This window comes from Aquarana catesbeiana, linkage group LG06 (assembly GCF_042186555.1).
Source record: "Aquarana catesbeiana isolate 2022-GZ linkage group LG06, ASM4218655v1, whole genome shotgun sequence".
Lineage (NCBI taxonomy): Eukaryota > Metazoa > Chordata > Amphibia > Anura > Ranidae > Aquarana > Aquarana catesbeiana.
This window is the reverse complement of record NC_133329.1, coordinates 116,930,985-117,003,073: the sequence shown is the minus strand read 5'-3', so window position 1 is coordinate 117,003,073 and position 72,089 is coordinate 116,930,985.

Sequence of the window (72,089 nt, the reverse complement as noted above, 5' to 3'; positions counted from 1 at the left end):
AAGAGAGAAGATTTCCAACATCTAACTTCTAAAATCTAACACTACAACTCACCAACATCTAGTAAAAATGGAAATGACAGTACATATGTTTAATCCCCATTAGAAAACAGTCTTACTTTTAAGAAAATTGGAAGAAATAGGTAAGAGTAAAAGAACAAAAGGGGTTAAAGGTTCCATTTTACCTTTCTTAGCCCGTCAAGCAAAAAATTAATTTAAGACAAAATTCACTAGGGAAAATCTGTCTGTGGAAATTGGGGACAGCTGGTAACTACGACTAAGTGACATTGCCAAGGGTACTAGGAGGAATGTTTGAATGATAATTCCCAGCATGCTCCTCTTTAAACTTTTCTAGCTATGGTTTGGGATTGTGGACTTGCCGCTCAGCAGTCCCTTAGAAGCCATCATCCTCACAAGCTGTGAAACATACCCAAGAGATTAACAGTTTCCCATAGTCCAGGAGGTCACCAGAAAGCATCAATAGCCGGTGTCTCCAAATAGAGCCACACTCGGCATCCTGTGCAAAAGGCAGGCCCTGCCTGAGGTTACTGCAGGGACAGTGATCTGTGCGTGACATTCTCCTTCTGCCTTATTCCTTCAAAAAACAAACTGCATGTTAAGAAAACAAGGGGGAATTAGAAGGACTTTCCAACCCTCTGGGAGAAAGAACTTCTCTTGATATAACTATTTCAGGTCCTCAGAGTCACCATGGGGCCCGCTGCTAGTTATCTTCAGGGAAATAATTATGGAGGTATCTGAGATACTGCAGTCCACATATGTGTACATATAATAAAACATAGATATATTGTGTAGGGGTTGATTTACTACAACTGCAGAGTGCAATGTAGCGGTGTGTTTCCATTAGTTACTAACATCCACGCAAATTCACCCTGCTGCCAGACATCCATACGTCACACTGGTAGACAATGAAAAGTCTTTTGCTTTGTTTTGTTTTTTTGTTTATTGGAGGAATATAACTTGGTTGGGGTAAAGGGATATGGGATGCCCATAGATCGAATTACTTTGCTATCATATTTATAAATTAGAACTTCGTTAGAGCCTTGAAGAAATGATGCACATGTATAACATCTACAGTCTCTTCCCTGCTTCACCATGCAGATTATTGCTCCTCCTCTGCGTAACTCCTGCAGACTATTGCTCCCAGGAATCCTTTCCTCCTGCACAATCTTATACTGTAGCACATTATGTTTCTTGTCACAGCCTCTTCTATATGCAAAAGAACCCACTCTGAATAGTCTCTAATGCTGACTCTAATTAGTTGCTGCTACTAGGCCAGAGGTCTGCAGTACCTCTCCCCGGATGCCTAGTAGTTTAGTAGCATGTGTTGAACGGTGGACTACTGTTCCCAGCTAGTCCGACCTGCAAATCCTGCGCCCTCGGGCCGCATCAATTTGACACTATACCCCACAGTCTCTCTTCTGTTCCAGGACTCCTCATCAATGACCGTGTAAAGATGAGGACCTCATCCATGACCGTGTAAGGATGAGGTTCCCTCCTCGACTTCCTGGCACGTCTCCACATCCAACTCTCTACTGTGGTACACTCACTGACCTTTCTCTGCCCCGAGTCCATGATGAAGAACTAAGCTGGACTGTACGTTCTGACAGCTTCTCCTGCCCCTCTGCTCTAGGAACTCCTCATCAATGACCGTGTAAAGATGAGGACTTCACCCATGACCGTGTAAGGGTGAAGCTCCCTCACAGCTCTCCTGGGCCTCCTCCTGCGATCGGCACCCCCCCCCTCCTGCTGCTGTCTAGTACGCCATTCTCCCGGCTGACAACTCCTCCCAGTGGCCTGTTGCCTCAGCTTATATGGGAGGTCTGCCCCCTGCCAATTCCAGTTGGGGATTGGTCAGGGATCCTCACATGAGCTGCCTGCCACTCCAGTTCTAGGCCCTGCCCCTCTTCCAGAACATTCTCCCCATAAGCAGGGGAGGCACCTCAGAGCTAAAGTACAGGTGGCCACACCCATTGCTACACTAACCACTCCCTGCCCCCCAGATAAAAAAAAAAGCAGGCCTAGCTTGCAGCATAGGCCTGCTTAAATGTACCTGTACTGACAGAACCTACAACACTGCACCTTTAGCACCTACCTAGAGGGTGCTACAGCAAAATCTGGTGTAGCTTTGCACAGAAACCAATCAGCTTCAAGGTTTTATTGTATTGTGCTTTGAACAAGCTGAAGTTAAATGCTGATTGTCTACCATGCAGAGCTGCACCAGATATTGTACTCTCCAGTTTTAGTAAATCAACCACATAGTGAGGATTCTGAGCTCCATAGATTCTGGACTTTTCTATGATACAATCCAGAAGCTTTATGGCCAAAGTAAAAATTAACATATGAAAAAACAAAACAAAAGCTAATCAGTTTACTAAATGCAGCCAATTACCAGATTTACACCCTTCCTTCTAAGAAGATGATAGCTTGCTAATGTTCAAATTTTAGGTGACTATGTCCACCCTACAAAACATTTCATGCAAGTAGAGGTGCCATCATGTAGAGGGGAGGGAGACCTAGCTAGAATGAACACAGAAACAACATTCATTATGCGATTTCCAAGTTCTGCACGCCAATTTACGTTGGCAGAATGGCACGAGCAGGCAAAAGGGCATACCCGTACGTTCCTTTGAAATTCCTGCCTAGCGGGCGCGGGAGCGTGCCTGCTGGTCCTGCGAACTCAATGTTCACCGGCGGCCTAAAATTGCGGCGAGGAGGGGCAGAACCGGGAGATGCCTTTGTATACAAGGCATTTCCCTGTTCTGCCTAGCAAAATGACAGGGATCTACTGCTCCCTCTCACCAAGGGATGGCTACATTCCTACATACAGTGGATCCATGGAGAACGAACGTTGCCACCATCCAACAGGAAGTCGGATCACAGCAGCAAAAAAAAAAAAAAAGGTATTTGGAAATTTGGGGGAAGTTGAGAGCAAGAGAAGGTACTTTTCTGAGTTAGTAATACATACTTGAATAGAATTTTCATTTTTTTAAACAAGAGCCTGTGACTTTACACTGAAAAGACAAGTCTCTTTCTGATGCTCTGCTCTCTTCTGCTATCAGCAAGCTCCTGCATGCTGCTGAGCTCTGTTGTACATGGACTGAAAAAGGCTGATACCAAGCCAAGTTCAGATCCCTATGTAGCTTGCATTATAAAATACAGGTAAAAATGTATAATGAATACAGAGCTGTATTCATTTAGGAATTTTATATCTATCCAAAGTTCAGCATTCAACCAAAATAAATAGATAAAACAGATCCAAAACCATTATAGGTTCCCCTTACAGCCGAGCGTCCAAAAGCTGAGATACACACTTGTGGTGACAAGGCAGCAACAATATGTCACTACTGTATAGTAAAAGAGAACAACATAGTAGGTTGTATAAACAGATACCTTAAATTTCAACCTACAAACACATGTCTAGCACCATGAAAAATCTCTGGGTGTCCTCATTATCTAATCTGAGCCTCCCTTGTGTCTGCTGAGACTCTTGTGTGGTGCTGATCTTCTAAATCTTGGCAGGAGCAGAATGTGTAAACAGACACACAATGGCAGCCCAGTCTTGGAACAGACACACACTCAGCATTTGAATTATCCCCAATCCCCAGACATTGAACGCTCATTAGAATACTCATTAGAATACTCAGCCTCTGGGGACACCGGGCTTTGTCCTTTGTCTTAGTATCCATTTCAATGCGGGATTCACATTTCTTATATATTACCTATTTACAGCCTTGCAAATCGCAATCAGATTAGGATCATCTCCTTGGTTAACTAGCTTGGTCACCCATTAACAACTCATTAGGAAGCAAGAGTACAGTATACAGAAGTATACTATCTCGCTACTAATAGTCTCTCTATGTACAAAGAACACATTGCACCACTTCTGTTTAAAGAGACCCGGTCATCAACCTTAAAAATTTCAGGTATAAGCACAGAAATTTTTTCATTGATTACATTTATTTTTTTCCTTTCCTTAAAGTGTAACCAATGGCATTTTTTTTTCATTTTTGGATAGAGTAAGGGAGAGTTATAACCCCTGTCAGATATTTTTGCCATCTGTGTCTCATAGGGGAGATTTCCCTTTACTTCCTGTCCCATAGCCAAAACAGGAAGTGAGAGGAAATCCCTCCAATCCAGGGAATCCTGGGGTGTCACCAGGGTCACTAGTGTCCCCTTTAGAATTTTTCTCCTTTATTCCTGTCATGATTTCAACCCAAAATTTGGGATTTTCTTTTACTTTCAGTTTGAATTAAATGGTAAACAGGACAAACAGAGAGGATGAATCTCCCTAACAAGGGAACAGACAGCAATAAAAACTGACCGGTTATTATGAAAATTTTTTTATATATATATATATATATATATATATATATATATATATATATATATATATATGTATATATATGTACATGCTGGGGGGGGGCACATGCTGGGGTGGCATAGGGTTTCTTTTGTTGAAATGGTTCTTTGCTAAAATGGGCACTTCGGCTCAGAATTTCAGCGATTGCATTAAGTGAAATTTCACAGCAAACTACATTACAAAACACCAAACAGACTGAAGGGGACCTTGTCTCCACATTCATCACTTTTATCTCCTTCCCAGTCCCCTTTTTAATCCTTCCACTCTGTAACATGCGCTCCGTACTTCTCCTTCTCACAGTTTTGTCCTCTCACCATGAACTCTCTTTCCTTCACCCTTCTTCTCCACCCCACAGCTTATATATATATCACCTTCAATTCTGTCTCTCCTTATTTCTACACTCATCAACTACTGCCAATACTAAACACACATACTAAAAAAAAAAAAAAAAAACAGGACACTGGTGCGCATCCCTTTATATATATCACACTCCCATATTACCTCCCCAAACCCTGGGCCTTCTTCATCTAAATGTGGCCAACACACAGGGCCGCCATCAGGGGGGTACAGCCGGTACACATGTAAGGGGCCCGCCCGTCCGAGGGGCCCAGACCACAGGTCATAACCCAGATGATCCTTAATACGAGGCAGCTACCATCAGAGCGGACCGACTGCCAGGATGCAGGGGAGGGTGGAGAGGTGGGCGGATCCCACATGTGTTCAGGTCGGGCCCGCTGTCAGACGCTGTTTGGGGTGGGGTGACATCAGGTGCCAGGCTGTCCCGCTGCCCCCCTACCTGTGACACTGCCTCCCACCTGTCCCTCTGCCCCCCACCTGTGACACTGCCTCTCACCTGCCCCACTGTCCCCCACCTGAGACACTACTTCTAATCTGTGATGCTGCCCCCTCCTCCACTTTTCCCACAGCCCCCCACCTGTCTCACTGCCCCCCTTCCATGACACTTCCCCCTCCTGTCCTGCTGCACCCTCCTTTCCCGCTGACCACCTCCCATGACACTTCCCCCTCCAGTTCTTCCTCGCTGCCCCCCTTTTATCCGGCTGCCCCCTCCTGTCACGCTGGTCTTCTCCTGTGACACTCCCCCCTCTCCCACCTCCCCATCCTAACCCACTGCCCCCCACCTGTCCCCCTGCTCCCTTTCTGTTCCACTTCCCCCCTTCTGTTGTAAGAGGAGATGGGACTGGAGGAGGAGGACATGGGAAAGAGGAGATGGGATTGCAGGAGGACGAAGAGGACATGGGATAGAGAACATGAGATGGAGAAGGAGGGCGTGGGATGCCCAGTGGCCGGATTCAATGGAACAGCAAGTGGGCGGGCCCTGGTGAATGTTGGTGGTCAGGCCCGGATGGGGGTGGGCCAGGCCTAAAGCTGTGTAAGAGGCCCCACCATTTCTGGTGGCTGCCCTGCCAACACACCCATTACCCTACGCCCTCTGGCAGCAACCGCAATCTACAAAATTTAGTTCCAATTCCTTTTCTTCCCAAAACCAGCCTCCCCTTCTCATACGCCCTTTGGAATGCTTGCTCTGTCTACAACAAGCTCACCTCTATCCATGACCTCTTTATTGCTAACTCCAACTCTGACTTTGCTTCTCTTGCTTCCCTCTCCCATGGCGACCTTCCCTGGACTCACTCTCCCAGATCCTGTGGACGGAAGGGAGGTGGAGTTGGAATCCTTCTATCCCCACAGGCAAGACACACTTGTCTTTGTACTCCTCACCTGGTTGGCGCCACACACGCTTGACATCATCTGAACCAAATAAGTTTATCTTGGTCTCATCAGACACAGGACTTGTTTCCAGTAATCCATGTCCTTAGTCTGCTTGTCTTCAGCAAACTGTTTGCAGGCTTTCTTGTGCATCGTCTTTAGAAGAGGCTTTCTTCTGGGACAACAGCCATGCAGACCAATTTGATGCAGTGTGCGGCGTTTGGTCTGAGCACTGACAGGCTGACCCCCCACCCCTTCAACCTCTGCAGCAATGCTGGCAGCACTCATACGTCTATTTCCCAAAGACAGCCTCTGGATATGACACTGAACACGTGCACTCAACTCCTTTGGTTGACCATGGCAAGGCCTGTTCTGAGTGGAACCTGTCCTGTTAAACCGCTGTATGGTCTGGGCCACCGTGCTGAAGCTCAGTTTCAGAGTCTTGGCAATCTTCTTATAGCCTAAGCCATCTTTACGTAGAGCAACAATTCTTTTTTTCAGATCCTCAGAGAGTTCTTTGCCATGAGGTGCCATGTTGAATTTCCAGTGACCAGTATGAGAGCGTGAGAGCGATAACACCAAAGTTAACACATCTGCTCAACATTCACACCTGAAATCTTGTAACACTAACGAGTCACATAACACTGGGGAGAGAAAATGGCACATTGGGCCCAATTGGGCCATTTTTACTTAGGGGTGTACTCACTTTTGTTGCCAGCGGTTTAGACATTAATAGCTGTGTGTTGAGTTAATTTGAGGGGACAGCAAACTTACACTGTTATACAAGCTGTACACTCACTACTTTCTTTAATATTGTCACATGTCAAAGATATAATAAAATATTTACAAAAATGTGAGGGGTGTACAGAGATACTGTACGTATATGCACACTACATTTGTAATAATTTTAGCAATAGAATAAAAAGTTCCTATTATTAACCACAATGTCTAGCTTAGTGACAATGTATTTTTTTATAAGTATCTTCTTTTCTTCTTTCACTTTGACAGAATATTTATCTCTGCTGCAGGGAGGTTCCCCTTCTCCTCAGCTATTTTTAGCATAACAGGTACAAGAAAGAACATTTGGAAAGCACAGCCTTTACAAAAGGCATACAACCTGCAGGCCACAATTCCGCTGCAGAATTGAGAAAACATTAATCTATGAAGCCTGACAAAACCATAAGAGTAGTACTGGGCTTTGTAATCAGAAAGCCCAGCATCATACAGGGTCATGTACCTTGTTTATTTCTTAAAGAAAAAATATTAAACACATCTTCTTTAATATACAAATTAAATTTCAGGAAAATAATCTAATTATTAAACCATTATATGTTCCTCTTAAGAAATTATAAATTCTGTTAAAGCAGTACTAAACTCTGGGGAAAAAATATGACAGGCCTACCTTACAAATTGAGCCCTCCAGTGATGCACTGTCACCACTCCTGGTGCTTTCATCTTCACCCGCTCTTCCTTCCAGGTTCGTGCTTTCCAGCCATCTGAATAGCTGGGGTGTGATGGTATCCCTCCCGCAAATGCGCACAGGAGTCAGCACATGGCCCTCTGCATTCAGGGTGCACTCGGTGTCCCCTGAATACAGAGCACACTGCGCTTGCAATGGATATATCATCTGCTAGAACCAATGTTTATATCTACTAAATAGGCCAAGTTCAGGCCGTTCACATGGCACCTGAAGGGAAATATAAGCTTACCTGTAGGACAATGTTAAAAATTTGACTTAACCAGTTCCCACCCAGCTACTGCATACAGTGTATACGGCAACTTAATGTCGGCTAGGCTTGCTTGGCCTATAGGAACTGGGACTGCTATAGATGACGCTACACTAAGCTTCATTCCCTGATCACTCGTATAGAGGCGACCATTACCGTACATTAGTTTTGATACCATTGGTCAATTTGTGTGATACACAAGATGCAATGTCCAGTATATAATCAGTTTAAAAAGTGAAAAAGTCTCACACATGTGTTATCGTCATAATCAGAAAGAGTAGCAGAATGTATTTTGGGGTGTAATTATAAGTATGCCCATGCTGTGTGAGAAATATCCTATTAAATTGACAATTGAGAACTTTGTGTAAAAAAATAAATTTTCACTTCTGAATTTTCAAAAGACTCACTATGCTTTTTAGAAAATATTTTGAAGTGTTTGCTTTCCAAAATTGGGTCATTTTGTAGGTGTTTTTACTGTCCTGTTGCTCCAGGGCCTCCAAAAATGTTTTAGGTATTCAGGAAATTAGATGCGTCATTTATGATCCTTGAAAGCCCAAAGGTGCTCCTTGGATTTTGAGTCTCTCTTTGCATCTGGGCTGTGAAAAAGTCTCACACATGTGGTATCGCCATACTCAGGAGACATAGCAGAATGTGTTTTGGGGTGTAATTATAAGTATGCCTATGTTGTATGTAAGAAATAACTTGTTAAAATGACAACTTTGTAAAAAAAATAAATTTCTTCATTTTCCAAAAAATTGTGACAAATAAAATTACAACTTTAAAAAACTCACCATGCCTCTTACTAAATTCCTTGGACTGTCTGCTTTGAAAAAAGGGGTCATTCAGGGGGATATTTGTACTGTCCTGGCATTTTAGAACCTCAAGAAATGAGATAGGCAGTCAGTACATCAGGACTGATCCATTTTAATATACAGTGGGTACGGAAAGTATTCAGACCCCCTTAAATTGTTCACTCTTTGTTATATTGCAGCCATTTGCTAAAATCATTTAAGTTCATTTTTTTTCCTCATTAATTTACACACAGCACCCCATATTGACAGAAAAACACACAATTGTTAACATTTTTGCAGATTTATTAAAAAAGAAAAACTGAAATATCACATGGTCCTAAGTATTCAGACCCTTTGCTGTGACACTCATATATTTAACTCAGGTGCTGTCCATTTCTTCTGATCATCCTTGAGATGGTTCTACACCTTCATTTGAGTCCAGCTGTGTTTGATTATACTGATTGGACTTGATTAGGAAAGCCACACACCTGTCTATATAAGACCTTACAGCTTACAATGCATGTCAGAGCAAATGAGAATCATAAGGTCAAAGGAACTGCCTGAAGAGCTCAGAGACAGAATTGTGGCAAGGCACAGATCTGGCCAAGGTTACAAAAAAATTCCTGCTGCACTTAAGGTTCCTAAGAGCACAGTGGCCTCCATAATCCTTAAATGGAAGACGTTTGGGACAACCAGAACCCTTCCTAGAGCTGGCCGTCCGACCAAACTGAGCTATCAGGGGAGAAGAGCCTTGGTGAGAGAGGTAAAGAAGAACCCAAAGATCACTGTTCCAGAGCTTGCAGCTCCAGAGATGCAGTCAGGAGATGGGAGAAAGAAAGTTGTAGAAAGTCAACCATCACTGCAGCCCTCCACCAGTTGGGCTTTATGGCAGAGTGGCCCGACGGAACCCTATCCTCAGTGCAAGACACATGAAAGCCCGCATGGAGTTTGCTAAAAAACACCTGAAGGACTCCAAGATGGTGAGAAATAAGATTCTTTGGTTTGATAAGACCAAGATAGAACTTTTTGGCCTTAATTCTAAGCAGTATGTGTGGAGAAAACCAAGCACTGCTCATCACCTGTCCAATACAGTCCCAACAGTGAAGCATGGTGGTGGCAGCATCATGCTGTGGGGGTGTTTTTCAGCTGCAGGGACAGGACGACTGGTTGCAATCGAGGGAAAGAGGAATGCGGCCACGTACAGGAATATCCTGGACGAAAACCTTCTCCAGAGTGCTCAGGACCTCAGACTGGGCCGAAGGTTTACCTTCCAACAAGACAATGACCCTAAGCACACAGCTAAAATAATGAAGGAGTGGCTTCACAACAACTCTGTGACTGTTCTTGAATGGCCCAGCCAGAGCCCTGACTTAAACCCAATTGAGCATCTCTGGAGAAACCTAAAAATGTCTGTCCACCAACGTTTACCATCCAACCTGACAGAACTGGATAGGATCTGCAAGGAGGAATGGCAGAGGATCCCCAAATCCAGGTGTGAAAAACTTGTTGCATCTTTCCCAAAAAGACTCATGGCTGTATTAGAATCAAAAGGGTGCTTCTACTAAATACTGAGCAAAGGGTCTGAATACTTAGGACCATGTGATATTTCAATTTTTCTTTTTGAATAAATCTGCAAAAATGTCAACAATTCTGTGTTTTTCTGTCAATATGGGGTGCTGTGTGTACATTGATGAGGAAAAAAATGAACTTAAATGATTTTAGCAAATGGCTGCAATATAACAAAGAGTGAAAAATTTAAGGGGGTCTGAATACTTTCCATCCCCACTGTACTGTATATGCCATAATTTGTAGACCCTATAGCTTTCTCACAGACTAAATAATATAGACGGATTTGAGTTATTTTTTTTACCAAAGAAATGTAGGAGAATATATTTTGGCCTAAATTTATGAAGAAAGTTTATTTATTTACAACATTTTAGAACAAAAACTAGGAAAAACATGTTTTTTTTTTTAATGTTCAGTAAAAAACCCAGTGGTGCTCAAATACCACCAAAAGAAAGCTCTATCTGTTTAAAATAAATGATGAAAACTTCATTTGGGTACAATGTTGCATGACTGAGTAATTGTCATTCAAAGTGTGGAAGCGCTGAAAACTGAAAATTTGCCTTGGCAGGAAGGGGGTAAAAGTGTCCGATATTGAAGTAGGTAAATATCACTTTATAATGTATAATTGCTTATAGGATGGTTATTGAATTCTGAAACTGTCACTGTATGCAGCATTTGAGGCACAGACACTAATCCATTGAAACACAAAATGTATCTTGCAGTTACCAGTGTTTACAAAATGTCCATTTTTATTGAGTGGGTGATAATGTGCTGAGTGTGTGAAACAGCTGGTTTCTGAGTCACATATATTCATAGTCAAAGTAAGGAAACTGCATATCACAGAAACTTTATAACACAGATAAGTGACATAAAGATGACCTTTTAGAGCAGCGTGGTGAGATCAGTGCACATTAAAGCGAGTTCAGAAAGGCAGAACCACAGGAAGGACTTCAGACAAAGCATCAGTACAGGCCAGGAGCTCAGACACAGCATAAGCAGAGGGCCACATGATGGGGTTTTTCCAGAGAGGCTATAGCCAGGAAAGGGTTAAGTTAATGTTTGTGCCTATTGGAAAGAATTATGAGGTCTTATCTCATTGGAGGAGGTTGGGGTGGGGCAGGGTGGGGTCCTAAGTGAGTCCCCTGGTCCAACTGATGCTGGAGGGTCACCTCCCACCAAGTAACCCCTTAGGACCCCACCCTGTCCCACCCCAACCTCCTCCAATGAGATAAGACCTCATAATTCTTTTCAATAGTCACAAACATTAACTTAACCCTTTCCTGGCTATAGCCTCTCTGGACAAACCCCATCATGTGGCCCTCCGCTTGCAGTCCATTATCCACTACTTGGACGACTTTTTGGTAACAGGCCTTTGGAAAGCAGGGTGTGTCATACTCTGTTGGCCACCCTGCAACATGTTTTTGAGGTGTTCGGCGTGCCGCTGGCAGCTGAAAAGACGGAGGGGCCAGTCATCGCGTTAGAGTTTCTGGGCATTGTGATCGACACGGAGGTGATGGAATGCCGCCTCACGCTGGATAAAGTGGAAGACCTGCGGGCAGTGGTGTCTGTTGCCCTCAGCAGTAAAAAGATTCAGTTGCGTTCACTGCAGTCACTGCTGGGCAAGCTGAATTTCGCGTGCCGCATCATGCCCATGGTTAGGATATTTTGTAGGAGGTTGGCTAAGGCTATGGTGGGTGTTGGGGCTCTGCACCATTATGTTCGGTTGACCACGGCCCACAGGTGCGATTTGCGGGTGTGGCAGGTGTTTCTGGAACAATACAATGGGCGGTCATTGTGGATGGAGGCGATGGTTTCCGACTGGGGTCTGGAGCTGTTTACGGATGTGGCAGGTGCAGTGGGTTACGGTTCATTTTTTGGGGGTCAGTGGAGTGCGGGCAGATGGCTGGATTTGTGGCATGAGGCAGATTTGCTGGGCAACCTGGTACTATTGGAACGTGGAGCTTTGGCAACAGGACTTCAGGAACAAGAGGGTTCACTTTCATTGTGACAACTTGGGGTGGTGCAGGCAATTAACAAGATTTCCGCTTCTTCTCCCCCCGGTGGTGAGTTTCCTGCAGTACCTGGTGCTTCAATGTTTATGTTTGAACTGTTATGTCTGTGCAGTGCATGTGCTGGGTGTAAACAACAATTTGGCTGATGCAATTTTCTCACCTGCAGTGGGACAGATTCCGTTTGTTGGCACCGGAAGCGGAGCAGCATGATGTGCCTTGCCCCGAAAGGTAGCTGGGCTACTTCGGAATTCGGTGTGCCCAGCCACTTTGAGCGCTTACGAAAAGGTTTGAGGGAATGGAAAATCCTGGTTAATGAGGTGGGCAGTAGGGGCGAGGACGATCGTTTGTGCTTGCTGCTATATTTTATTTGCAGGAATGTGGAGGACAGGGTCGCTATTTCCAAGTTGGACCAAAAGATGGCTGGCTTGGCATTTTGGTTTCAGCTGTCGGGGGTTGGGGATGTTACAAAGCATGTGGTGAAGAAGGTTTTGTGGGGCTGCAGAAGGGGTAAGGCTGTGACGGATGCTCGCCGTCTGCGTTTTTTAAGACAGCCCTTGTCCTGGCCTTTTTGGAGCGTTGAGTATTAGCGAACTGGTGTGCAGATCCAAGCGTGGTGGCAGGGGCTTGGACGTGGCCGATGTAGTGCAGCGGGGGGGGGGGGGGCGGTGTTTCGCTTTTTGTTGCAGGTCAAAAACAGACCAGTGTGGTAAAGGTCAGTGGGTGGATTTGGTTGGGGTCCACGGTTCCCCAGTGTGCCCGGTAAGGGCTGTACAGGAATGGTTGCCATTGATGGGGTCGGGTCCCGGCCCCTTCCTTAGACACCTGGATGGGTCGGCTTTGTCCAGGTTTCAATTTGGGTCGGTTTTTAAGAAGAGTCTTCGGGCTGCGGGTTTTCCCCAGCAGGACTACTCCTCTCATACATTTCGGATCGGCAGCTGAGGCAGCTCGCCAGGGTTTGGAGGACATGGTCGTGCGAAGGATTGGGCAGCACTTCAGGTTGTACGTATGGTCCCACCTGTTGCCGTAGTGGTTCGGGTCCTTCTTTGGTGGGGTGCCAGCCTGGGTCCGGTTCATGACTGGGTTACATGTTTGCCTGTATATGTTTTTTGTGTTGTGTTATGTAGTGTGGTGGTAGTCCATCCGTTTAAATGGCTGTGGTCAATGTTGTTTGTGTGTGTTTAACTTGGGGGTTCATGTTGGTTTTTTATGCTTCTGTTTGTTTTTCAGGTTCAGAATGTTTGGTGTGGATCCTGGGCCATTCTCATGTTTTTTGGGGGGCAAAAAGGGCTGCAGTTAGGTCGGAGGGTGACAGTTGGGTTTTCCCAGGAGACAGGTCAGGATCAGATGGATGGGGGTCCCGGGGATGTTATGGTCCAGGATCTTACCGGAGGTGCATTACTATGCTAGGCTGGACAGGCCTCCGGACGTGCTCCTATTGCATGTGGGGGGTAATGACATGGGGCTTTGCGCCTCTCGCGAATTGTGCAGGGACATCAAATTTGATTTCCTGCGCCTGCGGTCCCTGTTCCCCAACACCATTGTCGTGTGGTCTGATACAGTGTCTAGGGCTTCCTGGCATTTGGCACTATTTGTGGAGAGGGTCAACAAGCCAGGATCAAGGTAAACAAGGAGGTAGCAAAAAGTTTTGTCCTTAACGGTGGCTTGGCTATTCGCCATTGGGACTTGGAAAAGGACCCTTGGCTGTTCCTGAGAGGGGATGGTGTACATTTGAACGCGGTGGGGATTGACCTTTGGTCTTTAGGTCTGCAGGAAGTTATACAGCGTGCCCTTCGGGTGTGGCGGGCCACCCAGGCGTAAGGTTTCACGTTGAGCGTCTATGGCAGAGGTCGTGCGTTTTTTGAAGGCGGGGATGGTTACGTTAATTGGTGAACAATGGGTTGGGCCCATCTCTGGTATGGGTGTTCCTGCCCTAATGAGGGCGGAAGTAAGACGTGTTGGGGCAGTTGGCTGTATCGGCTGGAGAAGTTGCCAAACAATTGTCCCCGAGCCGGTGTAAGTTGCGGCTGGGGGCCGTAAAAGGGCAAGGTGGTGCCAGATACAGCTAGTTAGTCATCAAGGGTGCCTTCAAAAATCCTAAGACATAACACAAAACAGGCCGTTACATTTAGTCTGAGAGGTTATGGTATATATTTTTTGTTTATTAACGGTTATATTATGGAAGAAAGTGATTTTCATGGTTGTTATTTGCAATGGCGTCCCTAGGGGGGCCAAAGGGGGCCGTGACCCCCCCAACATTATGCTGTGCCCCACCATGTGCCCCCCACATTACCCCCCCCCTTAAAAAAAAATTTTTTTCTTTACAAACAGGCAATGTCTAAGAGGGAGAGTGTCCCCAGTCAGCTCCTGCGGGTGATTCCTCCCCCCTCCCTCTGCTCGCTGACACTGCATAATGCGAGCGCTCACACAACCACGGCCGCCCTAAATATGAAAGCTAGAGACGCCACTGGTTATTTGTAATAAAAGGGCTGCTAGCCACAGCCCTCCCTGAGTACAAAAGGCCAGAGTCTCCCAGAAACAACTGCGCTCTGATATGTGGCATGTGTGTTTTCCCTTCACTACAGAGGCCTGACAGAGTTCAAGTACAGAGTCATCGTACAATCTACTATATATCTCAGTACAAAGGAAAGATTAGTGCAAGTTCATGCACATTTTTTTTAATAAGAGCTTTGCTTTATGTTATCACCCCGGTACTGTGTAGAGAGTAATGCCTGGTACACACAATGAGATTATTGGACGAATGATCGTCCGTTTTTTTTGCATGCTAATCTCAGATCTAACCTGAAGAGTTTGCTAAAGTCACAAAAATTCTCGTACGACAGAATAAAAATTCAGAAGTGATGTCATGTGTTGTAAGGTATTTGTATTGCATTCTCGAACCACAACTGTACTGATTAAACAAAAATCGGGCATCGTACGAAAAAAAATTTCATGCATGTCCGATCAAATAGTATCAGATGAACTGTCCTGATCGGCTCTCGAAAGCTCTGTACTAACGATCAGATTATTGTACCATCGCTCCAAAATCTGTATTTTTCGTGCGATTTTCTGATTGTGTGTACGGGGCTTAAGGCTTCATGCACATGGCCACAAGAAGGCGTACAGTGTGCATGGAACGCAAATAGCACTGGGCCTGGTATGGATTTTGGGGGGACCCCCCGCCATTGTTTTTTAAATTTTTGCATGGGGTTCCCCTTAATATCCATACCAGACCCGAAGGGCCTGGTAATGGACGGGGGGGGGGGGCCACGCCATTTTTTTCATTGATTTTTATGTATGTTGCCAGGGTCCGACATTACATTACAGCCACAAGCAGTTTTAGATGCAATTTTTGCCTTTAGAAATGTAATTTTGCTGCGGAACTGTTATGAACATGGGAAAGATGCGCTACTTTACAGGCAGACTAAGGAGACCCCCCAGGCACGATATTTAACCACTTCAGTACCAGGCACTTACGCCCCTTCCTGTCCAGGACAATTTTCAGCTTTCAGCGCTGTCACACTTTGAATGACAATTGCGTGGTCATGCAACACTGTACTCAAAGTAAATTTTTATCATTTTCTTCCCCCAAATAGCGCTTTCTTTTGGTGGTATTTGATCACCTCTGCGGTTTTTATTTTTTGCTAAACAAACTATAAAAGACCAAATTTTTTTTTTTTTTAATTAGGTTTTAGTTTAATTAGGTTGATGGGCACTGACAGGCGGCACCACTTCAATACCAGGCACTTACGCCCCTTCCTGCCCAGGACAATTTTCAGCTTTCAGCGCTGTCACACTTTGAATGACAATTGCGCGGTCATGCAACACTGTACTCAAAGTAAATTTTTATCATTTTCTTCCCCCAAATAGCGCTTTCTTTTGGTGGTATTTGATCACCTCTGCGGTTTTTACTTTTTGCTAAACAAACTATAAAAGACCAAATTTTTTTTTTTTTTTAATTAGGTTTTTTTTTAGTTTCTGTCATAAAATTTAGTTTTCCCCCTCACTGACGGGCACTGATGAGGCGGCACTGATATGTAGAACTGATGGGCATTGATAGGCGGTACTGATATGCAGCACTGATGGGCACCAATAGGCGGCACTGATATGCAGCACTGATGGGCACTGATAGGTGGCACTGATGGGCACTGACAGGCGGCACTGATGGGCACTGACAGGCGGCTATGATGGGCACTGACAGGCGGCTGTGATGGGCAATGACAGGCAGCACTGATTGGCACTGATAGGCGGTACTGATTGGCACTGACAACTGGCACTGACAGGTAGCACTGATGGGCAGCACTGATGATGAGGTACTGATAAGTACTGACAAGTGTTACTGCTGGGCAGTGATTGGCACTGTGGTGGGCAGTGATTGGCACTGTGGTGGGCACTGGCAGAATTTATTGTTTTTACAATGCTGGGCACTGGTTGGCAGGTGAATTGTACATTTGAGGGGGCTGTGCTGATAATTAATGTGCTGATTAACAGCACAGACCCCCCCCCTCTGACAGGGAGAGCCACCGATCGGCTCTCCCTGTCAGCGCGAACCAAGGAATGCTGTTTACGGCACTTCCTGGTTCACGCGATGATCAGCTGTGATTGGTCACAGCTGATCACGTGGTAAAAAGCCTCTGACAGAGGGTTCTTATCACGATCGGAGATGCAGGGTGTCAGACTGACACGCCGCACTCGCGATCGCCGCACTCCGCGCCCCCACGGGAGCGCGCCGGCATGTTATCCTGCTGGACGTCATATGACGCCCAGTCAGAATAACAGAGCCATTTCCTAGCCATCATTCTGCATACGGTGGGCGGGAAGTGATTAAAGGAATATTTAATTTTTATTGTTTCACATTAGGCATTATTAAAATCACTGCTCCTAAAAAAACTGCAGTTTTTAAAACTTTTTTTTTGCATTGATACATGTCACCTGGGGCAGGACCCGGGTCCCCAAACACTTTTTATGGCAATAACTTGCATATAAGCTTTTAAAATGAGCACGTTTGATTTTTCATGTTCGTGTCCCATAGACTTTAACGGTGTTCACACACATTTTTTGCCTGTTTGCATGTTCTGCTGCGAACCGAACTGGGGGGTGTTCGGCTCATCCCTAATGTCAACAGAAGAGAGTGGGGAGTCAAAGCGGGTACCTTGCCTAAGGCCTCATTCTGTCCTTATCTGTCTCTGTCATGGGTGGGGGTGGATTTACTAAAACTGGTGCACACAGAATCTGGTGCAGCTGTGCATAGTAACCAATCAGCTTTTAACTTCAGCTTTTCAATTAAGCTTTGACAATAAAACCTAGAAGCTGATTGGTTACTATGCATACTATGCACAGCTGCACCAGATTTCTTTGTGTTTTAGTAAATCTGCCCCTATGTACCCTGGTGCCCATTGTTACTAGGACAAAAATTAGGGGAAATCCAAAATTTTTGATTATCACTGGAACTGGAATAAAAAGGAGCGCTTGCTCCTGATGAGTGACATCAAGTCACAAAACGCATTGAGCTAACAGATGTCGTGTTCAAATCGCATACTTCATCCTACCACGTCATTGTGGATTCTGTTCATGTATTATGTATTTGACTATATTCTAATCATGTGCTATCCAATATTGGCCTTTTCTATATCAATCATTTGCCATCCATTTTTTGGATTATTTATGTATTATGTATTGCTGTATGAAGTAAAGTTTTTCATTTAATATCTTACGCCATGCAGGTATTTAATTATATGTGTAGTATATAAATTTTCTGTCGAATCTGAATTATGAGACAGATGTCCTAATCCTTTACATATATTATAGATATGTCAATTATAATACCACACAACACTTGACCCTCCACGTGCTTCATTTAAAGTCCTATCTCCCTGTTCTCTTTTATATAAAATAATATGGATGGAGGCTGATGACAACGCCATCTCCTCATTTAAAGTCCCACAGACCCCTCTCTTTTGGAATAAAAAGGAACATTTGTTTTGGTGACAACTGTCTAAGTACGAATTTCCATTATTTTGTAGAGCGGGAAGGAAGCGAAGAAAAAAAAAATGGAGAAAAAAACAGGTTTCCTTTACTAAAAAAAAAAAAAAAAAAGTTTTGGCTTTAAATAATTCTCTTTGTGACAGTCATAAACTACATATACTAACAATCCATGACATTGTTATAAATCCTTCTAATTTATCTAAGACAGTAAAACAAATGCCTTCATTATTATAGCGTTAACACAACAAGGAATCCATGTTCATATGGTAATGCTACAAAATATGTAGTAAGTGTTCCCTTAATATAGATATTAGACTGATGACCCCACTCCACCCTCTCATTGCTATAACATTGCAGCTGTGCATTACCAGGGGCTGCACACTGCTGGGTGGGCACAAGCAACCACAATAAAGGCTCCCATTGTTTAGTCTTGAATAGGGGCCATGTGCTCTGCCAAAGCCCCACTTGCTGCTAACAGGCCCACCACACAGCGCACACTGAGCATGAGATTAGATTTGCTATCACCTCAGATTTAGCTATGGCCCATTTCCCCTGTCCCTGCTACATGCTGCTGGATGGTGGGAACAGCCTGCCGATGGAAGCTTGCACCTCCAGCCTCAGGCCACAGAGTTCCACAAGGCTCTGCGACAGGCTAATCGGATTCCCAACTACTGACTGAGCTGTCCCGCATGGACCATGTGACCACAAGCAAAGTTTAATGAGATTCTGGGAAAATGTCAAGGCTTAGTACTTGAAAATATGAGGTGCTAATGACTTTACATAAAGTCAGCAATCACATTTCATTGTCATGGAATAAAGCCAAGGCTGAGAGACGGAGACAGTCGCCAGTGTTTTTGCAAAGGTGACTGCATAGATGCCAGGTCTTCGGGACAGCTGTGATAAGAACAAGCAAAAATGTACCTGAGAAGACACTGCTATACTAAGCCATAAACCATACTCCTCCTGTATTAAAAGAGGCATAGACTCCAGAGAGCAGACCTACTCTTCTCCCTGTACAAAGCACTAGTACGACCTCATCTGGAATATGCAGTTCAGTTTTGGGCACCAGTTCTCAAAAGGATATCAGGGAACTGGAGAAAGTGCAACGAGGGGCAACCAAACTGATAAGAGGCATGGAGGAAAGATTAGAGGAACTGAATTTATTCTCTCTTGAGAAGGGGGGATTTGATCAACATCTATAACTACTTAACACTCAGCCTTCTCTGACAGTTTTTGTTTACATTTAAAAATCAATATTTTTTGCTAGAAAATTTCTTAGAATGTCCAAACATTATATATTATTTTTAGAGAACAAAATGGTGGGTTTTGAAATTTTTTATGTCATGCTGTATTTGCACAGCGAATTTTCACATGCAATTTTTTAAGAAAAAATACACTTTAAAGGAGTTATAAAGTCTCAAGGTTTTTCACCTTAATGCATTCTATGCATTAAGGTGAAAAACCTTCTGTGCTGCAGCTGCCCCCTAGAGACCCCCTTTTACTTACCTGAGCTTGTACGTTCCAGCAACAAGCACAGCAGCTGCAGACGCTGTCTTGGGTTCTCATTGGATAGATTGATAGCAGCGGGAGCATTCAAATAATTACACTTTGTGAATTTTCAAACCAAGAGTCTGTGCGTTATAAATACCTATTTAGACACAAGCACAATGAGAACATGCAAACTCCATGCAGGTAGTGTCTTGATTGGGATTCAAACCAAGCACCCTAGTACTGCAAGTTGGAAGTGCTAACCACCAAGCTACTATGCTATGCATGTTTTAGTTTATTGGCAGGATCCCTGTACTACAATACCACGTAGAGGAAAGAGCAAGCATGTACAAATGCAAAACTTGTATAATAATTACTTTAGTCTCGTCCATACATATGCAATGCGAGAACCCGTGCGATTCCAGTGCACGCCCATGCAATCCGATTCCAGTGCGGACCAAAAAAGGTTCCTGCACCATTTTGTTGCAAAAGCAATGCGATTTCAGTCATACAGTTTTCATGGCTGAAATTCACATCGCACAGACATCGCATGTGATCTGCAGAGCAATACGGTGCGAATCACATGTGATGGCTATCATCGCATATGTGTGAACCGGCACTTATGGTCAACAGAAAAATGAGAATATGTTCTCACTGAAAATATACTATACTTTCCCTCAAAGTCATCTCATTTCAAAAAATATAATATTTTTGCTTACTGTAGGTAAAAATCGGATATACTAATGGACACATTTCAAGTTCTGTAGATAGTCCCCGACCCACTGATATAAAAGGGATAATTCAGTATCTGGAAATGATCTTGCCTGACATGCAATATTGTTTACACACTTAAACTGCCATCTGGGATACTGGCACATGGTATAATCCAAACAAAATATTGTGCCATGTTTATAGTAAGTCTGAATACTGGCCAACAACTTGAGATCCTTGCCCAATCTGGCAACCTCAAATCTACAAAGGGGAAATATTTATCCCTGACTTCATAGCGTAAAAATGCAAAGCTTAGACATGTGTTTAGGGTTCATTGTCTAAAAATGATACATACCCAGCAGTCTCTAATGTGGTGAATCTCCCACAGTACTCCTAGCTCCCAAAAACCATGTGTGCGTGTTGTGTAGTATGCTGCAGTGCAGGTACATTGCCCGCTACTGTTTCATTGCATTGAGTGCCACACTGGTTATTGTAAGTGGAAGTGAAGTCTTTTTTTTAACAGAGTGTTGATAGGCAGACTTTATGTGACAGAAGAAACTGTGTATTATTATTACTATTTTTATTATTATTATGCAGAATTTATATAGCACCAACAGTTTGTGCAGTGCTTTACAACATGAGGGCAGACAATACAGTTACAATACAATTCAATGCAGGAGGAATCAGAGGGCCCTTCTAGTTGAAGCTTACAATTTAAAGGGAGGGGCAATCTTCTGTTATAGATGCTTCTACTTGCCTATAGGTTGCAACCTATAGGACCGGGCCTATTTTTCAGACTTGGTGTTAAAATAATTTTTTTTTTTTGCTAGAAATTACTTAGAACCCCCAAACATTATGTATATATATTTTCTAACACCCTAGAGAATAAAATGGCGGTTGTTGCAATACTTTCTGTCACACTGTATTTTCGCAGCGGTCTTACAAGTGTACTTTTTTTGGAAAAAAATACTCTTTTTTTTTAATTAAAAAATAAGACAACAGTAAAGTTATCCAAATTTTTTTTATACTGTGAAAGATAATATTATGCCGAGTAAATTGATAGCCAACATGTCACACTTCAAAATTGCACCCGCTCGTGGAATGGGGACACACTTTTATCTTTAAAAATCCCCATAGGCGATGTTTAAAAATTTCTACAGGTTACCAGTTTTGAGTTGCAGAGGAGGCAAAGGGTTAGAATGATTGCTCTCACTCTAACGATTGTGGCGATACCTCACATGTGTGGTTTGAACACCGTTTTCATATGCGGGCGCTACTCACGTATGCTTTCGCTTATGCGCGCGAGCTCGGCGGGACGGGGCCCTTTAAATACATTTTTTTTTTCTTATTTATTTCACTTTTTTTTTTTGGAAACTGTCCTTTTAACAAAAAATGTTTGGGTCACTTTTATTCCTATTTCAAGGAAATTTAAATATCCCTTGTAATATAAAAAAAAAGCATGACAGGTCCTCTTAAATATGAGATCTGGAGTCTAAAAGACCTCAGATCTCATATTTACACTAAAATGCAATAAAAAAAATGTAATTTGAAAAAAAAAAAACTCCTTTAAGAGCATTGGGCGAAAGTAATGTTTGACATCCGCCAGCCAATGCTATGGAGCTGAGCGGGGGCCATCTTTTCCTCACTCGGCAGCCAGGCCACCACAGGAAAGGACACGATCGTCTCCGTCTCTCCCACCACCAATAAAAAGGATCATTGTTATGGCAGCTAGCTGCTGCCATAACAATGATATCCCTCTTCAAAAATAATGACGGCGGGCGGTCCGTAAGTGGTTAAAGAGTAGCTCCTCTTGTGTTGAGAAAAAAACATTCCCCTCTGGGTGATCTATGTACATTACAAGGATTTTAACAAACTTTGTTGCAGATTCCTACCTTTTGTTATTCTGAAGAAATCACTGTGTGTTTGTGTTCATGTGGGAAAATGAATCTAATGGGATTGGTTTCATAATTATCAATCAAAATGTATGCATATAATTACGGCGCTCACAATACATCACAAATAAATCCAATTGATAAGTGAAACAAATTATAAAACAACCATATAAATTGTGCATGGGTGCTCCAATCATTAAAGTGCAATAGTGCTCGAAACTTCAAGGTGTGCCACACATCCCTCCTGTGTCCCCACTCACCAAAAGAAATAGACCCCTAGCTTTTCAGTCAAAGAAGATCTCCCCCAATCATGATGGTCATAGGCAGATGTTGGTACCAAAATGGAAAACAAAAGGAACAAATAGTGAAGTACAGTTTGGCAGACAGTTTATTGCGCAAACGTGGATAGCTACTTACAGGATAGGACAGTTAAAATCCCATGAAATATTGCAGAGATAAAATTCGGAAAAACGCCGCATCCAGCGTGCGCTCCACTGAAACCGGTAGTGACATCGTTTGGACTTGAAACCAGAAATTATGTCAATGCGTTTTGCCCTCCCACAAGGCGTCATCAAGGACCTTTCTGTGGAACGCACGCTGGATGCGGCGTTTGCCGAATTTTATCTCTGCAATATTTCATGCGATTTTAACTTTCCTGTTCTGTAAGTACCTATCAACGTTTGCGCAATGAACTATCTGCCAAACTGTACTTCACTATTTGTCCCTTTTGTTTTCCATTTTGTTACCAACATCTGCCTATGACCATCATGATTGGGGGAGATCTTCTTTGGAGCCTTTTGTGAATCGCCATTCATGACCAACGTCCTAGCCTGAATGACTCCTAGACTGAAAAGCTAGGAGTTAATTTCTTTTGGTGAGTGGGGACACGGGGGGGTGTATGGCACACCTTGAAGTTTGGAGCACTAATGCACTTTAATGATTGGAGCACCCATGCACAATTTCTATGGACATTTTGTTTTTTGTTGAAGGGGATGCATGAAATCTGACTTGTATCTTAGGCCCCATACACACTATTAGATTTTCTGCAGATTTTTGTCTTCAGATTTACCAAAACCATGTAGTGCAAGGGCCTGCCTGATTCCATACAAATTTATACTTTTAAGGTTTGACCTCATATTATATGGTTTTGGTAAATTTGGTGTGTATAGGGCTTTGGTGCAGTTGTCTGGGAAAATCAGGGAGCCAATCGCACAAGCAGGAAATGATGTGTACAGAACACATCCAGGTACCCATATTTTTAATAACATTCCATTGCAATATGACTTGAGTCATTATTGTATACACTATATTATTATTTTTTTATTTGCTATTTTTTTTCCTCACAAAAGTGGAGTTATCCTTTAAGTACATTCTTATTGTCACTATGTTGCCTTGTGGAAGGGACCCCGTGAGGCCGAACAATGTCGGTTTCTTATGACTGTAGTCACAATATATATAAGAAACACATTTATTTGGAGCTCTGGCGACTTCGTGGCTGGTTTTGCAAGGCACCATCAGTAACTATCACTTAGAACACAGGTGTCAAACACAAGGCCCGCAGGCCGAATCTGGCCCTCCAGGCCATTTCATGTGGCCCTCATACCTCTCCTGCAGCTGCAGGAGAGCTCCAGCCCTCCTCTGGTCCACCTCCAAACCCCTACTTTCTGCTTTCAAGCAATGCATCCAGCTTCTTCCCAGCAACAGCATAAGGAAAGGGGTTGCACTGTGATGTAAGGGAGAGTAGGGGACTTAACTTCTGATGGGGGGGTGGCTCTTGACATCTAATGTGAGGGGAGGGTATGCGCTGGACATCTAATCTTACAGAAACAACCGGCCCTTTTGAGGACAATCCTAATACTGATGTGGCCCACGATGAAATTGAGTTTGACATCCCTGACTTAGAACATCTGCCGAAAATGTAAAGGTTAAGTACTGTGAGGATTGCAGCTTTCTATTTGGACTTTATCATTTTTCTTTAGGTGTACATTGAGGTGCAGCTGGTGTACAGTCTAAGTATAATTTTATGCAGGGGTGAAGCAAATCCCTTGCACATGCATGGGAGTTACATCATCTGGATCTAGTCAATCAGGAGGTCAAAGACTCCAAAGCCAAGAGAAGACCAGAAGAAGATAGAAAAAGGGTAGCGAAGGAGAGCACTAACATTACAGAACCAGGGGGATTTTACTTTGCTAGGTACTGTAAATCTATCATAATGTGCAAATATGTTGTTCATACTTATACATTATGGCAAAAAAAAGCCCTGATGAACCAAAATTTATATTTAGTTTGACAGTTTACTTCCGCATTAAAGAGCAATTTTCAGAAAAAAAACATCTTGGCAGGAGAGTCTTCCAATGGCCATCTTGAATTTCTGGCTAGTCTAACAAAGGCATCTAATAATGTTTTGGTGAATTACACTGTAACAAAAAAATAAAAGAAGAAACTGTGATTTCAATTAATAACAGAGATGGTACACAAAACACCCTTTTGGCATTGGTCTGAATGATAACATGAGCATAGATGAATACAAAGCAGTGTGCTTTTTTCACTGGCACTATTCATTATGGGAAAAAATGAAGCAAGGATCAGTAGCCTTGAAAACCATTAATTGGCAGCTCTATGCAAGCCTACTGTGTTTTGGCTCCAGAGAACAGGTGTGCTTGCTAAGCCTAGGGACCGGAATTCATTCCTACAGCTGATCGAAGCATCTGGCACCGCATATACAGCCCTTTAACAAAGCCAAGGGATCTTCCTGGGTCTCCCAGGAGCAGCTGGTCCCCGGCTATGCTCTACGGATGAGAAAGCCAGTCTGAGGAGGTTCACGTCTCAGCCAAGTCGCCTGTCCGCTGCATTGAGTATCATGTGGTGTATTCATTAGGTTGCTTTCCCCTAGAAGGAGATAAAGGCTACATCTGGCACTGACAATATCTGCCTGCAGGGAAGATCTCAATTAACTGCCATGTAAAAGGTGCAAGCTCTGTAGAGATGCTTGTTATGGGAAGAGAACAAAGGTACAAGCAGCTCATAATTAAACTAAAGCTTTTTTAGGATTACGTAGCAGGCCCATTGTGAATAAACTGGTTAATTAATCAATAGCTAGTGCAGTGGGCAGCGGTTGAGCAAAATATCAATGAAAGCAATGAAAATTGATAAATGTAAAACACTAGAACGCAATACAATTTTACAGTTCTTAACTGTCTAGTTACAGATATTAGGAAATCAATAATGATCTATAATTGCAATGTGATCATTGAAGAGAGAAATAATTTCTCTTAGGAGACCAAAATACAGATGTTAATGTAAAGGGTGAGAAAATCCTCCTTACAATGTGGTGGACCAATAGTCTATATAGTGTGGTCATTTCAGTGCTAGGTTTTTGTTAATGTTTTGTTCCTGAAAAAGCATTGGTTTTATGGTATATTTTTGATGAGGTGGGGGTGGGGTGGGGTGGGGGATTATGGCTTTGATCATGAACGTTATTGTGGTACAACTTAAGGTTACAGTGTTAAGTTGAACCTGTGGGTAGGTGTGGCGTTGTGTGGGGCAGTAGACAGAGTCCAATTGCAGAAAACAGAACTGTATTGAATTTGAAGTTCAACAATGCACAACAAGCCTCGTGGGAAGGCAATCCAACCAGGCACACTCACACGATGTACAGTGATGAGTAGCAGCAGTAGGTCCCAGGTGTGCCAACAAAGTCTGTCTCGAGGGGTGTAATGGCCGGTCCATACCCAAGTGGGGAGTCTTCCAGGATGTATAGTGTGTCCCTGAACTTTCCCTACTCATCCAGAACCTTTCCATGATGCTAAGCACTGTCCCTGACAGATGGGTGACCTGTCCCCACTTTAGCCACACACGAAATGTGCGACAAACTCGGGAGCCAGGATCTTAAATAGTCTCTGCCTGATCCAAGATGGCAACCAAAGTCACATGGGGTGCCAGCATCCAATCGGATGCTATCTTCCTGTGACCAAGGAAACCATAGAGGAACTAGGTTCCGCTCAACCTTCTTCTCCACCTGCATTCCGCTGCGGAAAGCACCACCTACAGTAGAGGAAATCAACTGCACATGCTTACACTGCCCCTCTCTTTGACTAGGGATGGTCTGAATGTTCGAGTCGAACATAAAATTGACTCAAACATCCGCTGTTTGCTCGCTTAACCGCTTGCTGACCAGTGCACGATGATGTACGTCGGCACGATGGCACGGCTGCGCATATGGACATACCTGTATGTCCCCTTTAAGACGCAGCATTGTGGGCAATGGCGGCGGGGACCTGTGGTGTAAACAAGACATTTCCCTGTTCTGCCTAGCAACATGACAGAGATCTATTGCTCCCTGTCATGGGGAGCAGTAATCTCTGTCATGTTCTAGTGAGGCAATCCCCCCCCCCCCACAGTTAGAAACACTTCCGAGGACACACTTAACCCCTTGATCGCCCCCTAGTGTATAACCCCTTCCCTGCCAGTGTCATTTACACAGTAATCAGTGCATTTTTATAGCACTGATCGCTGTATAAATGACAATGGTCCAAAAATAGTGTCAAAAGTGTCCGATGTGTCCGCCATAATGTCGCAGTCACGATAAATATCATGATAAAAATCGCAGATTGACACCATTACTAATAAAAAAAAATTAATAATAAAAATGCCATAAATCTATTTTGCAGACGCTATAACTTTTGCGCAAACCAATCAATATACGATTATTGTGATTTTTTTACCAAAAATATGTAGAAGAATACATATCGGCCTAAACTGAGAAAGAAATTTGTTTTTTTTATATATATATTTTGGGGATATTTATTATAGCAAAAAGTAAAAAATATTGCTTTTTTTTCAAAATTGGCGCTCTTTTTTTGGTTTATAGCGCCAAAATTAAAACTGCAGAGGTGCTCAAATACCACCAAAAGAAAGCTCTATTTGTGGGAAAAAAAGGACATCAATTTTGCTTGGGTGCAATGTCGCATGACTGTTCAATTGTCAGTTAAAGCAACGCAGTGCTGTATCGCAAAAAATGCTCTGGTCAGGAAGGGGGTAAATTCTTCCGGGGCTGAAGTGGTTAACAGACAAACATATGGGACAATCGCGGTAAATTCGAGTGGCACGGAGCACCCCATAATGCACTGCAAGATAACAGTGCATTGACGGCTGCTGATTGGCCAAAGCATGCACCTGACCTACATGCTTTGTCCAATCACAGCGTGATCTGCTGTGAGAGCCACGTTTGGCCAAAGGCAGGGTGCCTTTGGCCAATCATGGCTCAGAAGGCTAAGACCACACCCCACACTATATAAGGCTGCTAACACAGCGGCCATATATAGTGTGATAACGTGGAGATTGAGAGAACTTGAGCTAGATTAGGCAGGTTAGTTAGTGGCTTGCAGGCAGTATATATACAGTGCAGTCAGTGTACAGTATATAATACAGTGTATTGAAGTGTTTAAGGGGAACCCTATGACAGAATTAAAAAAAAAAACAGCATGCCCCCCCCCAATCCATACAAGGCACTTTGGGGGACCTGTGTTCACGAGTGCGGTCCCTTGCATCATGGCCTGGCTGCTTTTTGCCTGAATGCAGCTGTGACTTTGTCCCCGGAGTTACCCTTAAAGAAGAAGGAGAATTGCTGGGAAATATTGTTCACACCCAAGTGAAAATTTTGATGGACTGTGATACGTTAAAGACACTGCGGTATTTAGCTTGTCAGGTAGCATTAGCTGTGGCAAAGGGGCAGATTCTTACATTCCATGTGAATAATGGACTAACCCACGCATAAGAACTGTTTCTAGTGTTGGTTGTTGGTCACCAGGTGGCATGAGCGGTGCTGACCTGAGTGAACCTCTATTCATATTATGAGTATTTGATAGAACATGCTAAGTAAAGTTCCATTAGATCAATGGAAAGCGGGTGGCATTCCCTGCTGAGAATGGGGCCCACTTCCATATGTATATGGTTCAGACCTATTATAGGGTGTACTTACACTGCTGTGCTGTCCTTGGCTAAGGACAAGTAACAATTACCTAACCACTAGACATGTGCGATTTGTTTCATACCGAATAAAATTTGGACTAACTTTCGTTATTTGGAAATTCGAATTAGAATAGTACCAAATTTAAACGAATCCGAAATAACGAAATTCAAATTCGGACAAAATTCGAATTCGAATAGTTTTCAAATAGTTTTCAAAAACTTTTCGAATTCAAATCGTTTTTAAATTAGAAAACTTTTCAAATTCAAATAGTTTTCCAATTTCCAAAGAGAAATAAATAGAACAGAAAATAAAGGAATAGAATAGAAAAAAATATATTTCTATTCCTTTATTTTCTATTCTATTTTATTCTTTTTGGAAATTGGAAAACTATTTGAATTCGAAAACTTTTCGAATTCGAAAACTTTTCGAATTCGAAAACTATTCGAAAACTCTTCGAGTTCGATAACTATTCGAAATTGATTCGAAAACCTTTCGAATCAATTTCAAAACAAATAAACAAAACAAATCCCAAAAACGAATTAAACGAATGAAACTAATTTAACTAAACAAATTTATGTAAATAACGAATCGAAACGAAACAAATGTTTTCGTTTTGCACATTTCTATTAACCACTCATGTATATATTGCAAGTATTATAGGGGTAGGATGCATTTACATTGCTGTTTATTTCTCTTTCAGGTGTTTCTGCACCGTTGCGTCTTCCTTGGATAAGGAGAGACAGTGATCCAACATGGATGATAATGCTAACCATTCATGCCCCCGTTATTACTGTACATATTAGATAGATAGTTAGGATATAAGGCTAATGTTGATATTCTCTCTTAACCAGTTGGTTGGTACACCACACGTTAAACTGTATATATAATATCTGTTAATTATCTACCCTGTGTGAATTACTCATGCATGTGTTACGCAAGTTTTATTTTCTGTGATATGCTATGTGCATTACCTGTTGTTATTATTCCTTTCCTGTTTCCCCACTCATCCCAGTTTTTGCCAGGACATTCGCTCTCAGGCTTGAGGGCTCAAATTATTTTTCTGCAAACTCTGAGACATACCAGTAGTTTTGTAGGCAGGGGAAGGATGTAGCACCCTGATGGTTAGGCAGGGTTGCTAATAAATTTACCTGCCAGGTATAGTTGCCTTAGCCAATTGATAGGAGATCAATTGATTCCACCCTAATTCTGGAATTGCTGCACTTCTCTCTTCTGTGACTAGATGGCCGGGTATCTGGTGACATTAGATAAGACAAGGGCATTGCAAGGACAGATTAGGAATAGATGGGATATCTCAGCCAATGGGCAGGGATCTTCTTGGGTCCCTTGGCCTGCTGGGAGAGCCTATTTATTTGGGTGAGGTCAGGTGATTGGGGTTCTGTGCCACCTGAACGGCTGTCTAAGTGGATGTGTGTTGTGCTACCCCAGGCTGCTAGGCCAGAGCCTGAGGCCTATCCTGGGACATCTGGCTGCTAGGCTGTCTGAGGGCCTATCCAGAAGCAAGCATGCAGCGTAAGGTTGAGATATGTAAACAAATAATGCATTCCGCTTGCAGTCCAACCATAAGTGACGGTTCTAACGGCCGGAGAACCTGTAGTAGAAGGGAAGCTGTCGCCAATAAGGGACCAACCACCTTATTACCAGGGACCACAGTGAGTAGCTGAAGCAAGTACCGGATCAGTATTCTCACCAACCGGTGGGACGGTGAAGAATCGGGAAACTTCAGCAGGTGTCAAGCCAGGGACCCAGCCAGCGGAGGTGACACTTGCAGAGCAGCCTTGTGTGCCAAGCCAGGGACCGAGCAGGCCAGTGGGGTAACGATTGAGGAGTATTTGTGAGTGCCAAGCTAGGGACCCAGCAGGGAAGCGAGGGTGAAGCTTGAGGAATATACTCGGAGAAGGTTGGAGGAGCTCAGGAGATCCAGTGGCAGTGGATCAGCAAGTCTAGTAAGAAGAGACTGGGAGCTCAGTGGAGTGAAGATCTACAAGAAGTGATTGTAGAAGAAGTACAGAAGTTCGTTACAACTTGTGTTAGAAACTGTTATAAGACTGTTGCCATAGGTGACAGCAGTCCTACATATGCAGACGTGGTATCCTGCTGGGTGCCTTTCCCTGCATGGCTATCTACCTGGGAGTCTGGGAGTCTGCTAATTACCATTGAAACTACTTAAGGGTGTCCTGGCCCTAAACCCTCTCTCACACAGTTCTGTTCAAGAGAAAATAAATCTCTGCATTCAAGGAGTGTCTGACACCCATGAATATACCTTGCATTACACCCACCATGCCTTGTAAGTAACCAAGTAACCCACTCGACACAGAAGGATGTCAGCTGTCCCTAACTCTGGGGGTTTTCATTAGACTAAAGGGGACCTGGAATCTTGCTACATAAACATTGGATTTTGTTTTTAAACAGACTGCTCTGTGTAATGGTTTTGCACAGAGCAGCCCTGATTCTCTTCTTCTGGGGTCCCCCAGCGCTTCTGGCTCCTTTTGCCTTCAAAGTACCCCTATAGCAAGCTGCAAAGTATAATATAGACACGAGTGTGAAGGGATTTTCAGAGTGCCCCTATAGCAAGGTAAAAAAAAACTTCTGCCTTTAGAATTACTTTAAGTCTCTTCTGTCACATACCTGGTGATGAAGCCTGGCGTGGAGAGCAAGGCGATCTCTTACACCTCCATCTTGGTACCCCTGGTAAAGTAACAGAAGGCACAAGAGCCTGGAGTGGCACAGTTCGGGTGATGAAGGCTGCAGATAAGAGGTCTGTGCATACTGGGATGCAGACTGGATCCTGACACAGGGCAACAGGCACAGCAGGCTGGTAGACGTTCAGCAGGCACTTTGCGGGCTGGTAGGTCACAGGCAGCAGGCTCTAGGCAGGCTGGCAGGTAGCAGACAGCAGGTACTTGGCAGGCTGGCAGGTGACATATATGGAGGGTGTACTGAGCTGTATGTGTGCTGCACTGTGTATACTAACATGTATGGAGGGTGTACTGAGCTGTATGTGTGCTGCACTGTGTATACTGACATATATGGAGGGTGTACTGAGCTGTATGTGTGCTGCACTGTGTATACTGACATATATGGAGGGTGTACTGAGCTGTATGTTTGCTGCGCTATATTTTCTGATATGTAAACAAATAATGCATTCCGTATGCAGGTCAATTAATAGGCTCACAACTAATTGATTATGAAAATAGTTGACAAACAACAGTCGATTAGTTGTTTCAGCCCTACATTAATTAAAATTACTAACTGACTTTTATATTTCATTATGATATATAGGTTTTGTCAATTTTGGGAGCAAAAATTGAGTTTTCATTTGAAACACTTAAAACAGTTCACAAATGTTTTACCCGGATCAGTGTTTTTACGGGGTCATGCTGGCAATAACAAATATTTCCTGTTGTTTGTGTACAAAAATTTAGCAAACAACTACAAGAGAGCACCTGATTGCATATTACTATGTGAAATGCTAACAGAGGGAAAACAATTCTGAGACATGCAGATAAGCCTAAGTAAGCATGTAACAATGATCTGTCTCCCAGCTGTGAGAAGTGTATGGATTTAATAAATAAAAGGAAATGCCTGACATATAAAGGAATTTAATATCAGCTTTAGTCAGAAACCATGAATCAGACTGAGACAGAAGTACAGTTAAATCACACTTGTTTAATAATAATAAAAAAGGTAAACAGAGTAAACATAGTCAAAACATAGCCAGAGTTCAGGAACCAGAACGGATAGTCAGACAAGCCAAAACATCAGGGAGCCAGAGAACAGCGTAGTAGAACAGCAAGCAGGATTTGGAGCCAGAAGGAATGTCAGCCAAGCAAGTCACCCGGACAGTCCGGGTTTTGAATTATGTGTCCAGGTTTCAGTCCATCTAAAACCCGGACACGTTATTCAGGCAGGAATGTAGCTTGGAACAGGGCTTGACAGGAGGGTGAGGGGGCACTATGTGTGCCACATTACTATTCTCTTTGGAGTGCCCAAAGGTGTCCCAGGTCTGTTACAATCCTATAGTGTATACTAAAACAAAAAAAAAAATTTACTGTGCGCCACTAAAGTGTTCGGATTTGGCTTGAAGAAAAAGTGGCAACCCTAGATGTGACCAAGGCGAAGGCAGAGATCATCTGGGCTGGGCGGCTTAAGTAGGCAGGACTGACGAGCAGGATATCATCAACAGGTGATTCACTGTGGAGAGGTAGGAGCTGGCAATTAGCCAACAGCTGAGCGGCCAGCTTTGAGAAGGAAGGGCTGAGCCCAGCCCTGACAGGTTTATGTTGCCTGTCAAAATGTCTCATAGTAAGTGTTTTATGAAGAATATTTACTAACAAGGTGCAAATGTACAGGATCCCATAGCATGCAATCAGCAAGAAGTCTCTATCATTGTAGTATTAGTCTCACAACATCATACAATTTGACTGTACAATGAGTCTTGGATCTACCAAAACTAGGTAATATAAATACCTACCTAAATTACCCAATCAACCTCTACCCAATCAGGCAGGCCCATACATGTTGGTATATCTAACAAAGATGGTACAATCAGACTATATCATGTATACCAAGCTTAAAGTGGTTGTAAACCCTCCCACACAACTTTACTGTTTTGTAATCCTCATGAAAAACACTATTAATTGCTGCTGGCAAATGTCTCCTTTCCTATTTAGTTTCGCTGTAATCCGTCCTGATAATTTTACTGATGTCACTGGGGCATGCGTTTCCCTTCCCCTCATTTACGGCACGCTTTGACACCATTGACAGGGTGCCGTGAATGGGATTTCCTCTCCCAGCGGGCACAGTGCTGACTGCCCTCTCCGCGCAAGACTACAGAGTTTCTCCTGCATCCTGGAACTTCCCATGTGACCACGTAAATGCAGTAAACATGCACTAGGTTTACATGCAGTAAACCTACTGCATCCGAGAACGCGATGAGGAGAGGACAGCTGGAGCAGGACTGATAGGCACGCATATACCCAGAACAGGTATATATAAAAAAGAACAAAAACAATGTAATATGCTGGGTATGAGTGGCAGTCCAGTAATGTCAGATCGCGCATGCGCGATATTATGGCGAGAAACAGGAAAGGGCGGAAATTATATTCTACACAGACTCAAGATGACAGTACTAAAGATGGCGCCACCTTATCCCAGAAGACAACATTTTTAAGTTTGAAAATAAAGTAAGTAATAGGCTATTCTGACTTGATTAGACCATGAAATGCTTGTTAAATGGTAATTACACTGAAATGGATTAAAAGCACCCTAGGGACTGCAGAGTTTACTTCCTCTTTAAGGGTGACCATGGCTTGATCTGCACAAGCAGTGTCCTCAATCTATGCATCACTTGCCATAATACCTTTTGGAGCCAATAATTAGCACTTGATTTGAAGAATTCTATTATTGGTTTTTAATGTGCATGCACAAGAGGCACTAAGATCTCATATTGTTGATGTCCATTCTTGTGTATGATCATCCTATCAGTTGAGTTAAATCACCTTGGTGATGAGGCAAATCCAGTAGATAGGAATATGGGTTGTAAAAGTAAAAAAAATTATAATCACCTCAGCCCCCTCTCAATCCAGCGATGTGCGCAAGAGCCCGGCTGTCCTGGGACTCCCTCTCCTCATTGGCTGGGACAGCAGTGGGAGCCATTGACTCCTACTGCTGTCAATCACAGCCAGTGTGCCAATGAGGAAAGAGTGGGAGGGTGCTAGAAGCGGCTCTATGTGTCTTATGCACGCATAGAACAGGGCTCGGGAGAGAGCATGCACCAGTGCCCCCATAGCAAGCGGCTTGATATTGATATAGGAGTGGCCAGGAGCGCCGGTGGGGGCCCCAAAAAGAAGAGGATCTGGGCTGCTCTGTGCGAACCCGCCGCACAAAGCAGGGAAGTACAACATGTTTTTTTTTTTTTTTTTTTTTAAAAGCTGAACCTTTAATACCACTTTAAGCCCCAGAAGGAGCTGAAACTGGTTAGACTAGGCTTTCTTAACCCTTTTATCATAGGGGAACCATTGAAATAACTTTGCAGGCTCAAGGAACCCCTGTTAATAATTACTATATCTACAGTTCATAGAACATAAGTGTGATGATCACTCAGAAGAATGCTCATTACCTTAGTGGTCATTGGAAAGAGCCCAACATTACAAATATCTGAAAAGGTCATAGTTGTCAGTGGTTACTCATCTGGGGTGAAGAAGTAGCTCATTGTTCAAGAGACCCAGAGCAATCTCTAGAGGAACCCTAATGTTCCATGGAACCTTGGTTGAAAATTAGAGAGAGGATCCTGTGTAGTATCTTTGGAAGTGGTGTGCGGCTCTAGAACTGTGTGGAATTGTGTGTGGAAGGAGCTGACCCTGGAGGAGCGAACACCTGCAAGATGGAATTAGGGATTGCAGAGGTCTTGGGAGCAGCTTCATCTCTTGTAGAGTCTAGAATAGCTTATTATTAGGCCTCATGCACACAGGACATTTTTACAGCTGCTTTTAGGCGCATCTGGTGTTTTTTTTATCCTGCCTATAAATGCCCCTCCATGTTAGCCTATGTGTCCATTCACACATAGACTTAGCAGCGTTTAGTGGCTGGTGAGTTTAAAGGCAGGAAAAACCCCTCTGCCAGTGCATCTAGGAGCAGCAGAGTTTGGGTAGAAAAAATGCTTCTAAACACTCCTAAAGACGTGTTAACGCTAGGCGCATGTAACACTGGAGCGTTAATTCATTTCAATGGGTAGAATAAATGATTTAATTTTCCTCTAAAATACCTGGTGATGCTGTCAAAACTTCAGCTTCCATAGAACTTTCCTTGTGACACACTGTTATTAAAATTGCCACTTACCAGCAGCATTGTCACCTGTCCAGCCATGCTGACCCATCTCCACTCCTGGGCGTCTAGAATGTTAGGAGGTGTAATTTATATTACTGACCACATTGCATAGCGAGGAATGGGTAGAAATGATCACAAGGAAAACATTTTGACAGGTTTATGCATGACTTTCCACTCCCTATATGAAAGTTTGATGCTTACAGGCTTTGTCCTGGACCACAGATGTCACTGAAAGGATCCAGTAGAGCTGCTGAGACCAGACACTGTTATCATGCTATTGAGATAAACAGATGTAATCATAGTGCTAAATTAAATCCTGTGGTTAAAACTGCTCCCACACTTCAGAATAGATTAAAGAGGTACCCACTTGTCCTATTGATATTCACCTTGCTAGTGTTCTCTGCTCCATCCACTACCTAAAGCTGACCAAGTAAAAATTTCCATAGATTTCCCCATTTTTGCAAAACAGCACGGATGGATGAACCCCCTGCTTCTAGCTACCCACGGCTGTCAAAATACCCAAACAGCAACTGCAGCTGATTGGCTGCAATCACTGTTCATCTGACATTTTTCAGCATGACACTTTTGGTAACTCAATCGAAGTTTGTCAACCTGGTACGGGGGAACATGTGCCCTCTTCCTTTTTGGTCTAGTAGCCAGGTCTCCTAGCTAGGATGCAGTTGCCAATCACATGATCAAGAGCCTCTTCCTCTAACATCTGACACCATCCAACTCTAGGGATTTTAGTAGCGGCTGAGACAGAGAAAGGACAAGAGGAGCACTGGCAAACTGAGTATCATTGGGTCAGAGTGGGGGGTCCTATGCACAGACACCGTCACTGTCCCTGAATGAACAAGATGATAGTGTCCCTTTAAGCTCAAATATATTAATTGACAATGATATTCCCATGACACTGTGGGAGGGGCACACGATGAACCAATCGGGATCTTGTATAGTGGTGTCCATCTAAAGCTGGCCATAGACAGAGTAAATTTAGTCCAGTTCCTGATAAACCAAATGGAATGTGAGCCAAAGATGGCCTTGTTGGCATCCTCCTACCCAACATCATTCCAACCTGAAAATCAGAGAAGCCGGATGGAAAATTGTCAGCTGAACAGAGGCTGCATCCAATCAAATGCAGTCACTGTTCAGATGTCAGAATACAATAGCCAGCAGTGGATAGTCCTCCATCCACTCTGTCAGCATGGATGGGGTAATCAATAGATTTTTTCTCATTCAGCATGCAACTTTTAGCCTACATAAACCTTTTCTAGATACACTATATTGTCAAAAGTAGCCTTTACATGCACATGAACTTTAAGTCTTATGCCCCGTACACACGGTCGGATTTTCCGCCGAAAAATGTGTGATAGGACCTTGTTGTCGGAAATTCTGACCATGTGTAGGCTCCATCACACATTTTCCATCGGATTTTCCGACACACAAAGTTTGAGAGCAGGATATAAAATTTTCCGACAACAAAATCCGTTGTCGGAAATTCCGATCGTGTGTACACAAATCCGACGGACAAAGTGCCACACATGCTCAGAATAAATAAAGAGATGAAAGCTATTAGCCACTGCCCCGTTTATAGTCCTTTACGTCACCGCGTTTAGAACGATCGGATTTTCCGATAACTTTGTGTGACCGTGTGTATGCAAGACAAGTTTGAGCCAACATCCGTCGGAAAAAATCCTAGGATTTTGTTGTCGGATAGTCCGAACAAAGTCCGACCGTGTGTACGGGGCATTAGTCTGTAGGGTTCAATATTGAGTTGGCCCACGGACTTAGACTGGGATGCCATTAAAGTTCATGTGCGTGTAAGGGCAGGCATACTAATACTTTTGACAATATAGTGTATGTATATCTAACTAATTAGTTAGACATTTAGGTTAAAGTGACCCCTTAAGTCTGTAATTTTCTTTATCCACAGAGAAAACCAGCACCTGTACAGAAAGAGAGACCATGTAATGACCCTATAACCAAATATGTGATGAGATCATTGCCTTCATTGACATTCCAAGAAGGAAAATATTAAAAAATAAAGAGTTAGGAACTTCTTTGTCCAAGCAGCATAAAGGATTGACATTGGCATTTGCCCAGCTGGCATAAACAGATGAAGCTTTTTTTTTTTTTCACGATGAAATGTGCGTGTTTACAAAACTCTCCTATGCATTAAAGAGCATCTTAGTGTCTGAGAGCAGTTTTCCGTTTCCGTGACAACAGGATGTTGCACAATGGCTCCAGTACTGAGTGCCTCATTAGCATGCATTTATGTATCTCTGTCCTGTCCTGGATTATTCAGCAGTTCCCAGCATTCACGTCTATTGCCCCAATACCTTTTCAAAGAAGACTGGAAAATCATTTCACTGCTGCCTTGCTCTGATGTCTACTAAAAGCCCACTTTAATTGGGTTTTGCGCCAGTGATAGCCGGTTCCATTGTCGGGGGCATTCCTGAAAGTTGTCCAGAAGTTCTATGAAGACCATTCACAAACAAAGAGCCTAGTGTAGCCCTGGAACTCACATCTCCAACTTTTCTTTTTTTCTCTTTTCTCATTAACATGCTAAAACTTTCAGGTTCCATCCAAAATTCCAGGACATGAAAATAACATGAGGGGGAAGCACTAGACAAAAGATTTGGCCTCGTTTTTATCAATGGCTATGAGTAATTCAGTGAAGATGAGCCAACGATTATATACTTCCCTTTATTGCTATAGTCCTTTTAAAGCTCTTTTTTTTGTTTGTTTCAGACTATGACCAGCTTAAGGTGACCCCTTTCACCACAAAAACACCTACCCTATAAAAGAAGAGGCCTTTCCAGTGGCCCATGGCTTGGAATGCCGTCCCTTCACTGCTTGTCAGGCATTGCAGGTATTTGACCATTTGGATGGGTCAAATATCTGCTCCCTCTACCACACACAGTGATTCTTCCTGCTGGTTTGTACATCCTTTAGAGCTCACGTTGACCATGTTGTTTTCTTGTGCCTAATATGTTTTTTTCCTTGGAGGGTGCATGTGATCAGCACAGGGCCAATCAGCGCTGTCCACAAATAGGGTCAGGGGTCCAGCAGCCTCATAGGACAGTTAGAGGAGAATGAAAACTCCTCCTACAAGCTTTAACTAGAACCAAGTCACAAAACTGCTATATACTGCTGAGCAGAAAAGGTATTTAGCAGTTTATATTTACTTATGTCCAAATTGGGCCCAATTAGCCATTTTCCCTCCCCGGTGTCATGTGACTTGTTAGTGTTACAAGGTCTCAGTTGTGAATGGGGAATAGGTGTGTTAAATTTAGTGTTATCGCTCTCACTCTTTCATACTGGTCACTGGGAGTTCAACATGGCACCTCATGGCAAAGAACTCTGAGGATCTGAAAAAAAGAAATGCTGCTCTACATAAAGATGGCCTAGACTATAAGAAGATTGCCAAGACCCTGAAACTGAGCTGCAGCACAGTGGCCAAGACCATACAGTGGTTTAACAGGACATGTTCCACTCAGAACAGGCCTTGCCATGGTCGACCAAAGAAGTTGAGTACACGTGCTCAGCATCATATCCAGAGGTTGTCTTTGGGAAATAGACATATGAGTGCTGCCAGCATTTCTGCAGAGGTTGAAGGGGTGGGGGGTCAGCCTGTCACTGCATACGCTGCACACTTAATAAAATTGGTCTGCATGGCTGTCATCCCAGAAGGAAGCCTCTTCTAAAGATGATGCACAAGAAAGCCTGCAAACAGTTTGCTGAAGAAAAGCAGACTAAGGACATGGATTTCTGGAACCATGTCCTGTGGTCTGATGAGACCAAGATAAACTTATTTGATTCAGATGGTGTCAAGCGTGTGTGGCGGCAGCCAGGTGAGGAGTACAAAGACAAGTGTGACTTGCCCTCAGTCAAGCATGGTGGTGGGAGTGTCATGGTCTGGGGCTGCATGAGTTTTGCCAACACTGGGGAGCTACAGTTCATTGAGGGAACCATGAATGCCAACATGTACTGTGACATACTGAAGCAGAGCATGGTCCCCTCCCTTCCGAGACTAGGCCGCAGGGCAGTATTCCAACATGATAACGACCCCAAACACACCTCTGAGACGACCACTGCCTTGCTAAAGAAACTGAGGATAAAGGTGATGGACTGGCCAAGCAGGTCTCCAGATCTAAACCCTATTGAGCATCTGTGTGGCATTCTCAAATGGAAGGTGGAGGAGGGCAAGGTCTTGAACATCCACCAGCTCCGTGATGTCGTCATGGAGGAGTGGAAGATGACTCCACTGGCAACCTGTGAAGCTCTGGTGAACTCCATTCCCAAGAGGGTTAAGGCAGTGCTGGAAAATAATGGTGGCCACACAAAATATTGACACTTTGGGCCCAATTTGGACATTAGACATGTGCCATTTGTTTTGTTCCGAATTCGTTTTTTAACGAATTTCAACAAATTTGTTAATTCGGAAACACCTGAATTTACAAAAACCTGTTTAACTAATTTTTCTAAATATTCGTAAATTCGAATATTCGAAAATTCGTAATTATTAATAATAAATAACAATAAATAACAATAATAATAATAAAAACTTTTTATTATTATTATTATTTATTATTAATTCATTCTGTTCCATTTGTTTAGCTGCGGCAATTCGTAACTTCGGATAAATTTGTATTCGTTACGTTTACTAACAGCCAAATTTGAAAGAAAATTCCAATTCCTATAATTTAATAGTAAGTTATTGTTAGTTAGTTAGTTATTAATTAGAATTTTCGAATTTTCGTTCTTTTTTTCGGTATTTAGAATTTTCGGGTTTTCAAAATTACGCATTTTCGAAATTACGAATTTATGAATTTTCGAGTTTACGAATTGCGATGATAAAGAATGACCAGAAAAACTAAAAAAAACAAAAACTAATGAAACAAAAACTAACAAATTTTTCGGCAGTGCACATGTCTATTGAACTATTTCACTTAGGGGTGTACTCACTTTTGTTGCCAGCGATTTAGACATTAATGGCTGTGTGCAGTGGCGTATCATCCATGGGTGCAGGGTGTTCACTGCACACGGGCCTCCGAGGGGAGGGGGACCCACTGTGACCCACCCTGCACACATGGATGATTGGTTCACAGCCAGGGATGATCGGTGTGGCAGGAGTGACAGCTGTAAGCGCCGATCTCCCTGCATGCTAGCCGCTTCTCCTCCTCTCCGTCCCGTGGCTATCAGTGCTTACAGCTGTCGATCCCACTGCACGATCCTTCCAGTTTGTTCTCCGTGTCCTCCTCCTCCTGTTCTCCTCCTCCGCTCCCCGTGTTCTCTCCTAGCCCGCTGTGTCCTCCTTCTCCGCTCCCCCGTTCTCCTCCTCCTCTGCCCTCGTTCTCCTCCTGCCCGCTGTGTCCTCCTCCTCCGCCCCCCTCTTCCCTCGGGGATGTGTCAGGATGCAGAGCAGAGGACATATTTACCGGCCCCTTCCTTTTCTGAATTGAACACAGAGAGTGATCGTTACCAAACGCTCTCTATGTCCTGTAATAACTGAGCAGAGTAACCTGTGTGTTACTCTGCTTCAGTTTATGAATGGACAGGAGCCGCTGTCTCCTGTCTATTTATCTTCAGAACTGAGAAAGGGATTGGGGAATCTGTGTCCTCAGTGCCTTTCCCTGTCTCAAAGGGGAGATGTCAGGGTTTTTTTTAGACCCCTGATAGCTCACCGAAGACCACCGACAAGGCTAATTAAAAAAATAAATAAATAAATATTGCACAAAGTTTGAAAAAGTAAAATTGTAAAAAAATCATAAAAAATATAATTGTAAAAAAATAAAATAAAAAAACTACTGACACCACCATACACTCCGCACTCCTTTTCTGAACATAATACCCACCACCATACACTCCACACTCCTTTCCTGCACATATAACCCACCGACGTACACTTTGCACTGTACGTTCCCTAGTTAACATTACTGCATTCTGTACTATGTAAGTCATCTCAGACTCTATTAAACCACACCCCATTTAGCCACGCCCAACATTTAGCGCAATTTAAGCCATGCCCATTTTTCGCCGCATTTTTACTTCTCTGCCTAGGACCCACTTTTTATCTTGCACACGGGCCCACTCATTTCATGATACACTCCTGGCTGTGTGTTGAGTAATTTTGAGGGGACCACAAATTTACACTGTTATACAAGCTGTACACTCACTACTTTACTTTGTAGCAAAGTGTCATTTCTTCAGTGTTGTCACATGAAAAGATATAATAAAATATTTACAAAATTGTGAGGGGTGTACTTATGTTTGTGAGATACTGTATATACTGGAGTTTTTATTAAAAAAATGTTTTTAATTTTTTTTATACTATTAATGGCGGCGATTAACAACTTCAATAATGCGGCGGCCAATCTGACACTAACTGACGCGGGGGGGAACTGACTAACTGCTACTGACATCACCAGTGCCATTAATATAGTGATCAGTGCTAAAAATTTACACTGATACTATACTAATGACACTGGCTGGGTAGGGGTTAACATCTAGGGCAATCAAGGGGTCAAATATGTGCCTATGTGTAATATGTGATACTTTTTACTAATGATCTCTCAGTTTCTCATCCCTGACAAACTGCCAGATCACTCCCTGGGTACAGAGCCCTGTGTTGAATGTCAGCACAGAGCTCTTGGCTGTGAATGTACACAGCCGATCAGCAAGGTCTTTTTGACAGGTTCCCATTGTGTACAATGACAGCAGGAGGCGGCCGGGGGGCGTGCACCCGGATGTAGGCAGCGATGTACCAGTATGTCACTTTGCCTACAGCGACCGCCCATCCGCAGTACAATGCGGGCAGGCGGTGGCTAAAGTAATCTTCAGACCTAAAATGTACATTTTAATATGTGTGCATGGAATGAAAAATTGATGGGAAATTGATGGAGTTGATGGAAACACCAGAAGATTCAGAGAGGTGTCCACACATTGTTTGCCATATAGTGTATTCTCTGTTAACAATAAGAGGGCTGAACTATTGCTCTGGATTCTCACAAGCAATGCCAATAGTTGGGAAGTGTCATTATTAACAGCTGGTATAAAATAATTGAGTGCTTTATTATTTCTCTCATTTCAGAAAAAACATAATCTGCTTACTGGAAAACTAATGTGAAGCAGACGGCCTGAAACACAGGAAATATTGGGAATCTCGTACATGGGAAGGCTACAATATGCTGTGAGATGTGTCTGGTGTTGTGTTTCTCCAACAGTTATGCTGTGATTAGAAGCCAGAAGTTTGACCGCAAACATGCGGTATTAAACTTAACTCTACTGGGTACCATGAGAACCAGGCTGGTGGTGATATAATGATACGGTGGGCTGTAAGCAAAATGTTTACCCACAAATGTCATCATTTAAAGTTTATACTAGGCTATGGCTTGCAAAAGGCTTATAAATCTCAACAACCAATACAGACCAGCTATATAATATAAAAGATTAAGTTGTTGTTAGACTAAACTCACCAATTAAGTTAGTTTCATCTCTAAATGCCCATAAAATACTGCCCATGAAAAGGTTTCAGAGCATTATGTATTCATTATAGTATTTTATACTGCCAAAAATGTACACAATGCTTTACATTCTGCACATTCACATCAGTCATTGCCCTCAAGGAGCCTATGGTCCCTATCTCACGTACATACACATACTAGGGACAATTTAAAGCAGAGTTTCACCTAAAAGTGGAAACAACAGAAAAAAGCTTGCATCTGAGAGATGTACCAAAGGAAAAGTACGATATAAGGCATATTCACTTATATTTAACCAGTTCTGAGTGGACAATATATGAAGTCCCTCAGAACGGCCGCTCGTGCGGACACCCCCGAGACTGCGCAGCGAGGCGATCCATGGTGTGGTGTGTCACTCAGACACACCACGTTACTGATCAAGGTAAAGAGCCTATGCAGTAGGCTCTATACCATGGGATCAGCCGTGTCCAATCACAGCTGATCACAGTGTAAATAGGAAGTGTGGTTTAATGGCCTTCTTCTCCTCGTGCTGATAGCACATGAGGAGAGCCGATAAGCAGCTTTTCTCAGTGGGGACATCTGCACTGATAATCAATGCAATGGTTATCAGTGCAGCCCCATAAGTAATGCCCACCAGTTCCGATCAGTGATGCCAATCAGTGCCCATCAGTTATACCAATCAGTGCTCATCAGTGCTGCCTTTCAGTGCCCATCAGTGATGCCTGTCAATGCCTATCAGTGCCGCCCATCAGTGCTGCCTATCAGTGCCCAACAGTGCACATCAGTGCCTATTGGTGCAGCCTATCAGTGCCCATCAGTGCTGCATATTGGTGTCTCTTCATCAATGCCCATCAGTGTTACCTCATTAGTGCTGCCTCATCAGTGCCCGTCAGTGCCACCTCATCAGTGCAGCCTATCAGTGCCCGTCAGTGTAGCCTCATCAGTGCAGCCTATTAGTGCCTGTCAGTGTAGCCTCATCAGCGCACATCAGTGAAGGAGAAAAATTACTTATTTACCAACTTTTATAACAGAAACTAAGGAAAACCTTTTTGTTTTCAAAATTTTAGTTTTTTTTTAATTTGTTTAAATTTTTAAAGCTGAAAATTAGCCTGGGTAGGAAGGGGTAGAAAGTGCCCGGTATTGAAATGGTTAAACATACTGCATTTATTTGTCACTTTAAACAAAAGGTTTTAGCTGGGATTGTACTTTAAATCCAGAGCAATGTATCGTATTTTATCCAGGGCTGAAGTGTGGCTCTGTGTGAAGAGATGAACATCAGGGCACATTGTTACAGAGTGGAAGAACATTTGCATTTCCCTTGCTGATGTTCAATCTAATTACCCGTTCTTATCACTCCAGTCTCCATCCCGGCTTCTGTACTGTGAATAGAGAGCAGTTCAAGTTTCTCGCCAAGGATTAAAAGGGTCTCATCATATTACGTCATTAACATGTCCTAAGAAAACCCAACCCGCTCGCAGAACCCGGGGGCTGGAGAACCAGTCTGTCTGGCTCTGTTTTTCAGAAAACGAGAATGTAAGGCCTGTGCTATTTCTGCTTTGAGCAAGTCTGAAGTCTAAAATTGATACAATTCTTCTTAACAGGTTAAAAAAAAATGAAAATAACTTTGGGCAATATATGATTTGTAGAGCTGCTTTTGAAGTTAGATCAAGTGTGAGTAGATTGATTACCCACATGACTGCATTCCTTCCTGTGGCTTATTAATAAACACATCCCAGTATAACATCTACAAAGCAATAAATCTGTAAAGAAAAAAACACAAATGGGGTTGTGCGTAAAAGTTGTAAGAAAGGAAAAGAAAGTGTTGTCTATAAGGCAGGCCATACACGATTCGAATCTTTGCCGGTTTAGCAGGACAATTAATCAACTTGGGTACAACCACTATGCCGGGTTTTACCTGCAATTATCGCTAGTGGCTGGTATAATTACTAGCAATAATCACTGTCTTCTCCTGGCGGGGATGGCTTCCCCCACCCTCCCTTGACAATGGTCCAGCAGGAGGGATTTCCGCATCAACACTGTCTGTGTTGATGGGGGAATCGAGCAAAATTCTTTCCCACCATCTGGGGTTAGCCCCTCTCTCTGCTCACAGAATTTGATTGACCACAGCAGTAGCCAATGGCTCCCGTTCCAGCCTCTCTGTCCTGTGAGGAGAGAGCTGAAGACGGGCACAGCGCTGGATGCAGACAGGACTCAGGTAAGTATGGGGGGGGGGGGTTGAGGGGTCAATACTTACACTGGAAAAATGTTTAGCCTAATGCAGGCAATGCATTAAGGTAAAAAAAAATTAAACCTTTACAACCACTGTAAGCTAAGCTAAAGCACTCAAGACACCAACTGCAAAGCCAATAAAATCTGTGCATGTATAAAAAGGAGATAAAAACATATGATGCTCCTGTATAAATATTCTGTTTAAATCACTGTGAGACCTGTGTATGGCCACATCTTCAGTTGGGGGAACTGCCAGGCTGAAGCCTCGTAAACACTAGCCAAATGTTTTGAGACATTGGCTGGTTCAATAAAAGCCGGCCAACATTCGGACCGTGTGTATGTCAGATGATCCGACAGCTAATGGCGGAGAGTCCTGATTGGAGTGTTCTGGCTGGCGGGCCGTCCCCCTGTTAGAACACAACAGCTCATTGGAGGAGACTGCTGTACTAATGTTGGATGGCTAGTACAGTGGCTCCGACCAGAGCTGTCAGTTTTTTTCATTGAAAAAACTGTTATGCCAGGTACACACGATCGGACATTGATCGGACATTCCGACAACAAAATCCATGGACTTTTTCCGACGGATGTTGGCTCAAACTTGTTTTACATACACACGGTCACACAAAGTTGTCGAGAAATCCGATCGTTCTGAACACGGTGATGTAAAACACGTATGTCGGGACTGTAAACGGGGCAGTAGCCAATAGCTTTTGTCTCTTAATTTATTCTGAGCATGCGTGGCACTTTGTGCGTCGGATTTGTGTACACAGGATCGGAATTTCCGACAACGGATTTTGTTGTCGGAAAATTTTATAGCAAGCTCTCAAATTTTGTGTGTCATAAATTCCTATGGAAAATGTGTGATGGAGCCTACACACGGTCGGAATTTCCGACAACAAGGTCCTATCACACATTTTCCATTGGAAAATCCTATCATGTGTACAGGGCATTAGTGTCTACCATGCTTTAGAGGGTGATAAAGTGTGCTTATATGACTTAAGCAAAGAGCTGGTAAGCAGCAGTTCAAGTCTGGAGGTAAATACAGCTGGATCCATGGAGACCATTTTTTCAAAGAGGCTGTTATGTCCTTCAATATAGTAGCCATCTTATTGTTGATCATCTTCAAGCATACTCTGTATTTGACCTCTTGGAGTTTAAGATCTGTGGATTTCTATGCCATTGCTATGGTCTGTTTGGATTCTGTGTGGACCATAGGTCTCTTACCACTGGTGATGTCCACCATATATGGTGAAAGGTGCCAACTTCATTACACTGCCTAAAGCCCTGTGGTGGCGAGGTTGAAGTGAATTTGGCTCTATGTCATGGCACCAAATACCATTTGGACAATAATGTATAAATTGCCCCAAGGGTGTAAATGTTTGAAGAGCTACAGCCGTGACTAAAAGTTTTGAGAATGACACAAATATTAATTTTCTCAAAGTTTGCTGGTTTAGTGTTTTTAGATCTTTTTGTCAGATGTTACTATGGTATACTGAAGTATAATTACAAGCATTTTATAAGTGTCAAAGGTTTTTATTGACAATTACATTAAGTTTATGCAGAGTCAATATTTGCAGTGTTGACCCTTCTTTTTCAAGACCTCTGCAATTCGCCCTGGTATACTGTCAATCAACTTCTGGGCCACATCCTGACTCATGGCAGTCCATTCTTGTATAATAAATGCTTGAAGTTTGTCAGAATTTGTGGGGTTTTTTTGTTCACCCACCTCTTGAAGATTGACCACAAGTTCTCAATAGGATTAAGGTCTGGGGAGTTTCCTGGCCAAGGACCCAAAATGTTGATTCTTTGTTCCCCAAGCCACTTAGTTATCACTTGTGACTCTAAGGTGCTCCATCACGCTGGAAAAGGCATTGTTCGTCAAAAAACTACTCTTAGATGATTGGAAGAAGTTGCTTTTGGAGGATGATTTTGTACTATTCCTTTTCATGGCTGTATTCCTAAGCAAAATTTTGAGTGAGATCACCCCCTTAGCTGAGAAGCAACCCCACACATGAATGGTCTAAGAATACTTTACTGTTGGCATGACACAGGACTGATGGTGGCACTCATCTTTTCTTCTCCAGAAAAGGTTTTTTCTGGATGCCCCAAACAATCAGAAAGTTGATTTGTCAGAGAAAATTACTTTACCCCAGTCCTCAGCAGTCCAATCCCTGTACCTTTTGCAGAATATCAGTCTGTCCCTGATATTTTTCCTGGAGACAATTGGCTTCTTTGCTGCCCTTCTTGACACTTGACCATCCTCCAAAAGTCTTCGCCTCACTGTGCATGCAGATGAACTCACACCTTCCTGCTGCCATTCCTGAGCAAAATCTGCACTGGTGGTGCCCCAATCCTGCAGCAGAATCAACTGTGGGAGACGGTCCTGGCACATGCTGGACTTTCTCGGGTGCCCTGAAGCCTTCTTCACAAATGCAATGAAAATTTTTTGTTATGGGATTAAGTTCATTTTCATGACAAAGAGGGACTTTGCAATTAATTGCAATTCATCTGATCACTCTTCATAACGTTCTGGAGTATATGCAAATTGACATCATAAAAACGGAGGCAGCAAACTTTGTGAAAATTAATATTTGTATAATTCGCAAAACTTTTGGCCAGTTCTTCACCTCCAAAGATGTTCCCAGTTTCCCATTCTGTTTGGAGATATATGTCTGTAGCATAAAGGATCTCAGATTAAAAAAGAGAGAAGCACAGGAGTGGGACTATTCCTCTCGAGTGTGGGTAGCTCAATTATTTAGATTAAAGTAAGGTGAATGTGGTGGAAAGGGAAAATCTAGCATTATTCTTCTGCATTATATAGTATTTCACCTGAAAGTAGCACAAAAGCTCAGAACTGTGCAAATATGAATTCCTCCTGGAAGTGGAGGGTGGTGTAACTTTTGATTCCAGATGCAAAACACAGTGGGTGTTAGCGAGGGATGCCCAGATAAAACCAGTCCTTAAAACTTTGTGAGCTCCCTCCTAGACCTGGAGTGAAATATGGATTGTAAAGAAGATATTGTAAGTGAGAGGATATAAGAGCCTGTGTGTTTAATATCATCCCAGATTTTAAGGGAAGGGGACGTGATAGGGTTGATGGTGTTTTGCCTGTCTGAGCCTGTTCATTTTAATTTTTCAGAGTCAATTTTCACTGATCTAAGTGAAAAAAGTAAAAAAAAATGAATTCACTTTCCAAAAAATATCCAATCGTGTGCAAGGAATATTTAAAAATATTTTTCCTGAACACGATTAAATATTTTTTGCAAAGTCAGTTTCATTTCATTCACTAAGATAAGTGATAATTCACTTTGAAAGTGAACATGCTTTTCTTGTTTACGAAATCAAGGTCCATGTTATTCTTTACATGGTAGACAAAGTCATGGTCATTAAAGCATAGTTTGGCCATCAAAGGAATTTGTCCAACTGTCTCGACCTTGTCGGGTCAACAGGGAAATACATTTTCTTCTCACTAGGGAAGGATTGGCGATTAGATTTTTGTTGATGCCTCTTGACTAACAAAGCTGGATTCTGAAGGTTGAGCTTCATGGGCTTCAGCTTAACTATGTATCTTTGATCATATATCCCTCAGTAGCCCCTCTTTTGAAGGAAAATTCAATTTGAGTGGATACCTAAAAGTGAGTGCTTTAATGCAGAAGGTATTTGGCTTTTAAAACTTTGGTGGTTATTGAAAAGTTATTGAAGACCAAAACTAATTACCTAACTCCACATCCATAGATCAATGAATCATTTGAAAGCCCTAACCTAGTGGCGGTCAACTTTCTTAATATGATGGGCCTCAAGTACAGTTCTTGACATCACTATAGGGTCCGCACATAAAATTATGTGAATATTCATTATCAGAGACAGCAGACACACAACATGATATAATCAAAAACTGTGGGCATGATACAAGAGAGACTTTTGACATAACACAGAAGATGGTTAGAGACTGTGGACAGGAAACAAGAGATGGTCAGAGACTGCAGAAATGGTACAGGAAATGGTTAGAGACTGCAGACATGGTTCAGAAAATGGTCAGAGACTGCAGACATGATACAAGAGATGGTCAGAGACTGCAGATATGGTACAGGAGATGGTCAGAGACTGCAGACATGATACAGGAGATGGTCAGAGACTGCAGACATGCTACAAGAGATGGTCAGAGACTTCACATATGGTACAGGAGATGGTCAGAGACTGTGGACGTGATACAAGAGATGGTCATTGACTGCGGACATGCTGCTGGAGACTATCAGACTGAAGACATATTACATGAGACTTCTAAAAATTCCTGCAATAAAAGGCCTATAGTGAAACACAGATTAGTGCCTGTAAGGGCCCTGCGAGCCACACAAAAAGTGCCAAAGGCCCCGGGCCGCAAGTTGAGCACCAGAGTCTTAACCTTACACATCTTAACTGGGAGCATTTTCTTGGTCAGCTAACCTGGATGTTTTTGGACTGACCTTGGTTGACAGTTCAGAATTTTTTAATGAGGATATGGAAAACAATGAATTATCACAAATCCAAAAACTCACAGCAACCAATAAGGCTTCAGCTTTTTATAATTATATGTGTTAAGGGTGGATTCTGATTACTAAGGATACTGCATCTTGCCCTTTGCCTTATCACAACCAATCCCAGTTCCTCCAGTCTGCTGATATCTAATATGCACTGACATTCAATATCATGGCTCAGCAGACCGTAGAAGCTGGGTCAGCTATGATATAACAGGCTGAGTCATCAGTGCTTGGTATGAATATTTTCCAGCCTTGGGGGGTCAAAACATAAACAATGAACAGGATGGGTGGGGAGCGCCAGGTGAGTATGAAAAACGTGGCAGATCAACCAGTTTTGATAAGCCTTAAGTTCTATCCGAGTTCCTGGGGCAAAAAAAAGACTGGGGTTCCCAAAAGAAGGCTCTCCTATTATTTATGGACAAGTATGGGAGGTGCATTTCAAACATGTTTTCCACTCTGTGAGTGTGCCCTTTAAAGAGTCGACAGGACAAGCAAACAATCCAGTATTAAATGTACTTCCGTAACTATCTATTTACCTGTTTTTTTAGTTCTTTTATCAGAAAAAAACAATGTTCTATCTCACTTTTGCACCTTGAAGCCTTTAAAGATGAAACACATATTTGAAAACTGTTTTACCTTACAAAGGTTTGTATTTCTGTCCATTGGCGGCTGGTGTTTAAAATTTTTGAGGGGGCGCAAACAAATTGAAAAATTCTAAAAAAACCCCATCAATTGTAGCCTCGCTGTGCCATCAAACGCAGCCACTGTGCCATCAAACGCAGCCACTGTGCCATCAAATACCGCCACTGTGCCATCAAACACAGCCACTGTGCCAATCAATTGAGCCACTGTAACTGTGCCCATCAAACGGTGCCACTGTGCCATCAAATGCAGCCACTGTGCCATCAAATGCAGCCACTGTGCCATCAAATGCAGCCACTGTGCTCATCTATTGCAGCCACCGTGCCCATTAAACGCTGCCACTATGCCATCAAATGCTGCCACTGTGCCATCAAATGCTCCAAATGCTGCCACTGTGCCATCAAATGCTCTCATTGTGCCATCCAATGCTGCCACTGTGCCATCCAATGCTGCCACTGTGATCCCCCCCGCCCCCGCCCACTCGCCATCTGCCCGGCACTTACCCTGTCTCAGTGGGGCTGCGGATGACAGCGACCGGTGTCTTCCATGCGTCTTCTCCCCTCCAAGTGTCTTCTCCCGTCCTCCTCTCCTCCCGTCCTCTCCTATGATTGGATGCCTGATAGGTGTCCAATCACAGCGCCTGACGTTTCAGCCGATCAGGTGACCGGTAACAGACCCGGCAACCTGATTGGCTGAGAGGCGGGTCAATGTTAGCAAAGTGAATTCCTTCAGCTTTGCTAACATTGAGCTGAGTGACAAGGAACGCACAGCGTTGCGCCCGTTTCTCACTTTTTTAGACGCCTATTAGAGCCTAATTACGGCTGTAATTCACTGAAAAGGGGCCGGATACCTGAATAGGGGGTGTCAGCAGCGACCATAGATAGATTCATGCAATGCATGAATCTATCTATCTATGGTGATTAGAGAGTGACAGGAGAGGGGGGCAGCGCTCCTGAGCCCTTATGGATGCACCGCCACTGTTTCTGTCTATTCTGTCCTGAGAATTACACAGCCTAGTTACAGGAATCCTGTGGGTATAAGGTGGAAGTGATGTAAGCTTGGGGGCGGACCACTGGACATCTCCAGCCCTGTGAGCACCTCCAGCGGCCGTGGTTTGCTATCATCAGTTGGATGGGGACAGATATGTGGATTTGACTAGATATTTACTTTGGGAGTTGCTATAACATTTTAATAAACTGCTTATTGCTGCACTAATGATGGCACTTTGCTTTCTTTGCTGTGTTCACACACACTGGAGCAGTAGGAGAAATCGCATGCAATTCATACAGGAATCACACTCCATTCCTGTTCAAATAGCATGCGATTCTTTGCGGTGCAATTTGCATCCATTTATTTTGTATGGATGCAGATCGCACCGCAAAGTATTGTTTTTGGCATTGGGAGCATTTTCAGGAGTACGAGTACTCCTGAAAATACTCGGCATTGGTGCATCTCTAATCAATATCTTGCTATGCCCTGAATAGCAGAAGCAGCACAAGAAGACAATTAGTTGTGTTGCAATGCCCAAACAGAAAACGGAACAGAGAGAGCACAAAAGCAAAGAAATTAGCTATCCTTTAATCCTTTAGAGATCCTAAATTCCTTCACTTCTACCAACATAAGCTATGCATCAGCAGCTGTGGAGAATTTATGCACACTACTGGTTGCTTACCCACACTCCTGGGTTCTGCTGACCCACCTACTAGTCCAGGGTGGGCATGGAGTGTATCATGGAATAATCCCAAAAATAACCTGTATTATTTCCAAGTTCAAAGCTGTCATTTCTTGGCTTCTATGGCCAGAGTAGAAACTGATCAAGCACGGTTTGTGCTTGATCAGCTTCATTGAGGTTCATAGGTGACCTCTGATATCTCTTTAAAGCGGACCTGTCACTAGCAATATGCTATCACATAGGTTGCTATTTGTCCCCTATACCAATAAAGTTAAGCAAAAAAAAATAAAAATTAAAGGAACAAATAATTAAAAAAAAAAAAGTAAACCCTCCTGCCCACGTGTACATGCACCTATATATGGAAATACTTGCATTGGGTGCAGCCAAGTTAAGAAACAGAACTTCAGAGCCGAGGGCTCCCGCGCGCATGCACGAGAGTGACATCATTGCGGCTCCAGCCAATCACATAGCCGGAGCGCACGAACCCGGAAGAAAGACAGGGGAACATGTCAGCCTTCTCAGCGGTGGCATTACAACGTTGGAGGGCTTTGTTCCCAGTTAAATATTTCATAATGTGCTACTCTGCAATGCAGACTAGCACACTATGCCATTGCCTTGAAGGTTTTTTTGGGGGTTTTTTTGCAACATCCGCCATTTACAACAGCTTTAAAGTGTTATTTCACCTTTTCAGAAAAAAATGTAACTAACATCGTACTCCCTCCCCACCACCACACTCCACCCCTGGTCCCCGCTGTACTTACTTCTGAGGGTGATGAGCTGACAGTGCCCAACGGTGCAACAGCCCGAGGACTGGAAATCTCAACTCTTCTCCCTCTTCTTTCTGCTGTGCTTCCAGGATGAATAAGAGGGCTGCTCTGTGTCGGTGCTAACCAATCAGAATCACTCTTCTCTGTCCTGGAAGTGTTTCTGAAAGAACAGGGAGAAGAGTGGGGATTTTCAGACCTCAGGCTGTTGCACCAGTTGTGTGGACACTGGCAGTTTAACACCCATGGAGGTTAGTACAGTGAAGACCAGGGGAGTAGAAAGGGTGTAGAGCAGGGGTCTCAAACTGGCGGCCCTCCAGCTGTTGCAAAACTACGAGACCCTTGAAGCATTGCAAGGCTGACAGTTACAAGCATGACTCCCACAGGCAGAGGCATGATGGGACTTGTAGTTTTGCAGCACCTGGAGGGCTGCCAGTTTGAGACCCCTGGTGTAGAGTGTTATTTCACCTTTACATCTTTTTTCTGAAAAGGTGAACTTACACTTTAAGGACAAGCAGACAAGGCACTTACAGTGAATACATTAAACACAAAAAGTGGAAGAAAGTAGGTCACCTTTCAGAATGACAGCAGCAAATGGCACAGAGACCCGTGTCAGCTGGCAGGTAGATAAGATGTGATCAAGCCATTTGAATACATTTCAGACGTTTAAGTGCAGAAACATGAAAATAAAAGGCCCGAGCGAAAGCGAGAGGCACAGACACAAAAAAGGGCTCCTGATAAGCAGAATAAGCTGCTATTTGGCAGGTTCAGACCCTAATTTAGCCTGCGACTATTGTGACTTGATGAACAAAAGCCGCAGGTTCCATTCCCACAGAGTTGCCTTACAATGAAGACACAACAGCTCTCTCTTGGGGCCTAAAAGTATCCGAGAGCTATCAAACTTGTAAAAAGCTTGTTGCAGAAAGGAGTGCTGACAAAGTGAGACTCTAGCTGGCTTAGAGGACACCTGATCTCTGTGCCTGTGGTAACACTGTGCTGCGGCCATTGTCTGCACTCTGTCTGCCCTCTCTTCCCTAATGTAACTGTACATGTAACAGAGCTCAGTACAAGGCCTGCCTCAGGATAATACCGAGGAAGAGGCCTGTCTCTGATACACTGGCCAACCAGCCTTTCTCAGCTCTCTTTGTGGTTAAGGTCCAATTAATTAAAACTAATCGCGCCTCTAGGCCTTGTATCCACTGAAAACCAAAAGTAGGCATTCTGTGTATCTATCTTATAGCACCAAAATTGGGTGCTCCGCTCGATAATAAGTCTCTGTTAGGTCTTTGGAATATGCACATGCATGGGAAATTGAATTCTGTGCATGTGCATATGCTGCAAAAGTCTCTGCCAGGTCCCAAAGACCTAACAGAGACCTGCAGCACATCTAGGCATATGCATGTCGCAAGTCTTTGCCAGGTACAAGACCTGGAAGAGACCTGTAGCATTTTTGCACATGCATGGCAATGAAACTGTACAAGACTTCCTCCCAAAGGAATTCTGGGATTTGTGATGTGGATGAGGAATCCAGAAGTGGGGGGCTGCAAACAAGAGGAAAGGTGCTTAGAATGTAAAACAAAAGTCTGCAAATGGGTGGTGGAGCCAGGTGGTTGAGCCACATTTCTATTGTCCCCAACAGCTTCCCCTTAAAGAGTTTGTAAACCCAGTTTAAAAATAACGAAAAAAAAAAAAAACTGTAATGCCCCGTACACACGGTCGGACTTTCCGACGGAAAATGTGCTTGTTGTCAGAAATTCCGACCGTGTGTAGGCTTCATCGGACAGTTTCCATCGGAATTTCCGACACACAAAGTTTGAGAGCAGGCTATAAAATTTTCCGACAACAAAATCCGATCACGTCAATTTCGATCATGTGTAGACAATTCTGGCACACAAAGTGCCACGCATGCTCGGAAGCAAGCAGAAGAGCAGCACAGGCTATTGAAATTCTTTTTTTTTTGGCTCGTCGTACGTGTTGTACGTCACCGCGTTCTTGACGTTCAGAATTTCCGACCAACTTTGTGTGACCGTGTGTATGCAAGACTAGTTTGAGCCAACATCTGTCAGAAAAAATCCGATGGATTTTGTTGTCGGAATGTCCGATCGTGTGTACATGGCATAAGAGAAAGGCATAATGAGCTATTATGCATCACAGCACTTACCTTAGAACAAAGCTCTCTTGGCATCGCCCACACACTGCTGAGACGGCTGTAATTTTTCCTGGTGTTTCTTCCAGGTTTGCGGGCTCCGGCGCTGTGATTGGCCGGAGCTGCAGTGACGTCACTCCCGCGCATTCGCGCGGCAGCCGCTGTTCATGGCACAGAGCTTGAAAGGTATATACTGTATACTAAATATCTCCTAAAGAGTACACATTAAGAGATATTTACACTACCTATAAGTAAGCCTTATTAGGGGCTTACCTATAGGTAAATGTAAGCAGAGGAAGATTACTTCCTCTTTAAGCTTCAAAGGTAGCAAACAGAATATACACATGTTGTAAAAAATTGTCAATATGGCTCAATGGGTGCAGCGAGAGAGAGAGAGATGCTGTAGCTTTCCTTCACAGCTTAAGCAAAAATGATCCACCCTTTGCGTTTAGTAAGCAGTACTGCCCACCAAACACAACCCATTCAACTGAATGGGGCTGCGCTACAACCACCCCTGAATGCATGCAGTTGTGGCACAGTGGTGTGGATCTTTAGAAGTTAAAACAGGTGTTGAGAAGGCGACATAATGCCACCTCACTAGTTGTCAAACAGCCTCGGAAAACCAATAAACCACAGATCACTCTGCAGAGGGCGACACCAGTGTAAACAGACCCTTAGGCCGGCCATACAGGGAGCAAATTTCTTTCCTGCAACCGCGAGTTGCAGGAAAGAAATTTGCTTGGTACCCCCATCAACACAGACAGTGTTGATGCGGGAAACCATTGTCTTCTCCCAACGGGGAGGTGGGGGAGGGCAGGGGAAATCGTCCCAGCTGGGAGAAGACAGTGATTATCGCTAATGACTATAGCAGCTGCTAGAGATAATCGCAAGAGAACCCGGCAGGCTGGTTGTACCAAAGTTGATCAATCAATCCACTTGGTACATTCAGTGATACAAAAAGTGTACGCCATTTGCCCCCATCTATAGCTGGCTATCACAGTTATGCCCCGTACACACGGTCGGATTTTCCGATGGAAAATGTCCGATCGGAGCGTGTTGTCGGAAATTCTGACCGTGTGTGGGCTCCATCGGACATTTTCCATCGGATTTTCCGACACACAAAGTTGGAGAGCAGGAGATAAAATTTTCCGACAACAAAATCCGTTGTCGGAAATTCCTATCGTGTGTACACAAATCCGACGGACAAAGTGCCACGCATGCTCAGAATAAATAAAGAGATGAAAGCTATTGGCCACTGCCCCGTTTATAGTCCCGACGTACGTGTTTTACGTCACCGCGTATAGAACGATCGGATTTTCCGACAACTTTGTGTGACCGTGTGTATGCAAGACAAGTTTGAGCCAACATCCGTCGGAAAAAATCCTAGGATTTTGTTGTCCGAATGTCCGAACAAAGTCCGACCGTGTGTACGGGGCATAATGCCGCGTACACACAAGCGGAATTTCCGTCGGAAAAATCTTGGATGGTTTTTCCGACGGAATTCCACTCAAGCTTGGCTTGCATACACACGGTCACACAAAAGTTCTCTGAACTTTCGACCGTTAAGAACGTGGTGACGTACAACACTACGACGAGATGAGAAGTTCAATGCTTCCGAGCATGCGTCAAATTGTTTCCGAGCATGCGTGGTTTTTTGTGCGTCGGAATTGCATACAGACGAACAGAATTTCCGTCAAGAACTTTTTCCGTCGGAAAAATAGAGAACCAGCTCTCAATCTTTTGCTGGTGGAAATTCAGACAGAAAAAGCTGGATGGAGCATACACACGGTCAGAATATCCGACCAAAAGCTCCCATCACACTTTTTTTGACGGAAATTCCGCCCGTGTGTACGGGGCATAAGAAGCATTGGAAGGCTAACAACAGTTATAAACAAGGCCAAGGATAAATCCAAGGAAAAAACAAGCTTAAACAAGCTTAACTTACCGACCAGCCCGCAGACAACCAAGTAAACCTGTCTAACAGTATGCGTTAAAAGCAGGGGTTTAGTCTGCACACATTTGCAAATGCATGCGTAAGCCACAGAGCCTCGTCAAGGCACCCTGGTATCTGTGGTACCTAAAACTAACTTATAAGTGTCCCCACAGTGGAGGCACATGTGGATTCAGCCTGCCCATTAACGGTTCGAATCTTGGCCAGTTCCTGTTGAACCGGCTGAGATTCAAACCGTGTATGGCCGGCAGAGGGAAGAGTGAGTAAAAAGAGGAGAGAAAGTGATTTATATTGGTGAAGGTCTGCTTTAAGCAGTAATTGTATCTTAAATGATCACACAATGTCAGGGCTGGATTAACATAGGGGCTATTGGAGCTGGCTGGCCAGATTCACTGTCACCACTATTTTCTGTCACTTGTAAACACAGAAGCCCGGTTTCTGTGCTACAAGTGACAGCACGCTGCTCAGTGGCATCAGGAGGGGAGGGGGGGAGAGGGGGGGGGCAACCGGGACTATAGCCCTGAGTGGGCCCCCAAAAAGCCCAAGGTCTCAATCTTTATAATGGCAATTATTAGCCCCGAGTCCCAAGGCCACCGGGCTGCCTCCTCTGAAGGGAAGGGGGGGGGGGGGGTGGCGAGCACCGCTGGTTTACAGAGCAGGGATCTCCATCTCTCGCTTACCCAGCGCAGCCTAGTGACACATGAGGTCCTGCCTCCTGGACCGGCTGAACCTTCCATTAAAGGAGCAGGTTCAGGAGGTGGGAGATCCCCGGGGCCCACTCTGTGAACCAGCTGCGGAGGCTCTCCTCTCCAGATGCCTGAGCACAGCCATGTAAGGCTGAGCTGATGGGATTGGGCTGATGGGATGGGATTTGGCACTGATCATGAGGCTGAATTAATGGGCACTGATGGCTGGTATTGTTGAGGCTGCATTGATGAGCACTGATGGCTGGTATTGTTGAGGATGCCTTGATGGGCACTGATGGCTGAGCACTGTTGAGGCTGCATTGATGGGCACTGATGGCTGAGCACTGATGAGGCTGTGTTTATGGGCACTGAGGAGTCTGGAGTGATGGGCACTGATGACTGGGTGCTGATGAGGCTGCATTGATGGGTACTGATTGGTGGGCACTGATGAGGCTGCATTGATGGGGACTGATGGCTGGGCACTGATAAGGTTGCATTGATGGGCACTGGTGAGGCTGCATTGATGAGCATTGCCAGTGTCCTGAACCCAGCGCTCTGTGTATTACACTCCCCTGAACCCAGCACTCTGTGTATTACGGTCTTCTGAACCCAGCACTCTGTGTATTACGCTCCCCTGAACCCTGCGCTCTGTGTTTTACGCTCTCCTGAACCCAGCACTCTGTGTATTACGCTCCCCTGAACCCAGTACTCTGTGTATTACGGTCTCCTGAACCCAGCACTCTGTGTATTACGCTCCCCTGAACCCAGCACTCTGTGTATTACACTCCCCTGAACCCAGCACTCTGTGTATTACGCTCTCCTGAAACCAACACTCTGTGTATTATGCTCTCCTGAAGCCAGCGCTCTGTGTATTACGCTCCTCTGAACCCAGCACTCTGTGTATTAAGCTCCTCTGAACCCAGCACTCTGTGTATTACACTCCCCTGAACCCAGCACTCTGTGTATTACACTCCCCTGAACCCAGCACTCTGTGTATTACGCTCTCCTGAACCCAACACTCTGTGTATTATGCTCTCCTGAACCCAACACTCTGTGTATTATGCTCTCCTGAAGCCAGCGCTCTGTGTATTACGGTCTCCTGAACCCAGCACTCTGTGTATTACGCTCCCCTGAACCCAGCACTCTGTGTATTACACTCCCCTGAACCCAGCACTCTGTGTATTACGCTCTCCTGAACCCAACACTCTGTGTATTATGCTCTCCTGAAGCCAGCGCTCTGTGTATTACGCTCCTCTGAACCCAGCACTCTGTGTATTACGCTCCCCTGAACCCAGCACTCTGTGTATTACGCTCCCCTGAACCCAGCACTCTGTGTATTACACTCCCCTGAACCCTTCACTCTGTGTATTATGCTCTCCTGAAGCCAGCGCTCTGTGTATTACGCTCCTCTGAACCCAGCACTCTGTGTATTACACTCCCCTGAACCCAGCACTCTGTGTATTACGCTCCCCTGAACACAGCACTCTATGTATTACGCTCCCCTGAACACAGCACTCTGTGTATTACGCTCCCCTGAACCCAGCACTCTGTGTATTACGCTCCCCTGAACACAGCACTCTGTGTATTACGCTCTCCTGAACCCAGCACTCTGTGTATTATGCTCTCCTAAAGCCAGAGCTCTGTGTATTACGCTCCCCTGAACCCAGCACTCTGTGTATTACGCTTCCCTGAACCCAGCACTCTGTATTACGCTACCCTGAACCCAACACTTTGTGTATTACGCTCTCCTGAACCCAGCACTCTGTGTATTACGCTCTCCTGAACCCTTCACTCTGTGTATTACGCTCTCCTGAACACAGCACTCTGTGTATTACGCTCTCCTGAACTCTGTGTTGTGCATTCCTGGTTTGATTGAACAATGTCTCTTTAAGACCCTCCCACTGTACAATTTGGCCACACCCACCCTATGATGTGGTGTGCTCCCCCACACCTCCCTGCACCTATTCTTTGAGAAGAAAAGCCCTGGGCCCAGCCCCCCCAAAAAGAACAGGCAGCGCGTGGAAAGCAATGGGCCGACAAAGAGAGATCTCCCCTGGCCTGACCGGTCCTGCATTCCGCATGCGTCACATGGGCTTGGTGGCGGGATTAATAACGAGCACCACGGGCAGTCCTAATAAAAGCCAAGTATTCAGCTTCTGTAGTGTTGTGTTAGGTCTACACAGCTGTGTCATTCAACCTCACTACAGGATGCGCCATGCACGCCGATGCAGGGCTCTTATGGAATCCTGGGACTTCCATAGCATTGGGCCTATGCTGCTGCACCCTTTCACTTTCACCTCAGGGCGCATGCTGGCGCACAGCCCTTAAGGCCCACAAATATCCACATCACCATGCCCATAATGCTCCTTATCCGGCCCTGCACAATGTAACCTCATCATCACTTTATGGAAACAAAACCCCTTTTGAGTGTAAAACTTTTTTATGGTGATATGTGTGACATCAAATGTGCAAATATTCAGCTTTTAGCTCGTGTGCCAGTCCACTACATTCTCAAGATGCCATAGGAGCTTCCTCTGTCCTTTTCAACAAAATACTCTGATTACATTACATAGAGAAGATTGGACTTTGACTTGTTAAATTTGATCTGCTGCTTATACCCAATTGATTTCTTGTCAGTGGGTTGTAGTGGCCTTATTCTGGGCCCAGAGCCAAGAAAAGAGCTTACTATGTAAGAAATGTGTCTACGTATAGAATGTTAAAACATTTTTCTCATATTGCTGTCACATTACTGAATGTGTAAATATGAAAAGATCATAAAATAACTAAATATTAGCTGTAGACTGTAAAGTATACAAGTGCAGTTAAATGCCCGGAGGTTCCCAGAGCATCGTGATGTCTGCACAGTTATCTTATGCTCCCTACTGGTTTGATACGTGTTTTTTTGGCCGATGACTAGCAGAATCATGGAAAGGATTGGTCAGGCTACACTTGGTTCTGCCCATACTTGGTAAGGTTGGCTGCTGAAACACAACTTGAACCAATACTTCACACAATAAGCAAAAGAAGACAGTGCTTATATTATCCTGGAAATATTATGGTCGTGCTTTAAGTGATATTAAAGGCATTTTTTTTCTTTTAAATAACAAACATGACATACTTACCTGCTCTGTGCAATGGCTTTGCAGAGAGCAGCCCCAATGCTTTTCTTTTGGGGTCCCCTGCCAGCGCTCCTGGCCCCTCCCACCTTCCGAGGTCCCCAGAGCAAGCAGCTTGCTATGGGGGCACCCAAGCAGGCACGCTCCCGGGCTGCTGCTCTGTGTGTGTGTATTCACACACACAGCACCAAGGCTCAGCCCCGCCCCCTCTCTCTCCTCATTGGCTCATTGGCTGTGATTAACAGCAGTGGGAGAGTCCCCAGAGAAACGAGCCTCTTGTGCACATTGCTGAATGGTGATGGGGCTCAGGTAAGTATTGGTGGGGGGCTGCTGCTAAAGTGGTCCTCCCAGTAATTTTACAATTCTACATGAATAAATTCCTGACATGTCACAATATATAGCAGGGGTCTCTAAACGGTGGCCCCTGGGCCAAATCCAGCCTGCTGCAATATTTTAAGAGGCTCTCTGATATAAGTGTAGCACCTTCTCAGACAGGTTGTTAGGCTGTTTAAATTTAATTTTATCCCCTCCCACAGACCCCCGACAACGAACGGCCAGGGTTGTCTGGAAGAGGCCCTTATCCCCATCAACATGTGGACAAGGTGCTTTGGGGTGGGGGGGGGGCGCAGGCCCCTCCTGCTCCAAAGCACCCCCCCATGTTGAGGGTATGTGGCCTGGTATGGTCCAGGAGGGGGGAGCTCACTCATTTTTTTTGGCATGGGGGTTCCCCTTAAAATCCATAACAGACCTCTTGGGGGGGAACCCCACGCAGGTTTTTTTTATTTTCATTTTTGGCGAGGTTCCCCTTTCAAGAACATCAGCGCACAAGCCGCACCGCAAGTCAGATCATCATGAGCCTACTTCTGATGCGACTTCTATTCAAATCAATGGGCTCTCGTAGGGAAACATTGATTTTGAATAGAGGCAGAGAAATGCCCTGTATGCATGAGGCCCAAGTCTGGCTTAAAAAAGGCACAAGTCTATCCAATTAACCCACAGCGAGGGAAAGAATAAATAAACAAAACATACACAAATTGAAAACCTCCATATACACTATCCTATACCAACAGTTGATTCAGAGGAAGGAAAAAAAAAACAGTATAGCATAGTCCAATTTGGGGGAAAAAAATCCTTTCTGGACCCCCTAGAGGCAATTGGATATTACCTGGATCAACTTTAACTATAAATATTAGTATCCAGTTATATTTTGTGTATCCATGAAAGTATTCAGGCCTTTTTTAAACAATCTACTGAGCTGGCCAGATCCACCTCTGGAGGGAATCTATTCCACATTGAGATGAAATCTCTTTTCCTCTAGACGTAAAGAGTGCCCCCTTGTCCTCTGTAATGACCGTAGCCTCCCTGGCGGTATGTCATATTTTTGCGTCTCAGAGCGGTACAATTATTTTGCATAGAAATTTTGCGTTTTATATTGTCGGCCTGTAATTCTTAGCAACAACACACTTAAATCTGTCACAAGAGTCTAGTAGATATCCTGGGTATGATAAAATGTGAAACACAAAATCATAAATTATAATAGAATAAATAACTATAAATAATTATAAAAAATAATAATATAATAACAATAAAGTGAATTTCCCCATGATTCACTATTGCTCAATTCTGCAAGTGTTTTAATTTACTATCGCTGTTTTCTAGCTGGTCTAAAACCACTTTTGACGTAAAGGGACACCTTTTGGTTGCTATGGACAATCTCCAGTTTCCAGGCAGAAAGAAAGTATATATCATATAAAACTCCATGCAGGGCATTGGACAAAGCACTGGGGACAAAAGGGATGTGAAATAATTTCATACAGTAATGTAATCCGTAAGATTACAGTACTGTATGTATTATGAATTTTCAATTTTTTGAATTTGCCGCCGGGCTCCGTCCCCGTGCGTCGCAACGCTCACAGGGAACGGAACCCGGCACACAGAGGCATCGAGCAGAGGACACAGTCCGCAGACACAGCGGGGGGACATCGCAGGATCCTGGGGACAAGGTAAGTATACTGTACCAGGATCAAAGTGTGGCTCGGGGTTACCTCTAATAGTACTGAAATTTAACCCCGAGCCACACTCGGGAAAACCGCCAGGGAGGTTATAGGGAATAACTCAGCACCAAGTTCACCACTTATGTATTTATACATGTTGATCATTTCCCCCCTTAATCTCCTCTTCTCAAGAGAGAATAAATTCACTTCCTCTAATCTTTCCTCATAGCTGAGCTCCTCCATGCCTCTTATCAGTTTGGTTGCCCTTCTCTGCACTTTCTCCAGTTCTCCCGATATCCTTTTTGAAAACTGGAGCCCAAAACTGAACTGCATATCCCAGATGAGGTCTTACTAATGATTTGTACAGGGTGAAGATCTGATCCTTGAGCTCCAGTTAGTGACATATGATGTCAAATGGTATATTATGTCATCATTCTGCTGCAGGCAAGGGAAGTACCTCTCTTTTCTCCTCTCCCCCAATAGACAGACTATAATACTGTAAAGATGTTTCAAGTCAAGACTTGAGAATCTGCAGCACAGGGCTGATCTGTTTCGGACATTTGTGAACCCAGCCAAGAACTGCACAGGCACCAGGATGTTCATGATTGTGTTATCTCTGAGCTGTCATCTAAGTCCAGAAAGTAGATGCTGACCTTGGATGATGCCTGAACAGAGATGGAGCCTTTCTTCTGTTGAGAAAAGCAAAAGAAGGCATAGTCAGGGGGAGTACTGTGAACTCTGTAAGAAGTTATATATACATGGAAGTGACACATTAAAGTGTTACTAAACCCAGAACCCTGAATTCACTATATCCGGTCTCCCACAGTACACAGAACATGGAAATGCAATAGTTTTAGTAAATATAAACGGCTAAATTCAATTTCTCATCAGCAGTTTATAGCAGTCTTGTGACTTCTATCAGTGTCTGGTTAAAGTGGTTGTAAACCCACTTTTTGGACTTCTACCTATAGGTAAGCCTAGAATAAGGCTTACCTATAGGTAGTGGAAATATCTCCTAATTGTGCGCCATTTAGGAGATATTTCACTTGTAGTCCACCGAAAATTCCAACGGCGCATGCGCAGGGAAAAAACAAAACTAGGTGCCATTTCTTCCCTAGCCTGTGCCGTTAATCGTGGCTCCCATGCGCATGTGCGAGAGTGACGTCATGTGGCTCCGGCTAATCACAGAGCCAGAGTCTGTGGCCCGGACGAAAGAGGGGCCAGAAGATGGACGCTGCCTACACAGGGGACAACGCTGGATTCTTTTGCAGGTAAGTGGCACATAATGGGCTAGTATGCGATGCATACTAGCCCATTATGCTTTTCATTTGCAGGCTTTGCAGCGAGCAAAAGAGGAAGTAAAACCCATCAGGGTTTACTTCCTCTTTAAAGCTTGTAGGAATGGTTTTCATTCTCCTCTGTCTGTCCTATGAGGCTGCAGGACCCCTGACCCTCTGTCTGGAGAGTGCTGATTGGCCCTGTGCTGATCACACCAAACTGAACATGTGCAGCTTGCCCCCAAGGCTCTGTAGTATCAGGAGATGGATTGGGGACTGTGGAAGAAGAGGAGGATCAGAGAAGACAGGATCAAACAGCTTTTTTACACAAAGCGGAGGATTAACCCCTTAGGTTCCACGTGAGTATAACAAGCATGCTTTATTGCATATACAGGTTGATTTTACCATAGCTCCGAACTGTCCCTGATTTCGAGGGACCGTCCCTGATTTGGAACAAAGTCCCCCTGTCCTCTCAATATAAAGGAATAGTATTGGTAAAAAAGCACTTGTGGGTTTAACCAATCAATTTCTTTTGTATAATTTTCCTTTAAGGGGGTGTGTCCTATACCTACATACTTTTGCTAACAGGTGTTCCTCATTCCCATCTCAGAAAGCTGGGAGGTATGATTTTACTGTTGTGGGTTTAGCATACCTCCCAACTTTTTGAGATGGGAATGAGGGACACCTAGTGACAAAAGTATGTAGGCATAGGACACACCCCCAGCCACGCCCTCTTAAAGGAGAATTATACAAAAAATGATTAGTTAAACCCACAAGTGCTTTTTTTACCACTACTATTCTTTTATATTGGCTTTTGAAATATACAAATGCAGCAATTTAGAAATCGGATGAAAGGTTTAGCACTGGAAAACACTTTTGATAGATAAAAAGTGCCTTTTTATATAGAACTATATAGACCAAAATGAGGGACAAATGAGGATTAAAGAGGGACATTGTTTTGAATTAGGGACAGTCCCTCCAAATCAGGGACAGTTGGGAGCTATGGGTTTAGTAATACTTTAAGCCCCTTTCACACAGGGGCTTGCTGGTGGGGGATCTGACTGCTGATGGGCTAAGCAGTCGGATGGCCGGTCTGTGTCCACTTCGCTTATACAGAGCAGACACAGACACAGTCTGCTCTCCTCTATGGGCGATTGGATGTAAACACAACCAACTGCCATCCAATCGGATCCACTAGACACGTGATGTGAATGTACAGTATGTAAAGGGCTGTGTAAAGTAACTCCCCTATATAAATGCCTGTAATACATAAATAAAATATAGATTCTGGAGTATGAGGCAAACGGATAGTTTTTTTCTCCAACTTGTTTACTTCAGCCAACCATTGCACATTCAAATCTCAAAGAGTACCTTGTGCTTAGTACCATGATCTTTAATACATATCTCAAACAATACATGTAGTACCATGATATTTAATACATAAGATGCTTAGAACTGACATTAAATTGTATTAGGAAAAAAAAAAAAAGATTACCAAATACATTACAATGGAATGAACAAGAAAAACAGATTTCCTGTATGATTTTTCCTGAAACTGAAGTGACCACAAGCCCACCCTGGGTGATGCTAACAACAAAAGATTTAATTGGCTTTTTGTCATATTCCCACGATTCCCGAGGCTTTTAGCTAAACTGCAAGCTGATCATGTGGATTTAATTTAACAAACGTACTTAATGCATTCAAACAAAGTTTATCCTACTACATATAAAATTCCAGTGGGGACTTCCTGGAGCGGGCTGCTCAATCACTACGAATTCCTCCGTTTGGCATTTTTCAGGCCTGCTCTTCTTAACTTCCGATTCTCCTGTTTTTCTTACTGACCTCTTTCATTTCCTTACCCGTAGCCTCTGACCTCCAGCATCAGTGGGTGTAAAATGATGAAAAATACATGTGTGCTTTGTTGACAGTGGGAAGATTGAAACATGAAAATCTCATTTTCTGTGGCTGGTGAACATTCTTCACACTCCTCACCCTGAAATGATGCTAGCTTGCTTTTGTATCCCTAGACATATTGGTGCACTTTTGCATGGGTGAACATAGCAAGCTCAGGCAAGCATAGCTCCCAACTTTTCCCTGATTTGGAGGGACTGTCCCTGATTTGGAACAAAGTCCCTTTGTCCCTCTTTCCTACTCATTTTTCCCTCATTTGTGTCTGATCTACAGAGTTGTATATAGAACGCACTTTTATCTTCAAAAAGTGTTTTCCAGTGCTAAACCTTTCATTCAATTCTAAATTGCTGCATTTGTAAATTCCAAAAGCCGAGATAAAGGAATAGCAGTGGTAAAAAAGCACTTTTGGGTTTAACCACTTCAGCCCTAGACCATTGGGCTGGCAAAAGACCAGAGCACTTCTTGCGATTCGGGCACTGCGTCACTTTAACTGACAATTGCGCAGTCGTGCGATGTGGCTCCCAAACAAAATTGAAGTTCTTTTTTCCCAACAAATAGAGCTTTCTTTTGGTGGTATTTGATCACCTCTGCGGTTTTTATATTTTGTGCTATAAACAAACAATAGCGACAATTTTGAAAAAAACGCATTATTTTTTACTTTTTGCTATAATAAATATCCCCCAAAAATATATGAAAAAATGTTTTTTTTCCTCAGTTTAGGCCGATACGTATTCTTCTACATATTTTTGGTAAAAAAAATCACAATAAGCGTTTATTGATTAGTTTTCGCAAAAGTTAGAGTCCACAAAATAGGGGGTAGTTTTATGACATCTTAATTAATATTTGTTTTTTTTTTTACTAGTAATAGCGGTAATCAGCGATTTGTATTGTGACTGCGACATTATGGCGGACAGATTGGACACTTTTGATGCTGTTTTGGGACCATTCACATTTATACAGCGATCAGTGCGATTAAAAATGCATTGATTACTGTGTAAATGTGACTGGCAGTGAAGGGGTTAACCACTAGGGGGCGATGAAGGGGTTAAGTGTGTCCTAGGGAGTGATTCTAACTGTAGGGAGGATGGGCTATGTGTGACACGACACTGATCACCACTCCCGATTACAGGGAGCTGTGATCAGTGTTAGTGTAATTAGGCAGAACGGGGAAATGCTTGTTTACATCAAGCTCTGTGAGACGATTGCGGGTATCCCCACGGACATTGGGTCCGCGAGACCCGCGATCATACTCACTGAGCTTGCGGCGCACGCCCGCAAGGCTCTTCTTAAAGGGCAACGTACAGGTACGATAATATGCCTGTACGTGCCCTTCTGCCGACGTATATCGGTGTGAGTCGGTCGGCAAGCGGTTAACCAATCATTTTTTTTGTGCAAATCTCCTTTAAGGGGTGTGTGGCAGGGGGTGTGTCCTATGCCTACATAATTTTGCTAATAGGTGTCCCTCATTCCCAAGTCGAAAAGTTGGGAGGTACGGGCAAGCCATAGATGATGTGATTTTCTTTCCTGCAACCAAATCGCTTGATTCCCCCATCAACACTTAGTCCAGCCCACTGTGCTATTGTGTTCTGTGGGCGGGGAACCTTCCATGAGAACCCAGTGATTACTGCCAGCCACTATAGCGGCTGGCAGTAATCGCATGCAAAAAATCTGACAGCCTGGTTATACAGAAGTCGATCGATGGATTGACTTCAGTACAACAAGCCCGCCCATAGATGGATCAAATCTCAGTCGGTCCCTGCTGAACCAGCTGAGATTCAATCCATCTATGACTGGCTTTAGTGTAGTGTCTGGGATTTAGCTTGCTATGAGTGATCAATTAAAAGGTCAGTCCACCCAAAAGTAATGATTTAGTTATAGATGATGTCTGGTGAGCTGAGACTTTAGTTTCTTACACTATATTGATATTTGTATGTATATGAAAAACATGTCTAAATGTTAGTGTACACAAAGCTTGGTCCAATAAGATATAGTTTGATGAGTTTGATGTGAAGTAGGGATGAACTCAGATGTTTCAGTTCATCCCAAGGTGTTCAGTACGTTTGAGGTCATGGTCACTCAAGTTCCTCCACACTAATGATGAGCTCAGGCGTGTTCAAATCCCAGGCCAAACCCATCTGAGCAAGTCCACCAGGAAGCTGTCACTGCACTGGGTCAATCATAAGCAGCTGAGGCATGCACCACCCCGCAGCCACAGGTATACACATAGGGAATTCCCTGACCACAGATAATTGGCCCAGTACAGGCAATAGCTTTTTGTCAGGCTTGCTCAGTTGGGTTTGAACTAGGATCAGAATAAGCCTAAGCTCATCACTAGTGTGGAGGAACTTGAGTGGACTACATACAGCCCTGATTTCAACCCTACTGAACACCTTTGGATGAATCAAAACTCCTATTATGCTCATGAACGGAGTCTTTACGAGGTTTGCCAAGGTCAGCCGAAGTGTGATCGGGCCTTTTCGGCCGTTTTCGGCGCCCCCCGCCTCTGGCCACATGCGGTATTGCATCCCATTGAAGTCATTGCGGAACAAATTATTTTCATTTCCGCTGACTTGAATGGGAAAACTCGCTTTGATATGCGAGTACTTTGGATTATGAGCATAGTCCTGGAACGGATTATGCTCGTAATCCGAGGTTCCACTGTATAGTATATAAAGCCTTGCTTAAATTGTTGGTGCTAAAAAAATACCTGTCATAAATAGGACACAGACTGCCAGATAGGGTTGCCACCTTTTCTTCAAGTCAAACCCGAACACTTTAGTGGCGCACAGCAATTTTTTTTATAGTATAAACTATAGATATACTTTGTGATAAAATAACATTTCTAATCATATGAAGTTAATCACAAGAGTCCCACTTTACATCAGAGTCCACGGGGTCCCCGTTTACATCTGAAGCCACAGAGTTCCCCCTTTATAATAGAGTCCACAGAGTTCCCTCTTTATAATAGAGTCCACAGAGTTCCCCCTTTATAATAGAGTCCACAGAGTTCCCTCTTTACATCAGAGTCCACAAAGATCTCCCTTTACATCAAAGTCCACAGAGTTCCCCCTTTTTTTTTTAAATCAAAATAAAATTTTATTTCGTAGAAACATATAGATACATATATAAGTACAGGGCCAATGCAGCATTACATACAGGTACAGCATTTGTCATAGGTGTTATCATTGTAACATAAGAGCTATCATAAAACAACAACCTATGACCAATAATGGGAATGAAAATGACCTAGCAGATATCAGGAATAAGGCACTACAGGCGAGAGTGAAACATTGCTCTCTAAACTTTCTATTGTTGTTATTTTAACTTTTAATCATTTAAACAAACACTCATTCACCATGGTTCCTATATGAATAATCCAAATAAAAATTAGGTGTACATCTATAAATCCAGTTTCCAACCTGTACATCACATTTGTAACAATCTGTCTTTTATCAACTGTGTTGGGCCTAGCCCTGGTGTATCCAGCCATGATTGCCACATTCAATTGAATTTTTTAAGGACATTTCTAATTTGGTAGGTAATTTTTTCACATATCAACATGTTATTTACCAGTTCGACCCATGTCTCAGCCGTTGGTATCCTTGGAGTTATCCAGAGCCTCGCTATGGCCTTGCGCGCCATATAAAGGAGTCTCAGAACAGCTGTGTGACCATTCGGTGAGAGTGAGGGTATCTCCAAGGCCCCAAGCAAAGAGTTCCCCCTTTACATCAGAGTCCACAGAGTCCCCCTTTTACATCTGAAGCCAGAGTTCCCTCTTTACATCAGAGTACACACAGTTTCCCCTTTACATCAGAGTCCACAGAGATCTCCCTTTACATCAGAGTCCACAGAGTTCCCCCTTTACATCAGAGTCCACAGAGTTCCCCCTTTACATCAGAGTCCACCGAGTCCCCCTTTTACATCTGAATCCACAGAGTCCCCCTTTTACATCTGAATCCACAGTGTCCTCCTTTTACATCTGAATCCACAGTGTCCTCCTTTTACATCTGAATCCACAGTCCCTCTTTTACATCTGAATCCACAAAGTCCCCCTTTACATCTGAACTTGCAGGTTTCCCTTACACTGTAGATTCTGATGTAAGGGAAAACTCTGGGGACTCTGACATAAGGGATGCTCTGGAAACCCTGATTTAAGGGGGAACACTGGGAAATTTGATGTATAGAGAGGACTCTGATGTAAGGGGGAACATTGTTGCCTCTGGTGTAAAGAGGAACACTGATGTAAGGGGTGTTCTGAGAACCCTGATTTACCTTAGTGTACTCACTCAGAGGCAGGAGAGAGAACGTGGGGGGGGGGGGGGGACTTCAGTTACAGACAGGGCAGTCAGCACCTCTTATCTAGATGTGTCAGAGGCTGCTGGGCTTCAAATTTCCGGCCCCCACTTTCCATTTCTGAGGCACAGCGCCAGGGATTGGAGTGTGGGCAGACACAGAGGGGTAGGAGCGGAAGAGGTGCAGATCGATCCCTCTCTCCTCTCCCATCTGTATGTGGGGGGGATTGTTAGTGCTGTGCAGTGTTAGAGAGTGTAACAGACATTTCCGGCTTAGACAACTGCAGCCAGCAACCCTGCTGAGAAGTCATAGTCCAGTGTGAATAATGTGTCCGGGTTTCAGACAGTCTGAAACCTGGACGCATGATTCCAAACCCGAACTGTCCAGGTGAATCCCGGACAGGTGGCAACCCTACTGCCAGAAAGATATGCACAGCATTTCTTTTTTTGCAGGAAGGCTTTACTTTCATTTTGATCCTGAAGTCACTTTTAAAACCTGCTGCATATTTGATTGGCTTTATTAGTCAGATTTAGATTATCATTGTCCACTGCAGATTGGACCATCGCTAAAATGTTTGTGCACTCTGATCTGCATGTATGTGGTAACTCCTACTCAGGTTGTATCAAAACCATAGAAGAAGCTGGAAATTGGAGACCCTTACAGGTTCCCATCAATTTACAGGCACGTACTGCCATAAAAACACCATTCCTTTACAAAAACAAGACTTACACACCTCAAAGCCATATATTCCATGTAACTGTCTGTAGAACAACATGGAAACATTTCCAAGAAGAAATAAGAGAGCAGAGCAATCCAAAATAGCTGGGAACTTGGGAGCAATCAGCATGATGGATCGGCTGGATGCTGAAGCTGGTCCAAGATGTTCTGGTAGCTGGGGATCACTTTATCCAGGAGTTGTGTGTGACATCCGGCCTAGTTTCTGACAGTAGAAACCATAATCCTTAGTAGAGTCAGATCCAACTTTATTGAATATTACACAGATCATATTAATTATTTGGAAAGGCAATCTTAGAGATATTTTCTTCTTTTGTTGGAGTCTGGGGCTTACGTAACAAAAATGTTTATTGGAAGAGCAGCACAGAACAAACACATAAATCTGTATAATAATGCTCTGGGGTAAGTGATGTATTTTCATTGCACAGCAAGGACACAACACACACTTACAAACACATTACGTGATTCTTTGTGTTTAAAAGAAAAAAAAAAAATATGTACATTTTCTGCCATACTTTTTGCAGGTACAGAAATTTTATGCAATCAGCTTCTAAGCAATTTTGTAAAAAACAAAACAAAAAAACAAACAAAAAACCCCAAAATGCCTAAAACTCAAAATTGTGAGTTTTGAGAAGATACAAATATCCCAACAGCCCACAAACTGGCTGCAACATGTTCACCATACACCCTGTAAACATTATTTGCTTTTTTCCATCTGTGCAATTTTCAGCAACCACATGACATCAGCATCACAAGAACTTGTGTCAGGAGAACAGCTAGTTGATTTTGCATGGCCAATGATACATTAATAGTACAATATAGGTACCGTAATTATTTTGCATAAAGTTGGAATTACATTAGCCATGTAAAACGGGAAATACCTTTAGTACATATTAACGTAAATGGATCATAAATATTCATAGGTAACCATGCATGTTTGTGCCATGGTCTTTCATCACCATGATTGTTTACCACCCAAACTATATGGTGAAATATTTCACATGCCACGCCAGGTCCATACTCGACAATCGCTTCTCAGGTGCTGACTCAGCTCATCTTCCCCGAGTCAACTCTACCAGCAAAAGGAATGGCGCTCACCAAGTTGCAAATTAATTTTCCTTTACTAAAATAGCCAGCAGGAACAAGTTCTTTTCTCACCTGTTTTGTGCTAGGCATAGTGCTTTTTCTACATTATTGTGGCTAGAATTTGGGTGTCCCCAAATTCACTCATCCATGTCTTTATGGACCTTGCTTTGTGTACTGGTGCTCAGTCATGTTGGAACAGGAAGGGGCCATGTTGCAACAGGAGTTTGGGGTGGAGGAACTTGACTGGCCTGCACAGAGTCCTGACCTCTACCTGATAGAACACCTTTGGGATGAATAAGAGCGGAGACTGCGAGCCAGGCCTTCTCATCCAACATCAGTGCCTGACCTCATAAATGCGCTTCTGGAAGAATGATCAAACATTCCCATAGACACACTCCTAAACCTTGTGGACAGCCTTCCCAGAAGAGTTGAAGCTGTTATAGCTGCAAAGGGGGGGGGCCAACTCAATATTGAACCCTATGGACTAAGATCGAGAT